Source organism: Apteryx rowi, unplaced genomic scaffold (assembly GCF_003343035.1).
Source record: "Apteryx rowi isolate R43461 unplaced genomic scaffold, aptRow1 scaffold_457, whole genome shotgun sequence".
NCBI lineage: Eukaryota > Metazoa > Chordata > Aves > Apterygiformes > Apterygidae > Apteryx > Apteryx rowi.
This window is the reverse complement of record NW_020450713.1, coordinates 196064-268152: the sequence shown is the minus strand read 5'-3', so window position 1 is coordinate 268152 and position 72089 is coordinate 196064. Positions and strand designations below refer to the sequence as shown.

The window sequence follows — 72089 nt, the reverse complement described above, 5'->3', positions numbered from 1 at the left end:
TATATGCCCTACATTATTATTGGCCCTTCCTCTTCCCTTAAGCAGACCCATTCCTTGGATCCAAGTGTTTTGTCATGGCAGACTGATTTCTTCATCTTTCTGCTGCGCAGCTTGCTATTGTCCTTGTGGTTGCAGTGGCCCCTGCTGGAGGCTGTTTTGGTTGTTTATCCTTTTTTATAGCCATCCATTCATAGTAACATATAAGATCCAACTGCAGACTGGGAAGAGCATTCAGTAGTAAATTAGTAGACTGGACTGTAACTTCACATTTCAATAGGGTGTAATGCAAAGTTTTTATTACAATAATTTGTACAGTAGATTCATCATGAGGTCAAGATTTGGTGGTTTAGCTTAGTGACCTGTTTTCATAATCTCTTATTTCTTTATATAGCCACGCTCCAGTACAGCAGCTATGTTTCTCAAGGGACCAGGAAAGGTGGTAATGGTAGCTATTTGCATGTAAGTGTAAAAAAGTTAATATTTCATATGTGCAAGTACAAAAACATTCATTTTTATTATCCTAAAAATGGGAACAGTGTGTGTTTTCAAGCTAAAGATACCTGTGTTTCTTACAAATCTGAAGTTTCTAAAAGCCTAAGAAGGTTCTAGAACTACTCCTAGAAGATAAGAGACTCTTAAAACTATTTGTATGTAATATAAAAAGTTGGATTGCCTAAAAGTGGACCATTAAATCCATACTTGAACCTCTGTATAAATGACTGATCAGAAAAATTCTGAGAACCAAACAGCTCTTTTCAAATGATTTCTGCTAATTTAATAAACAAACCAATGAAATGAGCGAGAAAAAATGAAGACACTGTTAACATGTAGGCATCACTCCTCTTTATTAAAATAAAGAAACAAAAAAATCCCCCACAGTACTGCAACTCGGGCTTCTAAAATTTACTTATGCTTGGCAGGTGTAAATACACAATGTAARCTACATAACAGATATAAATAAGCTATAGTATGCTTAATATTTTGTGCAATATTAAAAAAATCAAGGACACCACATCACAAAATGCCTGCATTACAGAGCTCATTTTTCTTTTATAGTGTTTTTTGTTGCATGTAATCTGTAACAACTCCTTTCTTGGTATGAATTAGCACATTTCTGCAAAAATATTAATCCCCTAATAAAAACATTAGGAGCATATCTGAATATTTGAATATAGTCTGCAAACTCAAGTCTTAATTGAAGTTAATAGATTTATTTATTCAGTATTGGCAGAAAGAGGCATCCATCGAAATTTAGAGGTCAGTGTGATATGTGTTTTATGTCTGATCAGAGAAAAACAAGTTTTTAAAGACGGTCAGGCTAAACAGTTAGTTAAAATAACAAAAATTTTGAAGGATGCTTGGAGGCCAGCTTTTAAAATTGCTCTTTCTCTTGCTCCTTTACAAGAGGAAGCTTTTTATATATTTTAAGCAATCTTCCATATAAATAACAGAAAATAATTCTCTTTTCTGTTTTTAGTGCTATTTAGCCCTTTTTCAACTGATGGGATATTTTAGGAACTTTTTGTCTTTCATGTTTCTTACAAGTTTGGATGAAGCAAAATGAAACCATAATAATCCTAATTTAAAGCAAATAAACATGGAGTCTATCTGGTATGAAAAACACATAAATGTGTTAAGTATTTCTGAGGAAATTATGTCTAAAATTTGCATGTCAAAATAGCTGCACTTTTTAAAAATCAATTTGATATGTATATATTTTTTTAAATAAAGTATTTATTTTCTAAGGCACTATCAACATAAGGGAGCAAAACAAATATGTAGGTTGGGGAAAATGCTTTTTTGGCTAGAAATGCTTTTTTGGCACAAGAAACATTTTGAGAAGGAAACAGCTCTGAATTTTCCTGCAAGACTATATGCTTTTTGCTTGGGAAAAGAACACAAAGCTGGTTTGACTGAAAACTTCCCTCTTTCTTTATTCTTCTTTATTTCTTTATTTTATTAGTAACTGTTCAGAGCTTTCTGTGTTAAAAACATCTGAGAACTGCTAGTATAGATGTTTGTATTGTTTAAAAAAAATTGTATGGTGATAGCTTCCCTTTTCCTCTACCTCCTTCATTTTCTTCTACAGTGATCTATATATATAGGCCTTGCCTCCCGTTTTTTAAATTGGACATTGCTATAAATGTTGCACTTTCTCTGCTGCAGCCTTGCCTTCGTAAATACCTCTCAGATGATTAGGGCCTGTAAAGATGAATATATGACAGCCAGGCCAGCAGAAGGTTGTAGGGCCTGTTGTGTTGCTCAGTCACTACTTATGTGAAATTTTTTTAGAAGTTATGGGATCTACTGTGGCCCTGAAATACCTGATGATTTTTCAGAGATTTAAATGGATTTTCAAGGGCCACCATCAGTGCAGACGTACAAGACTTGTTTGTTCATGGCCCTGATCTCGTTGACATCAGTATGGGCTTTTTTGGAGACTGGTTTTGCGTCAAGAGAGGCTAATCTTTCTTAAAACTTCTCCAGTTGCAATGATTTGGTAGGCTGTTTGCAAACTTCAGTTCTCCTCAGTGCGGGTGAAATGGAGTTCAAACAAAAGTAGAGTTCTTGCCTGTGGATCCACTGTGAAGATATAATTAGCTGCACTGGTAGAATCCACGGTGTTAACAGAATTCTGTGTCCGAGAATGAAACTTTCAATTTTTTAAATTTTAATTTTTTAAATTTTTTAAATTTTAATTTTTAAAATTTTATTTTTTTTATTTTGTTGGCCTCTATGGACTTTGGAATACAGTTAGAAGCACGGTTGTGTTGAATGAAACTACTTATTTTCTGAATGCAGAAGAGAGGCTTATTAGGACATGTTGTATATATTAAAAGTTTGATTTAATAAGCAAGAGATTTATAATCTAATTTATGAATCAAACTTTTTTGGTTTTTGACATGATTTTCAAAACACTAGAACAAGTATTTTTCAGATTTTGCCTAGTTTTGGTTTAGGTTTCAGTAAGATTTCCTACTCTTTCAGGTCCAGGCAGTTTTGAAATGACGTAATTAATTCATTCAGTCTAGCTCATTTCAGTACAATAGAGAAAATAGTCTCTGTATCATCAATTGTTGTGTTAAAAGCTGACTTTGTTATATCAAACTGATTCAAAGTATTTTGGATGACTTCTCAGAGTTTGCTGGGTTTGGGTTATTTTTTCCTCTGCTGTTTAAAATCCTTGTAATATTTCCTGAACAGAATTTAGGCTTTCATAGGATGTGTATTATTTTCAAATGCAGTGGTGAATTTGTTTTTGTTTTGTTTTTTCGTGTTTTTTAAGTGAAATATATTTTAATTGCAGTAAAAATCTGATTTTTTTTTTCCAAAACTGACTTTTGTCTATTGTCTAACATTGATGTGAACATCTAGTTAGACAGGAAACACCAAATAGTTTTTGACAGCTCTGTAGCCTCGCTATGTTTTTTTTTTTTTAATTATTATTTATTATATAGTACTCTTGATCTTTCTACCTCCAACCCACTGGGCATCATTAATGAATTAATAATGTTGCTGGACCTGAAACTTGAAAATCTTAGTGTGGTTTCTTCTTTAGAGTTCTGGGATGTCAGATCCCCCCACAAATACGTAATTTGTATGGGTGAAATAAAATTTATCAGCTGAGTCCCTATTGTGTCCTCTGAACAGGTGGGGGCCCTAAAAGTGCGTTGCACCTTCAAATAAGCTGTCAACTCCATTAATACAACATTGAGAAGAAGAATACAAAAGTCAAGAATGTATTCATGAATCTCACTGTAATTTATTTCATTTTCTTTCTGTGCTAAAGCTGTACTATGCTGTGAGTTGGAAGAAATTGTTATTAAAACAGGAAGATTCAATTGTGGGTTAGTGTTATAACAGACTTCCTTTCTGCCTGGGTTATTCATTAACTTATGTTTTTTTTTTTTTCTCCCCACCTATAAATTATGATAATGCTTTCCATCTTGGGAGATAGAGACTGAATAAAAAATTTTAAATAACATTCAGGTCGTTGGGTGGAAAGCAGTATAGAAGGAATTGCTACCTCCTGCCTCAAGAAGTTGATATATTCTGTTAGAAATTCTTTAAGGCTGGCCTTAAAATGAACACTGTTCAGTACACTGTATAATTCTGTGTGTGGCAACGGGCTGAATTTGTGCTTCCTCAACTTATATGTACTGTCTTGTCATGTGGTTGTTTAAAAGTGCAACTACAACATGTTGTTAATGCTTGTTTACAACACTAAATGTCATTTGAATACTCTTCAAAATTGCCAATGTGATAAACTTAAATATCTTTAAAAAGATAGAGGTGAGTTATGTAATCCTTTAGTCTGATTTCTTTTGTAGTACAATTGTAACAATTAACCTACTGATTACGATAACAAATGGTTGAAGTGGAACATGTCATATTTGTGAGAGTAAAGACTCTAATTTTAGTACTAATAGTTATTCTGCTCCATACAACATAACACAATGCTTGCTCTTGTGATCTTGTAATCTAAAAGGGACTTGACAAGTCACACTGGACATCTTGATGGAAATTACCTTAGAAAATTTTTACAGCATAATCTATTGGTTATTCCCTGTCTTGTCTTCATGTCTGTCATTTTACATTCGTATCCGATTAGGAATTGCCCTAGCTGAGATTGGAGTGGGGAACCTTATTATGAGGGGATCTATAGGAGGCAGAAGAATTGAAGTAAGACAAAAGAGGTTAATTAAGGCCTGTATTCCTCCACTGATGGGAAAAGCTTGATGAGTATATAGATAGGCAATTAGTTGTGCTGAGTTCTGAATGTGATGGTAGTTTTCAGGAAGTGTAATCTGTCCGGCATTGCTTACAAGTTAACTGTTTCAGGAAAATAAAATGCATATTTTACATATCAAGTTTAGCTGAAGGTTTTTTTTTTAACATAGTAAACATGCAGAAAATATGTATGCCTTATCTGCCTGTACAGGTCTCTAATGAACTGATATTTGGTTTCATCACTTGCTGGCAGGTAATGCATGATTATACAATGCTTCTGGTTTTGCTGAAAATATTAAAGGCCACATATTCTGTTGTTTAGCTTATTTCTTTTCTTTATTTTCAGAAATGGGTTGAATTTTTTCTTTAAACTACTTGCTTGGGTTTACACGGGTTCTGCAAGTATGTTTTCAGAAGCCATACATTCTTTAGCAGACACTTGCAACCAGGTGAGTGTTTTTAAAGATAGATACTTACAGTAATTGTGTTACAGTTGAAAGCAATAATTCAGCATTTTTGTGTTTTATTTAGTGAGTCTCGGGTGCATGACAGAATTCTTTGTTGTCATTTATGAGCATACTTTGTAAAGGATATTGGTGTTGAAGAGAAAAGCCTAGAAATTCCAAGTTTGTCAGCAGCAACTTCTATTAAAAATGACTTTCAGGTTATGCTGTGATGTGTATTTACAGTGGTCTTCCTGTTTAGTACTCGTGTGTTCATTTTTGCACTAGCTTGTATGGTCTACATGCTTATTAGTAATATACTTTAGAAAGAAAAGGCTAGTACTTAATCTAATGGCCATTTAAATAATGTCAAAGCAAAACTTTTTTTTTTTTTTTTTTAACTAAACCATTACATCTGGGAGAGTGTTTTTTTTTTTAATTTAGTTATTGAATAATTTCTGGGTTTAGTCACTCAAATTACAAAGCTTGCCTACAGTGTGACAAGCTGTGTGTGCTTGCAGTAGGAAATGTACTCTTTTCTGTGTACATGTAATATGTATGTATATATTTATTTTCCTGGGGACAAAAGTGAGTTTCAGTTACAAAGTAATGTTATTGTTATTTACATTTTTTATCAAACTGCGGACAGATGAAGACATGTTTTATTAGGAATTCACACTACTTACAGAAACATTGCTAAGAAAGAGCTTTGTTCTCTTTTGTGAGTACAAAGCTGCTGTTATTCTGTTGCACATTTACTTTCTAAAACTAGTGTTTTTTACAGGTATTAGGTTATCCAGCTGCTCTTTTATTTGCCTTTTAAATTGATGTCAGTATTTTGGTGGAGAATTCATAAACTAACAGCAGAATTATTGATCAAGTCTAGAAGCATTACATATAGAGTCTAGAAAGATTCACCCATAATCATAAGTAAAGTCTATTTTAATAATGTTTGGACTAGTATTTCTGCTCATGTAATACTATTTGTAAAACATCTACATTATTTCAACCTCACCTTGATTATTTCTCTATTCCTTTCTAAACTCCTGGTGTTTCATATAATAGAGCATTCCATACTTCAGCTGTGACTTATTTTTCCCTTTCATTAAATGAATAAGATGAAACTGCATCCAAAAAAGGTTTAAAAGGGTTAAAATATTAGTCAAATATACAATCATTAGGAAATAATTTCCAGGACAGGCTTAATTTTGTTTGTCACAATGCATACATGCAATGTTACCAATTTTATCCTTAGAAGAGCAGTGGCAGTGCCAAATCCATGTTAGTCAAGCTACACGCTCTCTGCTCATAGTAGTCAGCCTCACTCACTGCCCTAACAGACAAGAATGAGGTATAGCTCATCTGGAAGTATTATTGAGTGTGTGTCCTGACGCTTCTAAAATTAAAATTCTGTGGTGKTTTTTTTTTTTTAAATTCATGTTAATGTCAGAATGAGACAAGTCAGAATGTAGATTTTTAAGGCTTTTTAGAATTAAATCAAAAGGCAGCAGTTGTAGTAAGTAGAACCATACTGAGCTATTTGATGGATCATCAATGGGACATGAAACTAAGATCTGCACAGTATATATCTTTATTATTTTGGTTAAATGTTAACTTGAAACACCTTCCCTGTCAGGCAAAGAATGACAGACTTTGTTGTTTAATCATCTCTTGGTAGAAGAACATTGAGAATGTGAGCATCATGGTTTCTTYTTCTACTTCTAGATTGTCTGGTGGCCAGCTGTAGCACAACTAGCCACACATATGGCATGTTCACTTTGATGGGTGGCATGACAGACTCAGGGTTGGGCGTGTTATTATTAGAGTGAAAGGACCAAATTAGTGTTGACTTTTCCACTATTTCCCTGGGGTGCCTGAGCCATACATTGGGAGACCTGGCAAGCTCCGTTTTTCCAGTGTAGAAAAAAATCCTTCTTTTTCTGCAGTTTTTGATGTAGCAAGACTTGGGAAATAAAAAAAGTGAGTGACTGGAACCCACTGGCAAACCAGAAAGAGTCTATGGATACACTGTGATATGAGGCTGCTATAAAAAAAGAACAGTCTTATGCTTCTTTAACTTTGAGGAATGTTCTGACCCTCAGAGCAGATTTTAAGTATTTTAACATTATTTTTGCCACCCTTTTTATTTTGGTTTTACCTGGTATGCTTGTCTGTCTGAAAGACTGAGTTGAGAGCTAGTGTTTTGCTTTGTTTCCGTTTTTTTGTAGTGATCTTATACATTTTTTTGCGGTTCCAGCTATATAGTGGAGAGAGGGATGCTACTAATTCAGCTGATAATACTTAGGGATTTGTGGGGAGGCAGCCTTAAAGTTAAGGTATGTGAGAGGAACTTGTCAGAGGATGTCAATTTACAGGTGAATCAAGTTTGATAGTGATATTAGCTACCACCTATAAAAAATATTTTTTTCATTCAGTTTGGGAAATTGTTAAGTTTACTAATAAAGGAAGCTGCAATGTAAAATAATTACACTAAATTGAGAATGCTGTCACCATAGTCTGAGAATATTTTAATAAACACTTCTTGAAGATAAACCAGCTTTGTTTCCTGAAGAACTACATCCCTTTATATTAGTGAGACAAAACTTGCAATCACACTTAACATTCTCTTTAAATTGTGGTTTACAAATGTCTTACAGTTACAATTAATAATTTTATGGCAGGTAGGTATTGGAAGACAGATATTGAGGACAATATTCCAGTTGTAATATAACATCAGAAACAAGGCACGTGCAGATAAGCAAATTGCATCTGATTTTATTTATCTTTCAAGCTCAGTCAGTTTTTTATATTTTTCAACTGATGGTTTTTCCTTTTGTCCTAAATAGGCATTACTAGCTTTGGGCATCAGTCAGTCTGCAAGGACACCTGACCCTAGTCATCCGTAAGCTTTTGGAGTAAATAATGGTTTCAGTAATTATATATAAGAGTAAGATCAGTTCTTTCTTGTGCATCCCCCTGTTCTTTTTAATTTGCTGTTTTGTATAATTTCTAAAGTGTATTTTTTTCTATTTTTACAATAGAAATAATAAGAAAAGGGATATCTACCAAACTGCAGGAGTTTTAGCTTCAGTGTCTTGATGCGTGTTATATTTTGTGATTTTGTTCTGTTATGCTTTTTAGTGTGCATTGGCATTATTCCTTAAAGTTATTCTAAATAAAAGATTACTGTCCTCTTTCCCTTTTCTGCAAGGAAACCACTTGTATCGTTTAATACAAGTAAGGAGATGTGTTTGACAGAAACGACTCTTTTTTTTTTTTTGTCTGAGTAATAGAGATTTTTAATGATATGTTCTTGCAGTTTCATGGAAAGTTGAAGCTATTGTCTTTGTGATATTTTCTTGGAGATAACGTGCTTTACCCTTCAAATTCTCGGTTGGACAAGTCATTCAGACTATAAGCAATAGGTTAAAGCATGTCTGATTTACAGAATTAGATAAGCTTTTCTTCATTAAGAGCATCAGGTATTACAAAAAATGTTTTAATCTTAAATTTGTCTAAACATGCTTTGCATCTCCTTCCTCTCTCACTTTTTTTCCTTCTTCCTTAATAGTCTTCTGTACTGTTGCTTTTTAAATGTCCCTAAAGAAATATATGGTTGTTGGTAGCAGTTAATACAAAAAAATGAATAAATGCACATTTTAATATTGCTTTAGCCTTTCTCCCTGCTCATAAAACTGCATGTGTTGAAAGTTTGCAGTTAGCTGCGCTGCCTAAAGATGTCACGTGTTTTATAATGTTAAAGGGAGTAAAGTATGTAGACTAGCTGCCTATAATGGCCAGAGTTTTCATTTAGAAATAACATTTCAATAAAATGTAAATGCAACATACTCATTAAACACTAGAATGATTTTTTTTACATTAATAAATACCTCAGTCTCTGCACAAGAGCTAGTACAGCTATTTAAATAGCTGTTTAAAAAGGAATTAGAAAAATATCTTTGTGTATACTAAATATCCTTTTTCAGATGGCCTTTTTTTTTTTTTTTTTTGATTAGGTTGGATTTAGCAGCTGTATTTTAAGTAAATGCCCAGTCATGTGGTGCTAGTTTTCAAGACATGGAAAAACTTCATGGAAAAACTTGTAGATATATTTACTAAGAGCTAGAATCTTATTTTCTTAAATCACTTTCTTTGTTTTTATCTAGGTATGGTTTCACAAACATGCGCTATATTGCCTCCCTGATTAGCGGGGTGGGAATTTTCATGATGGGTGCAGGACTTTCTTGGTATCATGGGATCATGGGTTTACTCCATCCTCATCCTATAGAATCTCTTCTCTGGGTAAGCAAATCTTGTTTGGTATTGTACCTGTAGGTAATACTGGTGGCTTAATAAAAAGTAATAGCATACTATGAAATACACTTCTTGAGTCAGTTTGAATCCCAAAAGAATTAATTCCAATCAGCTTTACTGAGAATGTTTCAAGAAAAAATCATGTTGAACTGTAGTTGATCTTGCAGCAAAATGAGGTTGTCCTTTAAAACCTGAAATTTCCCTTCTCACCTCCCAAGATCCTTTCCCATTTTGCAATATATATTGTACAGTTTGGATGTTTTGGTTGTCAGGTCATTTTCTTGTAGTTATGGATACCTGCATGGCAGAGTGGGGAATTCAGAGTGAGGTTCTTGAATGCTGCAAGGAATCTGTACAAGTATGTATATAATGTGATAATTAAGAGACATAATTTTTTTTGTTTTCATATAGGCATACTGCATTTTAGCAGGATCATTGGTATCTGAAGGAGGTATGCAGTATTAAGAAATATTTCTATTTGTGTATTCTTAATCTCTGACAGTACAATCTGAGTAATTATAATAATAATTGATCTTTGCTTACACCACAGAAAAGTTTTGAGCTCTGCTGATAGTTGTGTTGTATTTGGGAAAACTTTTTTCCTTTCCTCATATGCCTATGTAATAAAAAGTTGAACACATAATTTGAGAGCATATGTAGAATGTCATTTTTTTATATTAAACTATCGATGAATAAACTATTTTGATTTGTGTGGGGAGGTATGCATGTAGATAAAAGTATATAGCTTTGTGCTTTGCCATTAATCAAAGTATTCAAAGAATTGATAGCCAGAGCTTTCTAGATGACCTATTGCTAAGGAAAGGTTTTCTCTTTTCAAAATTGAAACATAAATTATTTTGCCTCTAACCATTTTCAGCAACTACTCTGCTGTTGTTTCAGCTACCCTTCTTGTTGCTATAAATGAAATTCGGAGGAGTGCTCGAGCCAAGGGTCTCTCATTTTATCAATATGGTATGTGTTGTTATAGTAATAAGGTATGTGATTATTTAAAACAGAATCTGTTTACCTGTATTTGCATAATTATAGAAAGCTTGTCTCTCTTCCCTTCCCCCCCCCGACCTGCTTAATCGATGTGTTTTCTATTCTAGTAACAAACACATTTTACTCAATAGATAAAAACCTATTGATTTTAAGTAGCACTGCTTAGATACTTGTACTAAAGTAGTTTTGCATTCTTCAGGATAAACTGCCTGTTAGATTTTCAGATATTTTGGAGACACTTCCATAAGCGGTGCAAGGCTTGCTCTATATATTTATGAATGCTTTAAAGTGTGCACATATGTAAAAATTCACACTTTACAATTATATGCTTATAGAAATTTTTCCTCTTAACTTGCTGATGTGGATGTGGTTTATAAAGTACTATGCATAATATAGTAAGACTAAGATTTCTACAGCAGTGCAATTTTTGTTGAATACAGTTGTGCAGAGTCGTGATCCTAGTACAAATGTGGTGTTACTGGAGGATGCTGCTGCAGTTCTGAGTGTGGCCGTAGCTGCTACCTGTATGGGTCTGACTTCTTTAACAGGTAAATTCTACCTCAAAATGAGACAGGCTGGATGTGAATTTTCTCCTGTGCATGATATGAACACAAAACATGTTTTATTTGGCTTATACCAGTCGATTTAAATATATGGCTATTCTTCTTTAGGCTTATTGTCATAGTATGACTTTATTTCCACCTCACCCTGCCCAGAATGTCAGTTTTGTTAGCAAAATGATTGAAGATTGACAACAGCTATTCTTCAGTTTTTAAGTAGACCATTTGTTTGTTGCACACTTTTTATAAAGTGTATTGCTGTATGATTTACAGCCAGTGGATAATTTACTACTTACACAGGCTTCAGTTTGTGCAGAATTCTTCCACTAAGACTGTACATGCTTTTGCTGTTTAGTTGCTTCATGCAGTAACACTGTGTCTGGTGGCATTCAATTACAGCTTATTGTGTTTAAAAAAAACCCCACCCTTGTGTTACAATCTGCCATTCAGAGCTGATGAATTTAGTGAATTTCTAAAAGTAAATTTTGATGAAAATATATCTCTGCTCTTTTCTGTTTCTCCTACTGTGTTAGCTTCTGGAGGTTTTATACTGTTTTCTACTCTGATTTCCAATAGATTGAGTTGAAGATATTTAAAATTAGAAAATAAAGTTGATGTGTTTTTTTGATGTGTCTGTTATTGGTGGGATTAAGCTTGAAAGAGTATTTGCATGCCAATGGGTCTAACTTCCTTTTGACCTGTTTTGTTAGGCAGGCTAAGGTATTCTTTTATTAAAAGTATGTTTATTATCATCAATTATGTAAATCACTTCCTGTCTTAATGTGATTACATAATTTGAGCTTCCTTATTCAGCTCTATGCATCTCCATGTGCATGTGGGGAGGGTTTAAGGAAGCAGTTCTATTCTCCCTTCAGATACAGAATGGTGTTAGTGTTGTTCAGGAGCAGTTATTTTAATCTGAAGGTAATGTGGCAAACCTAACTCATGCAAATATGATGATCTATATGGCAAATGATTCAGAGCTGCAAAAGTCTGCCTTTAGCTGCACAGTTAAGTTTTCTAAAGGGAGAAGAGTATTTATTTGTTCCTTTGTAGGTATTGGCTTTAGTTTTTTAGTTGTTTAGAAAAATAAATGTGGTAATTTTTGTTTCTCTGTAGGTTTTTAATGAGTTACTTGCAAGTTTCATTCTTTATATAGACGTCAAATTAAAATTTTTTTATTCCATCTCTAGTTTCCTAACAAATCTGAATATGAGTGAATACATGGTTAGCACATCCATTATGCAAGTTCTGCGTTCCAGAAGTGGTTAATACTTGCAAGGTTTTAAGTTGATAGGACAGTCTTATATGATTCTTCCTATACATTGATCAAAATGATGTATATATATAATTGTCTTTATAAGACAATGTTGCCTTACTGATGAAAGAACAGACTTTTGATCATGCTACTACCTATTTTTAGGTGTATATCATTTTATATTCATAAAATTAAATTATATCCCAGAACCCAAGCAGCTGACAGAAGAATTAACTAATTTATTAGTTCTAGAGGAAACAGGAGAGTGTGATATTTTTAAGAGAGGGAGAGAGGGATATGAGACTTTATTTTAAGGATTTGTTTTCTTCCAACTTCATCTTGTTCATCAATAGTAAAGTACAGAACTGCCAACACATGAATTAAAAAGAAGAACCCTATGTACTTCTTTCAGTGTGAAATTTGAATTATCTGCTATGTTTTAGAGATACTCTGTGAAACTAATTTGATTGTGTGTGTGTGTTTGTTTTTAGGAAACCCCTATTATGACAGTTTGGGGTCTCTAGGTGTTGGAACTTTGTTAGGAACTGTGTCAGCATTTCTAATCTACACTAACACAGAAGCCCTGCTGGGAAGATCCATTCAACCTGAACAACTGCAGGGACTTACCGAGTTACTGGAGAGTGATCCTGTTGTAAGGTGAGAATCTGGGCAACTCAAAATCTCTAATAGCCCAACAAAAAGCAAGAAAATAACATTTGAAAAGAATAGTTCAAGAACTTTAAATGAAAGAAATATTTTTTCTTTTTTCTTTTTGAAGAGGGAATCTTCTGGATTAAGATTTTAGAAACTTAGTTTAGTTATTACATGCTAGAAATTTAATAAGTGAATACTTCTGTCTGTCAGTTCTTCCACAGCTGAAATAAAATTTCATATACATTCTCACAGTTATTAATTACAGGAATTGACATATGACTTAATGAGAGTGCCATCGCAACTTTAAAAGTATGTCTAAATGCCTGAAGTGCAAGCACAGAAATGATACTGTAATGTTGCTTTTATAGTTTATTAATACTTAAATGTTTAAATTCTATTTTATTGTTAATATTCAGTCTCTGGAATTCTGTAACAGTTGCCAGTGAAGTGCTGCAGTAGTGTTATGATGTAACGGATTCTGCATATTAGATGCTTACAGAATGAAATCAGTGCTAGTTTCCCCGATTTCTTTGGAAATTTACAATTTGCAGCGAAATAAGAAACTTATAGGCCATTGTATTTCTGAAATCTTGTTTAAAATGCTTTTTAAGGAGCTATTTTAGCTAACTTTAGCCCTATTAACCTTGATTTAAAAGCAAAACCCTTTTTGTTTTCTTCTTAACCTTTATTTTGGTGTCAATCGGCTGGAGTATGTTAGGGCTTTTTTATTTGTGGTCATTGCTGAGCTGCGGACAAAAGAACGAGCCCATTAGTTTTGGTTTCACGTGTTCCTTTGTTAAGTAAGTGCTGCATCATCTCAACTGCAAACAACAGATGAATGACATGCCCTTCGTTCTAGAAGCTAGGCGTGTTGTTATAAACAAGATTCCTGTTTTGGAATAGAGCTGTGTTAAAATTTTCACTTGTCAGTAACTAAGCTCTGTTAAAGTACTGTGCTGGCCATGCATTAGTTTGAATGGTGGAACATATGCTAACAGTGTTGTTTTAAAGTAATGGAGTTCACAGGGTTATTTACATGTGAGTTTGGTAGCTGTTTTGTCCAAAGTATTGGAATCCTAGAATCCTACAATTTAATTTCTTCTATCCCCCCAAAACATTTAGTGTTATATTCCACTCTGTCGACAGCCATAATTTCTCAACAGAGTAGATCTATCTCATCTCCTTCTGGCCAAAAACATTTTTTAAAATGAAATGTAATTTAATTTTAAAAAAGCATGAAGATAAAATTTCTTGTGGTGGTACACTGCTTAGATGCATATTTCTCTTAACGCTAGAAGCTGAAGCCTGTTCAGGTACTTTCCGTAACTCTGTCTGCCTTCTGTATTCACTCTGTCTCGAGTGGTCTCTATGTATGATCCATCACATTATTTGGCTTGATTCCTCTGAATTGCACAACTTGTGCTTCTCCCAGCTCCTCTTGTAGTAACCCTAATACCTTGTGCTTGGTTAAATTACATCTTCTAATAAGACATTTGGTCTTGATCTCAGAGTTCTTTATGGTGTACAGCTGTATATTACCTTTGCTTGTGATTAGGAATACTTCGGGGGAAAAAAATTCCTTCTATTTTTTTTTTTTTTTCCCTCCTTACTCCAACCTCGGGCTGTGGGTGGGTTTTTTTTGTTTCTGTTGTGGGTGGGTTGTTTGTTTGTTTGTTTAACTTATGAAATGAGGAAATCCTTTTAGCATCAAGTGTTTCTCCCGAAGACTACTTGTACATTTTGATCAACTTAGCTTTGGACTTGTAAGACTTCAGGCATTTTCTCAAACTTACCGGCTCTCTCATTTTTTTTTAAATATGGACACGGCAACTGTATATACTATTTTAGCATTTGTCCTACTGACACCATATGCAAAGAAAAAACAGCTCCTGAGTACTGGGCTGCTTATACAGCTGTGACTAGTATTGACACTTTCTTTTTCAGCCTTTCAGGGTCTTTAGCTATCAAACTGTAAACAAGTTCCCAATGCAATCTTTCTGTAGTAGTTTGCATCCTAGAATAGAATCTTTTTCTTTCAGGGAGGGTTTGTGATCTTTATTTTCAGATGTGTTCAGTGAAATATGAAGGGGGTATATCTGAGAATAATTTAACATTCATCAGAATGTGTTTTGGGTTCAATTTGACTAAAGAACCCAGAGGCTCTGATTTCCCCTCTTCCCCGCAATTTATTGCTCTCTCAGTAGGTCACCTGAACATCATGTTCTAGTGATAATTATAAAGTATTTGAGTTATCTAGTGATAATTGCAAAGTATTTGCGTTATTGGACAATACTAACTGATATACGACTAAAATAAATGATCTCTGTGTTACTAGTCTTTTTATCAACTAAATCTTGATTTTTTTTTATTTATTTTTTTTTGGTGGGATTTGTTTGACAATGCCTACATTCCCTAAAACTTTGTTGACTGGAATTAATCCGCTTCGTATATAATTTTTTCAGCTTTTCCACAATTTTGCCTTAGGTTTACAGGTGAAGTGCTTTTTAGTTAACTGGATTGTCTTATTTGCCATTTTGAAATTTTGGCACAGTGTCGTTAATACTTTTTTCAGTTTCATCGGTACTGCAAGATGAAAAATTGATTGGCCTTCACAGTTACTCTCAGTTTTTTGGGCTCTTGAATGCAGGTTATGGAGCCTGCTGAATTAGAAATATTTTATTTCTTTTAACTATGCAATATACCTTTTTGTTACTAATAGACTGCTTTGTTGTGCTAGCGCATTGTTTTGCTTTTATCAGATCAAGAATACAATATTTGTTGCATGTTTCTACCTATTCTGTATCATTAGTAAAAAATTTTACCATTTCCATCTAGTAGCAGGTTTGTTTCTAGGTTATGCTTTGTTTCTAACTATACTTAAAACAAACAAACAAAAAAACAAAACCCCACTTCACACTTCTAGTAATGCCTTTATTTCATTTCTATCAGTTTCCTGGACTTCACAATTTCTTTTTATACTGATGGCTATTTACTTACTCTTTCTTTATATATTGCTGTGTAATTTCTAGTTTTAGCCCTTATTTTATCAATGAACTAGAAGGGGTTTTCAGTCGAAGTTGTTCTCTCAGTTGGAAAATTATTTGATTCTGTGTTTTGCCATATAAACATTCCATTCTTAACTCTCATTCACACATTTTGCTCCCTAAGTTTTTCTTGTATTCAGCTTAATTCACACTTAGGAAAATAAGCTTTTGAAACTGAAATGAAATATTTTATTTGGTACAGACTGTTCTGATCTTGTTCCTGTGGAATGTTATGACTGGTGCTCAGGTACCCACTAATTTTTAGTGACTGTTTCATCTTTATTTTTTACTTATAACAGATATTTGGTAATTGTACTACTGTTGTGTTGGAAAATATATCATTCTAGTTTAAAAAAAAATAAAAATCTACTGATGACTCACAATTCATAACTTAAAGTCCTCTATGACAAATTTTGCTTTAATGTCAAACTTACTCTGTTCATTAGTTTGAATTGGTGGTCTGCACTAGCAGCTCAGAAGCTTCCATGCACAAGCTTTGTAACATAAGTTTTAGCATGCATATTTGTGCTTCTGAATTACTAGTGACTTTCTCCTCCTGATTTGCTGTCTTATCTTTTCTGGACAGGTTATAAACAGTAAGTTTTTTTTTTTTTTCTTTATATATACAATAAATGAATCATCCCAATGAGTTCTGATATCAAATTACTGCCTAATGAAACATCTCAAATTTCTTTTATTATCCTCTCTCCTCTCTCTGGTATATCGGCACTTGATAGTTCTACATTTTTGAATCATGCACATGAATTCAAAATCTCGTCAATAATCTTCACTGAACCACATCTGATATCTTAAATACCCTTCTGTGTGAGGAGATAGTTTGATGCCATTTTGGCTACTCGAGTCAATATTGTTTTGATTTGGTAGCTTCTCACAAGTTTACTATGTAAACTTGACTGGAGCTGGAAATTCTTTATAGCTACTAGTAAGCTGCTAGTTCTTCTAATCTGCCTACATGTTTACTAAGATGTATTTTTGGTGTCTCGATATTTAGTTTGTTCTATTTCTTTTTTTAATGTGCTTAACGCTACTCTCTTCCACTGAGCATTACAATAAATTCCTCCTGTTCTCTGCAGGCTGTTCATTTTAGCAGGCTACTTCAGAAATATGCCTTCCACTTCCACCCACTACCCCCTGTGAAATTTCTTCTAATTTATGAGCGTTCAGATGTGAAGGAACATTTCTAGCTGGGCAGAGCAAATGAAGTGGTTAAGGAACAGTGCATCCTAATTTTAAAGGTGCTATGAAATTGCACAACTTAGTAAAATTAGTGAAAAAAAATTTGTACTTTCCATCAGGTGAACTTTATTGTTGAATCTAGATTTTATGCTGGAATTTTAAATTTGTCAGGATTGGATTTTTCTGTCAATAAAACCAAAATCTTTGAAATACTTTGGGGTTTTTAGTTGACCTCAGATATTTGTTTTGCTTTGGGAATGTCAAAATAAAGCATTTCAAAACTTCTCTGTGATTTATGCCCCATATTTTAGTCTTCCTGGTTTTGATGGAAAAAATGTGGAAACCTATTCTGCAATGGCAATTTAAAATTCTACTCGGTTTTTAAAGATAAGTGAAGTTTGTGTTCATCTAATTAGAAAAAAATAAATTTTACAAAGTTTTACATTTTTGAAATGCATTACAATATGTCTAGATCCTCTAATATGTAAGTTTACTTCATACCTTATTACCCCTGAAAAATGGAGGGCTTTTTGTTATTGCCTATATTCAGAAATCTTGGAGCTTATTCACAAACAGGAGCAAAACTGTATGAATAGAAAAACAGAAATCTTCAAAGGTCAAAAATGTAAACATATTGCAATGTTCACATTCTGTAATGTATTAGGAATCCATAAGTGAAACATTTTCACCAGTTACAAACAGCTATATTGTGACTAAGAATGATTTAATAATTCAGTGCAATCAAAGTGAGTTCCAAACACATTATCTCCAACTTTCTCTCATATCAAATATAACTTGGAATAGAAAATTCTCAAGAAAGTCATACCTTTACAAATTGTACTTATTTTGGAAAGGAAGTCTCTATAATTGTAGCGTGTCCTTTCAGTATTTGGCAACAGATCGTTCTTCCTTTCCTCGAAATCGGTGTGATTATTAGATTTTAAAATAATTGCATATGTATATTTCTTATTCCAGAAGAAATTATCATTATGTCCTAGAGTAGGAGAAAGCATAAAAACTTGTGTGCAATAGCAAATAAGTTGAATTTTGAGTTTGACTCAGATTTAGGGAAGTTTTCACTTTTTATTGTGGGATGTATTTGTGTGTGTGTTTTTGTTTTTGTTTGTTTTTGTTGTTTTTTACTATTAGTCTAGTTCAAAATCTACCATGCTCTTTGTAGTTTGTTTTCTTACTAAATTCAGCTATATATAGATGTGGGTGGGATGCTTGTGTTGGCTGAGCAAGTTACCTGTGGAAAAGATATAACTAGTTAAATACAAGTCAGTATTTAATAGGAGAGTGTGGTGACGTAATGAGGATTTGTTAGTCAAAGGCCATGGACTTCTAAAATTACACAATTGTTTTACTGTGACAATGTTATGAACACCAAAAGTCAAACTAGCTAGTTGTTTGCTGTATGTTGTTCTACATTTTCTTTAAAAATTGTGTGTTTCAGAGCAATTCATGATGTTAAAGCCACAGACATGGGAATGAGCAAAGTGAGATTCAAGGCAGAAGTAGACTTTGATGGACGGGTTGTTACTCGTTCTTACCTGGAAAAACAAGACATTGAACAGCTGCTACAAGTATGTTTTAAAAAGTGTTTTTGTAATTTCCAGCATTTGATTTTACTTTCCCWATTTCAAGTATGTTCAAAGCAAGTTTTTCAAACAGATGGGATATATTCCACTTCTTCATTTTGAAAGATTGCAGATGTTTTTACTTTCTGTCAGCGTGTTAAATATCTCTACACAGAATCATATTATTTGCTGCTGAAATAGAGCCATTTCTGGGTTGAGTAAGGCCTGGGTAGGGAGGAGGGCAGGTTTTAATTCAACTTTTTCTTAGAAAATACAGGTTTGTCTGAAATCATTTTGATAGGAACATAATTTTTCCAAGAAATATTTATTAATTTATATGCTCTCTAGTCAAAATTAGAAGCCTGTCACCTCTGTTTTGGCAGAGGCAATCTCCTTGCATGTTGAAGATGCAGTGTTATGGTTTACAGATCCTGCCATTCAAACTAAGCTTGAATATGGATTGCTTGTGTCATGTAACTTAGCAGCAGTTAACAATTAACCATCCTTAAGTGAGTGTCTGACTCTGATTTTAAGTAATTCAGCTTTTTTTTAATCCCATGCTTCAATAAAGAAATGCAAAACCACTCTTGGATGAATTTTACCTGGCAAAGCTACAAAACATGGAGTATAAAGTAAAGAATAATTTACTTTAAAATCTCCTTGTATTTTAGATAAGCAACTATAGTCATGCAATTTCACCAATAACTATGGCTTATATACATTTTCTTTTGTAGCTACAAGTTTTTTTTATTTTGTTATGCCTTATATACTCCTTCAAAATGAAAAGTAGATGTCAGATGGTATCTTAATTTTATGTTTATCTGTTAAATGTGACTTACCAGGTATCTGAGTTTACATATAAGTTAACTTAAATTTAAGCCATTAGCTGATGTCCCGTTTTTAATAAGTACCACCCCTTAATATCAAGAGGGTGCATTGTCTTAAAAAAAGTGCAGTAAATGATTTTTTTTTTTAATTGGATTTTAATTTAATACATTTTTTTTCTTAGAAGGAAGAGTGCTATCAACTTTGTACAACAGAGATACAGCAGATTTTCTTGGTTTTATATCGCCAAGTCTCAGTTGTTTTGCTTTGCTGTTGCAGCTGTTCAGTATACTGCTTTTCTTTAGAAAGGCTTTATTAACTTTTGTTCCTTACCTGCTATTCCTTTTGGTGTTTTACATGCAACCTTCATGGGTTCTTCCAACTGGTATTGTTGGGAAAGTTCTTCCTTAATGTTTCTAGGTTGGCAACTGTTTTTTATACAAGTTACATAGTTCCATCTGCTAAGCATCTGTCTGCTATGAGACCATTTCTGAAGGATAGTCATCAGGATGCATCCATCTGTAGTCAAAACAGACCTAATACTTGCCTTTTGGACTATATATATTTTTAAATAGATCATCCTGTAGCGATATCAACATTGCTCTTTCCAAAGTTGTGAAATGTTTGTTGGAATGCTCTCATTCAGATTCATCTTGTTTCTTTTGCTTGTTAGACTTGCCTGATCATAGTTACAACTTAGTGTGGTTGGAGTATTTTTTAAGCTCACTCAATTATACTCTTCTTCTTTTCACTGTTAGAGTAATGGGAAAAATGAACTTTATGTTGTTTTGTAGTTGTATATGCAAGAAGAACTGATTATTTAATACTTGCTCTGTCTGTCAGCAGTAACCTATTTGTCTCAAACATACTGCAACCTTACCACCTAACCCTATGGCCGAGATACTGTAGTGTAAACGGCTTCTGGCCAACTTGGTTCTTGAGTGTGGGACCTCTAAGAGAAACTAGTAATACTGTTGTCATACTTTCTTTGGTGTTTCTAATATCTGTTTTCTAGAGAGAGGAATTCTCACCTGTAGTGGAAATCTGCCTAATATTAGAGGGAGTGTAGCATCCTGTCTTCCTTAACCTGATTCCTGCAGTTTGGTATGCTCTTGGTCTCCAAGGCTGAGTTCACATCAGCAGTCTTCTGGTTTTTGGATATCACAGTGCGGTAGTATTTACAGCAGGCTTCACAGTATTCCCTGTGGATTTTGAGTTAAGTTGGTAGTGTGATGCCCACAGTAAGCAGTACAATGGAATAGCAACAAGATATGGAAATGAGGAAGGAATACCAAGSGGTAAGCTGCTTTACCTTGCTGTGAGCAAGTGATACCCTGGATACTTCTAGAAAATGAATAAAATTCTATAAACTTAGTCTACAAATAAAGGAGGAAATCCATTAAAAATAAAGGGATGTTTTATATCAGATGCAAGTGTAATGATAGGGCAGTCATTTTCACCAGATAAATACCATTTTTCTATGTCTTTGAAACATCAGACTAGATGTTGTTATGAAAGAAAATGGCAAAGGCTGATAACTTTNTTGGTGTTTGCAGGCCCAGGAAACATGTCAGGATCCTTTCTAGCGTTTTTTCCTTTCTTCTCCATCTCAACCTTTTAAATTTTCTGTCTTGCTAGGAAATTCAACAAGTGAAGACTCTTGAAGAACTAGAAGCCTTCATGCTTAAGCATGGTGAGAATATCATTGACACACTGGGAGCTGAAGTAGACAGACTTGAGAAGGACCTAAAGGTAAGATTTAGCTGTTTGTTAGGGAATGTTTATTCTGTAATACATTTTAAACAATATCACTGCTTCTACTTTTGAGGATTGTCTTTGGTTGATAATCCTAACGCCAAACTTTTTGCTATGGTTTTATTTAACTATATTCTGGCCAGCAGCAAGCCCTTACTTTGCCTTTGATCTGTTTGCTATATATTTTGGTCAGAGTTTTATACCATTGTGGAACACATTTTTCATGAARTGATACCTGATTGTGTTTTTATCAGTGCTAGGGTAGTCTCAGAATGTCAGGTTATTTACAGGCTTTTGAATTCTGTTTTAGTTATAAAGAAGCAAATTTCAAATGATTTTTAATCTACCAGTTAGCACTGTATCAGAACTGATATCACTGTGTGATGAGGGCTCTAATTACGTTTCCTTTTCTGTCTTTGGTAAAGCAGTACAATGTTTATTGCTTTATAGATCTGTCATAACTTTTTAATCATTACATAAAAATTCATAATCCTTTTTTCATTCTGAGTTTTAAAAATCCTTTGGCTGATCAACAGAGGATTGTTACCATTTTTAATTTCTAATTATTATATGGCCATTAAAATCTTAACCCAAGAACTAGCTGTGGGTAATTAGAATGGCTTGCTTACTTTCATTTTCTCTTTGTATGTTCTTTGTACACTGTAAATAGAAGCAGTTTTGTTCTGAGTAGTCTTATGACAAAAGTTCATATTTTTTTTATCATATTTAACACATTATTTGTCTCAGTCCTTGGAAAGTCTTGTGTTACATCACTGCTATGGATGGAGACCTATCTGTGGTTGTATGTGACTCTAGGCCTGTGCTGGTACCTGACTACTAGCTCTGAACAGAATTGGAGAAGTATGAGATTTTTAGTATTCTCTACTTCTGAGTGTAATTTTTAAAGCATTTTTAGATCCCCAAACAAATGCCAAACCAAACCTGGAATAAAGTTTGGGCCTGAACAAACAGGTGKGTGTGTCCTGTGTAGGTGGAAAAGATGGATATTTTGCATGTTCATGCCCTCTTGTGTTTGACCAGCAGAGGGAATAATACTGAATCATCTAAGGATGGTATATCTCACAAAAAGTTGTTGGTGAGAACTTTTGTATAGTACCTATTCTATACATTTCCATAGTAGGCATTCCAATTTTATATTTCTTTACAAAATGCAGAGTTCACTTCCTTGTTCTTTTATGGTTAAGCATTTTCCTTGCCTGGAGTTGCAAGGCATGTGGCCTGACAAATGTTTTCACAGGTTGAGGTCAGTTCTGTAGTATTTTCTAGAGTGAATATAGAACTATAAGTATACTGATTGCTAGACAAATACAGCCCTTCCATGACTGCCTTTTGCCTTCATCAGGAGACACCGCTCAAGAGTGTGACCTTGGCTGTAGTGTAGAATTTTTGAGAAATATTCTGCTTTTAATTTCATCTCCCCAGAGTGATGCTGTTTAAAATTATTATTTTTGAGTATAATTGCATCAGGAGATCTAGTTCTTCATGGTTTTTGAGCAGCAGGCTATTTTAAACATGAATACTATTTTTTGGTGTATACAGGGATTTCAGTGGTTGTGTTGCTATTGAGTATGCTTTACTAAATATGCTAGTCAGATTTACATGCCGGATGACTTTGAAGTCAGTGATTTTAAACCTCACATAGATTGTACAACCCATGTAATGACCATAACATTTCTACAGTATCAGAAGATGCATATTTCTTAACAGAAACGGTATTTTGAATCTTTGTAAATAGCTTCAGTGGCATGGAACAAATTATTTCAGTAATTATCTGGTATTCAGGAAAGTGCCTGTTAAACGTGTGTGTCATTTTAAGAAAGTTTTATGTGGACAGTTTTATATAAAAACTAATTGCCTTTTTAAATCAAAAGAGCTGCTTCATACTTTTTAATGCATAAGAACTAATTTAGCTGTGAAGTTGAAAAATATTTGTCAAATAAAAAGAGACTTAATCTTCAAAATTGCTTATAGTATAGGATATATTTATTGAAGTTATTCTTCATTTTAAAATAGTCCCTATGTTGCCAGAAATAGGGATTTGTTATCCAGGTGATAACATCATACCAGAAATCCATCATTTGTATCCATGCGCAAATACGTGTTTGAATATTTTTAATAAAAATATTTTTTGTTTTGCTTTTTTTCCCCAGCAACGAAATCCTGATGTTCGTCATGTGGATTTGGAAATATTATAGACTTGACAGAAGAAGTCTTTAGGTTGCTACCATTTTGGAAAAAAGTTGTATAAAGGAATGAAAAGCTTCTGAAACTGCAGTGACCTCAGTACCATACCTCACTTACTTTTGCTGTAGGCTTCCTGGACTGTTAGCGCTGTTTCTGGAAGAACATTAGACTTGCAGGCAAGAATTTCTATGGCAAAATCAATTTCAAAAAGCTACTTTACTTGATTTCCACAAGAGAATCTGTCTGAGTGAATTTGCTGCAATTCAGAACTAGAGGCGATGTTCAGTTAGGCAAATATTACTGCCTGAAAATATAAAACATGCTTAGTTTTCTGTTGTGTCCCTTTGCAATCAGTTTGCACTTCGTTAGTTTCTTTCAAGATATCATTCAAGGTTCTTGGGAGATATTAAGATTAGCTAGGAAGACTTTGTTCCAGTGGAACCTGCCAACCATAAACTAGTTGTTATTTTCCAACTGTGTAATTGTTTCACAGTTTTTCTTTTCTATGAGATGAGTTCTTTCTAACAGGCACTGGTCTTCTCTCAAGTACCACAACCTGGAAATCTGCTTTTTGCCACTGTTGCAGTTCACAACAGCACTTCAGAAAATCAGGTTTTTTTCCCCTCARTGGAGTCAACTTTGTGTGGTTAGTCAGAGTATGTTGAGTTACTGTGAAGAAATTACTGTGTAGAGATTTTTGTGAACTTCCTCTGTTTAGATTTTGTTCTTTTTCCCCTAATTGTATACTTTTTCTCTTATTTGTAAATATCTTCAGATGTAATCTGGGAGATATTTATGACAGTGCTTATTAAAATTTGCCTGGCATTTTTGGCTTTTTAGACTTTTAATAGGCTGTATTGCCAAAAATGGTCTTTGCTAGAGACGTATTTGGAAGTTATAATAGTAAAAAATGTATCAGAAATATTTATAATTAAACAGAAATGAATACATTGTATTTTTAATTTATTTACCTATAGGCATTATCTGTAGTCTGAATTCTGAACTGCTTGCTTTGTGTTTTTTTAAGAATCAACCTTGCTTGTCTGGGAGAGTGAAACCAGTAGTTCTCAACAATCCTGAGATGAAGTGCCTAGAGTTTATAAGTTTGAAATGTGCAATTCTAGCACTATAAAATAGGCTTCTAGAATAAGGCTTTCTGCAATAGGCACCCAAGTCATAGCAGATTCTTTGAAAATCAGTCTTTTAATAAAGTCTATGAGTACAGATCATGCAAATCTGTTAATTGGAATATAAATGAAATAAGTACAGATAAATGAGGAAAATTCTTTATGCACTTTGAAATATTTCAGTAAAATGAAAATTGCTTATGGGTGAGAGGTGGCAATTAGAGCCTCCTAGTGACTCAGTTGCTGAGTAATTTAATGACTGACTTGCTGAGAGAAGAAATATTGATATGAAATACAAGTTTTCAAAAATCAATTTGTTAATCTTAAATTATAAACATTGCAGCAAATAGTAATTGTGGAGACCAATATGTCAGGATTTGATTAAAAGCTTTGTAATATTTTTCATATAAAATGTCACCAGTGAATTATGAGAATTTAAAATAGCATGCCTTTTGACAATTGCAAAGCACTTTGCATGCTGGTCATTTTAAGTAGAATAACATTCCAGTCTTTTGTTTTTTTAAAAATGAGACTTCACATACTGTAATTGTGGGCGAAAGGTCTCTTTAGTACCCTTGTCCATAATTCCTTTTCACTAGTGACTTCTTTGTAGCATATTAACTTATTATGGTTAATCCAAAAGAAAGCTGCATTTGTCTGGTTTTCTCCTGTTGTAGAACTAGTTAGTATACTTAAGCCTGATGATCTGAAATGCGCTTAGTGAAAGAGTTTAAAGGTAATTTGCAAATGTACTGTCTCAAATAAGTAAGAGATATTTTAGCATGCTATAAATCATTTACCTGCTCCCCTCTTCCCCTCACCCCGTGTGAGCTTCAGCTCATCTTGGTATGCACTCTGCTATAGTCTCATTCATGAAGAGCACTGAAATCTGATAATGCATATCCTTTTTCCTTCTCCCTTGAATATTTAAATGGATTTTGAATTTGAATAGACACTTAAAAATCGTTATTCCAGAAATGTTAAAAGCATGAATAAAAGGGGTGAAAATGGGCAAACGTTCTTACTGTGGGGGATTAGTGGAGAGAGGAAATTTGATGTAAATGGTTTGTATGCTGGCATTAGTGATGAATGAGTAGAGTTAGTCTGCACTTTGCAGGGCAGAAGTTTCACTCTAAATGCTGAAATGTTCCCATATCTTATTTAAGAAGAGACATGAGCATATGTTCTTGCAGGATGTCTACTCCAAAGCCTTAAAAATGATATTTTCTTATTCATCAGAGATGTAATTTGTATGAATTCTGATCTTAATTTACTTATCTGAGTCAGAAGCATACCCATCCACACACTTTTTGTTAGTATTCTCAGATAAAATTCAGTTCTTTCTCTCCCATTTTCATTATTGATTATATCATCACAATAGGTTAAGTTTAAGAACCTACAGCTTGAATGTTTTCGGTAATGTTGCAATTGCATAGTTTCAGAACCTCCTTTCGTTCTTAAAACTGACCTGGATGGTGGTGTGTTAGAAAAAGAGGCAGGCTGACTGGTTTTGGCAGTCCCTTATGGGTTTGCATATCTTGCACTTGGGTGAAAATATTGATTCATTGAGCCTGTCAGTTTGTTTGGAAAGGAAAGGTAATTTCAAATCGCTAGAGTTTAATATATATTATAATTTGCAGATTGCCTTTTAACAGATTTGACTTTTTTTTTTTTTTTTTTTTACACAGTGGTCTTTATGGTCTAAAACTTGAGGTGGTGTGGATCCAGTACTTAATTTACTTTTCTTTTAGTTTTTTGGAGGAAGATTTGTAGATAGTCCATTTACATGACAGAATCCACTGAATTAAAGAAAACTTGCAAAGTGTGAAGGAGTAGAGTTTTTCTTTATCACAAATACAATTACTTAATTTTCCTTTTAAATTCATTTGAAGGATTGATTAAGGAAAGGGAGTGACAGCTAACATTTATATTCTAGGCTATTTTTCAGTAAAGCTTTAGTATTTTAAAATTTATTTTTGTAGACTGTTTTGACCTTAAGTTTATTTTTTCAAATTGTGTTCAAAGTACTATTGTCCTCTGCTTTGTGAAAGATTGCTTATTTGTTGCATAATGTCTCATAATTCCATAAAACTTTTGCTGTTTAAAAAAGAAAAGAAAAAAAAAGAGTCTTAGTATTTCAATATACTGAGTGATCTTAATATATTTTTGCTGGATGCTAATAATACATATTTTCCTATATGATGATTTTCTATAAAAGATAAAATTCTGAATTCTTTGCCCCCATGAATCAATTTCAGGTCTAAATTGTCTCCTTTATACACTGTGAAATTCAACATTCAACATGTGCTGCTTTTCCCCTTTCTAAAGTAATTTTACTAAACATAAATATATGTGTGAGTGTATGTATTACAGACTGCAATTGCAAACAACTATGTAAAACATTCTCCACAATTACCTAAGGATTTATTAAGCATGGTGTACTAGTAAATCCTTTAGCGAACTACTGTATTGCAGAGGCACTGTTTGCTGTGTGTCCTGGTCTAATAGCAGCAGGTACTGAGGGAACAGGAAAACATTTTTAATGACAAGTTGCATCCTTTATCCTCTGTGGCTCATGCTCAAGCTGAAGGTATTTTTAGGCTCTGCTTTTCTCCTTTCTTGAATTCCCATGCAGATTTCTTTTAATAACTCTTACTCTTACTTGAGTAAGAGTAATATCCTTACTTTGAGAGGAGGAAGCCATCGTGGGCACCTTATATTTTAATAGCAGGGCTATATACTGCTCTTGGATCCTGGATTTTATACTAACTGCTTGTTTATTGATTATTTATTACAGCATGATTGCTGTTTTGAAAGCTCCAAATCATGTTGGCCAAAATTACCAGTTTTTTATGCTTCTGCTAGGTGCAGGTTGTTTAAGCTATATCACAAAAAATTAATTTCTTTTACGGAGATTTTTACTCTCCATCATGGTCCATCCTGAGGGGCGGTTGGGGGACATGAAAGAATTTTGGGTATGGTTTGTCTAGGTAATACGCTGATTGCAGCTCTGTTCTCCTTATTTGTTACCATTTTAGCTGACTTCTGTTTTTTCCTTAACAAAGAAAAATTACCCATTATGGAAGTACCTCTATTAATGATGAGTGCATTAAATACTTACAGGTTACATGCAAAGAGCTTTTAGGCTCTTATGTTTTGCAAGAAATGCTGTGATTTTTTAAAATTCTCAATCCTTTTTCTAAAGTTGATTTAGATGTCTGTCTTACAAAAGAATCCACAGAAGCATATTGTCTAAGACTTGAAAGAAAAGTATTCATTTTGTGGTCATATGTTCTTAAGGCATTCTGGCTTGGCAGAGTAGAACGATTGATTAGTATTGACTCCTGTACTAAAACTGAAGTTCTGTGCTTGCCTAAAGGCTTACATTGCAGGAGTTAATATAAAATGAAAATGCTTTCCCCCCCCCCCCCACCAAGTATTGTGCTGCTTCTGTTCTTATTGTTAGTCCTGAATAGAGAGTACAACTAACATCTCTTTTGCAGTTCACCTGCTTAATGTAAATGAGAAGTTGAGATGTACCAAAAAGATTATTTTGTAGAGGGGTTGGGTAGCTTAAAGAAGTAATTTTTCCTTTCTTATTTGTGAAACACAGAAATAATTAATATCAAAAGTAGACTATAGCTTTATTACAGGTAAAAAGAAATAAGAATCCATGCAAAATAGACCGATTTCTGAAATGTGTGCTCTTTGAGGAAAATAAAATGTGCCAGGAGCTCTGAATAGTTAAGTGAATTGTAGAAGCTGCAGTCAATCATGCTTTGCTGAAGCAAAACAAAAGAAAAAAGAAAGAATACAAGGAAGAAAAAACAGGATGTTGAACATCTGGGAATAGGAAAAGATCAACACAATCTAGAAAATGTGGCCAGAAATGAGAGGATGATTAAAGAGGAAAATGTTAACAATAAGAAATGGCATTTGATTAGGATGCATCAAACAATGTAGTATAAATCTCTGTCTTTTAGCAATGTTAAGATAGCTGCGAGATTCCCCCCCCCCCCCAAGCTGATTTTTTTTTCTCTCTCTAATCAAATTAAGATCAATGCCTCAGTTTAACTGTTTCCTAATATGGTGTTCAGTCTTACAGATTTAAACCTGTTTTCCCTCAGAAAACTTAGTCCTATCCAAGAGTGATGGTATAATCTCAGTCTGGAGATTTGTTTATGAATTGTGTATTTGGTGGGTGGAGGCTGAGTGATTTTAATTCTGGAAAAGGGAGTTGGAGTGAATTAAAGAGAAATAATGAATTGCTTCTTTCAGCAAAAAAACAACTGAAGCACCATTCAGAAGGTGTTCTGGAAAAAAAGTGCAGCATTCTAAGGACTGCAGAATTGTTGCAGTGGACTTGCAAGCGTTGTTGAATATGTTAGTCCATATTTTTGGGTTGCTTAAATGTCTGTGGATAAGCAAGTTTTCTAGTTAAATCATCATGTTCTGCAAAAAAGTTAAAGAGAACATTCAAAGCATAATGTAAAAAGGATGTACTTAAAAAAAAAACAAAACCCACAGAAAATAAAAAATAGATCGTGGTAGATAGAAAAACAACTTTTCTCCTAACCTATATTACAGTAGGCTCTCAAAGACAATTTCTTTTTTGTGTGTAAATCAGAACCACCAATTAAAATATAAAATCTTAGTTACTTCTTACAAGTCTTACACTAACAATAAGCCTGGACAAATTTTTGTATTTCCAGCATTCGTAGTACTGTTATGGGAAGGTGTCTTTCCTAAAATAGTGGAATATAGCTCCACACTCTTTAGCCTAAGATAAGTTTGATTTTTGTAACCTAAATTTAGACTGCATTTATTAAGAGAATTATTTCATGTAAAAGCACCTGGAAGTTGTGATCAGCTGCTTCAGATCTGAAGACAGAAGAAAAATGTACAGTGTTGCAGAAATGACATAATTTAAGTTTTTTTGGTAAGTTTCTCGTCAAAGTAAAGACACTGAAGAGGGATATGAAAACTGTCTGAAAAAATGTCTAAAGCATTTGACAAGCATTTAGGCTGTTACCAAAATTGTATTAAATCTGAAAGCCAACAGTGAGGATTTTCACTGGTAGTAGAATTTTCAGTGAGTAATCTCAAAATTGAAATATGCTTTCCCATGCAGCCTTTTAATCAAATGTATTCTCCCCCCATTCTCATGCTTTTGTGTATTGCTTTTTCATTCTATGTCTAGGTTATTACATATTAGTGTGAAGAAATCATTTTAATTTGTGAAGTGTAGACATTTAAGTATTTGTTTGCATATGTTTTCTTTTGTAATTGTAATTGACAGTGGTACATCCTGTAAAGACCTTTGGAAGTTGTAATTATTCAGTAAAATGTTACATAGCTGGTAAAGGTTGTGGTCTGTTAATTTCAGCATTTTTATATTTTAAAGGTAAACAATAGCACTGAATTTACACAGTTGATGAAGATTTGTTACAGTTCTGAATTCAAAGTGTATATTACAATATATTACGGATGCATGACAAAGGTTGCATCCATCCATTTGTACTGGTTACTAGTGCCTTTGCGATATCAGTATATTAAATAGCATGCACTAGATACTTGAGCATCTAGGATAGCCAAGCTGTACTTATAAATACTTGTACACAGTAGTGTACTTTATTGGCAACTGTGCTTTTAATCCTATTCTCCCCTAACCCCAAATAGTGAAATTTCTTCCCCAATACAGACTAAACAGATCTTTCTGCCTGGGTCAGATGCTCACTGGTATTGTCTTCAGTTTGGACTACTAGTCCTGATTTAGATCTCAGGATGAGGTGAAGGACAGGCAGTAAAAGAGATGGCTTGCATGTCTTTTTATAGTCAAGTATGTGGAGAATTTCTTGGAGAGGTGGAGTTTATATAGTATACTTACAGAATAACTAATTTGACAATCCCAGCAGAGCTGTCCCAGCCTCTTAAGAAAAAACTAGGAGTCTGCTTAGAAAGGATTTAACATACTGATTCATTAAAGTGCCTCTAATACTGATGAAAGCTGTCTGGTAGATTTATCCAGTTAGGGAAAGAACTATTTCAAATTGGGCTAAAGAAATCTGGATGTGGTCATAAAGAGGAAACATATACAAATGCAAGAAGTCTTGGCAATAAAGTGGAGGAACAGGAAAAAAAGGTGGAATTTTTCTCCCTGTGATATCTGATTTCAAAAATAAGGTAGACAAGCAATGTATTTCAGGAGAGGTAAGAACGTTGGCCTTCATATGAACCTTGATAATCAAGTTGATTGTCACAAGAAGTTCAGATTCTTCAACACATGGAGATGATGCTTTGGATACCAGGTTTTTGGATCCAAAGGTAAATGGGGATATGACTTTGTCACTCCGGCATAGATCATTATTGGGAGTGTTCCTGAGTGCTTACTGCACAATCATATCTTCTGCAGAGGCCTTTTGGTTGTGAGGATTGTTAGATATCCTCATTGCAACAGTGGGTCAGGCATTTGGCTATCCTGGCTTGTAATGTAGCCTGCATTTAAATCACAGCACGTGTACATATGCGCCCACTTCAGGTATGTTCTCTGAAAGATGAAGAAATCAATAACCAGGTCTTGGAGAGCACACAACATCTATCTTGAGTGCTAAAGATGCTTTTTTTTGCAGGAATTTCACTTTTAGGAAAGCCTTCTCTCAAAGGATTTTCTTGCAGTGAGACTATACATTAAGGTGTGGTGTTCAGACTGATAAAGACTGCATGTCACAAACTCATCTCCCATGCTAAGCAATGCAAGAGAGGGCGCATTAGTGCTCTGTCTTCTCTTGTGATGTAAACTGGAATATCTTAAAATTCTTGTTTATTTTGATCTGTTTGTGGCATTCATTGAAGAGACATTCATAAAATGTTTGGTGACAGGTTAAATCTGGACCTCACAGCTGGTTGGTTGGAGAAAACCATAACAGATTTCAAGTTGAAGAATAAATTTTTGTCTTAAGCAAAAGATTCAGAAAAGTAAGCTTTCCTTTCTATCAATTTCAGTTAAATTTTTTGAAAACCAGAGGAGAGGGTCATGATTTCTGCCTTCACAGAAGTCATGACTACATGACTACTTGGCCTCTAAGAAGTTATTCGTATTAACTTTGTTAAGTGTTGGGATAGTTTCTATTTATTTATTTATCTCAGTTTTGCTGCACTGAGGCTTAGTAGCTTTCAATACTTAGGATCTTATCTAGGTCCTTTTAAACCACCTGATTCCTAGGAAAATGTTATTCAGAGTTCTATGTTTTCAAAAAATTTAGTTAATGTAGRATGATCTTTAGTGCTTTAAAAAATTATTCTTCAAAAATACTGATTTTACAGCAGTTTGCTATTGGAATAAATCAGGCCACTCTGAATATACAAAGCATTTAGGATCAAAATGTTTTTCCAAAACAAGCTACAGTAATAAAGAAATTTTATCTTGAATTTGATGCACCACATACAAATATATTCATATGTGAACTTGTGTCTCTGTATGTTCTAATTATGCTTAGATATCTTTGGGTGTGGATTTCCACCTCTTCATTGATTGCATTTTGCATGAGAGAACTGATAGCTTAGCAAAAATAAAAATCTAAATACTGTGGGAGAAGATTCTAATGAATATGGACATAAAGAAGGAAATGTTAATGAAAGGGAGTAGTTTCAGTAGTCTGTGCATTTGAGAAGACCAAGTCTGTGTCGTTCTGCCCTACATTTTCTGCTGGCTGCAGTCAGAGGCAGCACAGAGAAAGGTTGACCGGACCTTGGCTGAACCCTCTATGGCTCTTATTTTTTTAGCTATTTTGACTGACTGACACTAGAGGAAAGAAAGGAAAACTGAGCAAAAAACCTCTAACCCTCATGAGTATATTATTAAAGAAGAGCAGAGCCCTGCAAGTGGTTATATGAGCCACAGAGTGCATTACAGCACAGTTTAAAGAAGCTAACAGAAATGGAAGATGTGCAGTTCACAACAGGGAGAAGCTTGAATAGTTTTATGAGATAGAGGAATTGCTTTAGTATCCTCAATCTCCAATGTACATAAAAGAAAGTTTTTAAGTGACTTGGGTAGAGATGGGGATATATGATTTTTTTTTTTTTTTTTTTTTTTAAAAAAAAGAAGGCATACGAGAGAGGTTTTTGCATTGTTCTCTACCGACCTTTCATCCGCTTGAGGTACATAATTTTGACCTCTGTATGCTCAGGATAAATCTGAGGTGTGTCAACACTAATCCTTATCAAAAGCTGATGCTTAGGCAAGAAGTCCCGAGCCTAGTTCAGAAGAAGCATTCTTCAGGGGAAAAATTCTTTTGGCAGCCCTCAGTTTCCCCTGGCAGCCCTTTTCCAGCCCTACTCTGCTGCAAGAGAGGTCAAAATTATGTAACCCCAGGAGAGTAAAAGTGAGCAGAGAACAGTGAAAATCATATCCCTCCATCTCATGTGTCTTTCTCAGTCTCTCAACCCTAGTCCTAAGTTGAAGCCCAGGCATGGGCACAGCACACCAGGCCAGCCCTGAGGAAGGGCTCCTCAGGGGAGAATTCCTCTTGCAGCCTTTAGTTTCTTTCAACAGGTATTGGTCTATTAAATGCAGGAGAGAAAAATGTAAGAGGACTGAGAGAAAAGGAGCTTTGATTTTGATCATAGAAGATAGGTGAATACTCGTATCATCTTGATTCACAAAGATAAGAGGTTGCTTGTACTAAGGGAATGGGAGGATCAAACATCAGTTTTCAGGGAGGTGTTGTCTAGCTTCCGTAGCCTTGCCTAGCTGTGTTAACAAAGCTAAAGAAAAGGATATGGTGCTCATATGCAACAGCATGCTTCCATCAGTTTTGAAGATGGTTAAATGTTGCCTTGGAAATTTGAGGTAAGACTCTTGAAATATGAGATAGAGAATGGGATGAAGCCTTTGAAAGGATCAGTATCTGCATTAACTTGGAACCAAAATTTCACTTTTTGATTCTGCATGAAATTCATGAAATGCAAATTTAGTACCTGCAAAAAGGAATGAGGGATCAGAATTCCTCTGTCTTAAGAGGAAGGATTACTACTGAAAGGCTGTCCTAGGATAAAACATCACATTGCAAGAAAATACCCTTTTGTTTGCTGTCTTTTCCTATGCTGCCTTGCAGATGTTCCCTTTCCCTTTGGTAGTAAATATTAAGCAATGCTTGAATGAAACAAATGTTATTACAAACTGCTATATCACTTTTGAAGATATAAACCAAGTCTAACTTTTCACATGTTGTAAGGACAAAAAAAAAGGAAATGAGAGAAATCTTTAATTTACATTTTAAAGAGGGAGCCCTCTGTAAGGCAGTACAAATTAGGTACTTGAACTCTTGTTGTGGTACTTGGACTCTTGTGTCTCCTCTGATTAGGCCCTCTGTATAAGTGCTAACATTCAGGATGTGCAAATACCTCCTTCACTATATTTCAAGATAATGGCTCAGCAAACCGAGAGTCATGACTGATGTGTACCTAGTGTTAGAACCCCCCCTTTTTTTGGGGGGGGGGGGTTGTTTGAGCTTAGCATTATAGTTGTGTCCTAAACTGCTCCTGCTCTGTCTGCGTGTAAAGGGTTAATGGAAGAGGTGGTGCTTAACCTTCCCTTTCAGTTAGTCTTAGGCTTGGTTTGATCAGAGCAATATACTGCCCACAGGGTGCTTAGCAAAGGGCCTCACTGCTTCTTCTGGTTAGGCCTGCTCGGTGCTTGCGCACTTTGACACACCACCCGTTCTGTTCCTTCCCTCAGTTCCTGGGAATGATTTCCTTGGTATTAACCAGTATATAACTTCGGTCTCCAATTGGTTCAATACAGTGGGTTTGGGGTAGATGGAAATTCATTCCAAAAGTACAGCAGCTTCCAAGAGTTCTGTAGACTTGGCAGTCCTTTCTGGAGCACCAGTGATGTTCTGGCTAGCATTTGGTGGGTTTTGGAACGTGTTAAGATTAATCCTTTTTTCTTGAAGGTCAGGAAGCTAGTCTCTCCCAGGAACCATCTTCCTGATGCTATGGATTGGAAAGCTATCCTGTGTGTTTTCTTCAGTTTTCTTCTGTCAGGAGAGTATATTAAAATTGCTTGCTTCTCTGCTTCTAATTTTGGATTATCCTTTAGAAAAAAATCCCTCTTTCCATAAGTTCAATAAATATTTCAGTAGTTAGCTACTTTGGTTTTACATCCTTTGCAAGAAGACTTTAGTTTTTCATTCACATTACTGCAAGGTTTTTAACAGTTTTTCTGCTGTATCATTGACCCTGTTCCTAAATGGGAACTAAATTTAGTATTAACTTTTTTAATAGGAAAACCCTTTGAAACACTAGGAAACCTGTTTCCCTTTTTCATTTTTCTACAGACTGCCTTGTGCCTGGAGTGGCAATTATATCTGCTAGATGAGTGGGAGAGTTTTTAAGGGCAAAGGGTTTTTTAGGACTTCCCCAACATTGTGATGTAAGTTCATGTCAGATTTTTCTCTTGTGTCAGGTAATTAATCTGCTGGTGTGTGTGTGCGTGTTTGGTTTTTTTCCCCTCAACTTCCTACATCTGCACCAGAAGCTGCTTTTATACACTTCACATGTTGAAGCATCCTTGGAGGAGGGTTTTTGTGTTCACAGAGCAAGGTTATATAGAAAGACCTGCAGTTTTCCAAGGGACTTCATGCTGCAACAAACAGAATTTCTCCCTGGAGAGCTGTTCATATATGAACTTACTAGGAAATAACCAAGACAGAGCCTTTGATTTAACCAGGCTCTGCTCTAGGAGCAGTCAAGCACCATCACTGGTGTTGCTTTGCTGTATCAATAACTGAGATTTATAAGATTGTCTTCTGGATCTGTGTTCACACTTTCCTCCTGCTGAAGCACTTGGGGACTGTTTACAGTCACCCACAGTGTAAATGAACATAAAGTAAGCACCAGGCAAGGAATGATGAGTTCTTTCCGTGTTCCTTTTAGAGATATCATCCACGTGTTACGTTCACAAATCTTCTTCCTGCATGTTTTCTGCCAAGCCCCATCACTTGGCATTTGCCATTTTGCAAGGACAGGCTTGCCTCCCCCTTTCATGGCCACCCAAGGCTCTAGAGCAAGAGGGGTTTGGGGCACCTGTGAATCCTCTGAGAGTAGAGAAGAGCCCTAACGATGCATAGGTAACACCCGCAGCACGAGTGCACACAGATGTGGTAGCTTAAGCAGGTAAGCAACCCATTTTTGTTTTACCTCAAATGTTATGCCTCTCTGAGCAAGAATGCTGTTTCTGGTGTGCTTGCCTGCCTGGGGTGAGGCGTGCTGGAGCAGCGAGGGCTGGCTGCTCCCTGAGGAACAGGGATAACACTGGGATAACGCCTCCCGGCAGGGCCTCACCAGCCAGGGTCTGTCCCACCGCCCCCAAGGGAGCTGGGCAGGTTCAGCAGGGTCTGGATCGTTGGGATAAGGCAGGTCTGTGCGCATGCCGGGAAGCTGGTCTGCAGGTCAGGATCGCGCCCAGTGATGGCTGGGCAGGGCCACCGGGCTGAGGCCAGGCGGGGCAGTCGCCCGCGGTTCGGGGCTGGGTCGGTGGGGCCGGGCCGTGGCGGGGCTGCAGCCGGCACCGCTGCGGTGTGGTGGGGCAGCACTGAGGGCCCCAGGCTGGGCCGAGAAGGGCGCCTGGGCCTGGGCAGGGCCGGGGAGGCCCAGTCCCGGTTCAGTCCATATTTATGTTCCTTTCCAGGAGAGAATCCGCAAGTTTAAATGGAAGCATTTTTTTTTCTCTTTTTTAAGGAGCTGAGCCTTGGCTTTGACAGCAGCAGCACAGTATCACCACTGTCAAGCAGAAATGTGGTGGTTTGCCTGTGAAACCTCCCAGGTCAGTGGTGATTTTGTGTCACTGTGCGTGCCATGCGATACAGGAACTGCAAAGCTATGAAAAGAGGCAGGAAAGTAAGGACTCCTCAGGGAGCAGAGAGCAAGCAGGGGCTGCTCTGTGAACGTACCTCGGTCTCCTCGTGCCTGAGATCCCCCCTTCTCCTATCCCGTGCTGTTGCTGCCTGATGCCCAGCCTCCTGCAGGGGATGGTGCTCCTTGCTGAGCAGTCATTAGATGTTTTATCCTCATCGTTCAACACGTGGTCTGGCTTTGCATGCTGCACAGTACTCAAACTACTCTGCAGCCAGGATTGTTATCCTTTTCATGGGCTTTTCTCTTGTGCTTATCACTATAGCACTGAGTTATGCACCAGCATTAATCTTCACAAAACCCCTTCGAGGAAAGAAGTGGAATTATCCCTGTCGCACAGGTGAAGAACTTGGGCACAGGGAGCTGAAGATTAAAATGTGACATTGAGTACCACTTTTTTGGGACTCTGACATTTCAGTTTCCTTGGCATGGTTAAAGCATGTCCTAGTCTGAAGCTCCTTTTTCCATTGACTTTGGTTAGTGAAGTGCTCGCCGTGTCTGAAGATCTGTCTGTGGGGCCCCTGGTGAAGTGGCTAGGAGGTTAAGAGCTCACAGCTAGTGATCCAGCCTCTCAGCAGACTCAGCCGTTAGACCTAATCTCTCTGGGGATCACTGAACCTTTCCAGGCTTCACAAAACCAATTCCTGCTTCTAGTTCCTTCTATACCTAAGCTCCCTCCTCTCTCTCTGTCCTGGGGGATAGCGTGCAGAGGCTGTTAGAGACAGAAGGATATTAATGAGGCCAAAGTAGAGATGCTAAAACTGCAGTCACTACAAAATGACTGTGAGTTATTATTTTTTCTTCTTTCTCCAAAGGTGTTTACTCTGGTTGAGTAAAGAAAGTTTTTCACCTGGGTAAAAAAGGCTTGCTCCTGTCTCTGAATCCACCCCTTTCTGAATTTTTAAGTTATTGCCCAAAAGTATGGGAAATCAGAGCTTTTCAAAGAAAAGTTCATTATATATTTTTAAAGGGATTAATTTTTTTTTTTAACCTCAGCCTCTCCAAATCTGCTGAAATTATTTGGGTGATGCTTTCACTCAAAAAAAAAAAAAAAAAAAAAAAAAAGGGGGGGGGGGCTGAAAGCCCTGATCTAGCAAACCTCAGCTCAACCAGTTATAGTTTCGCAATGTCGCAGGCAACCAAAATCATTGTCTTATAATGGAAGTATTTGGCAACCTTTTATAATGGATGGTATTAGCGTGCAGTCAGGCCTGTCTTGCTTCCCAGCTCAGGAGGAGTGGTTTACAGCAGTGAACATTTGTCACTGTAGAGGCCATAATTCCTTTACAAACTATTTGGAGTCAGGATTTTCTAAAGCATTTAAGGGAATGGGAGACATTGTTATCACTGAATTTTGAATTAAAATGGGATTTAAATTTCACCACCTGAAAATCCAGGTCTTAAGATTGCAGATGGGTACTTTTTCTGAGTGTTCTTTCTATCTAACAAGTGTACAAATACACAAATGTTGTTATATGTTGAGGTAAAAATGATATATATTATATTTACACTTGAATTCTCATAATCTTTCACTGTACTTGCCAGTAATTCATAGCAAAAAAGCATTTAATGAAAAAGACAATGCTCCAGCCTTTTATATGAATCTAAGTCTAAATACATTTATATTTACTGCAAATTGTGATCATTATCATACTGGCACAATGATGTGTATAGAGAAGAAGAGACACAGCTTTAACCAGAGACTAACTTTTATTGTGCATTGTTATGCAACAGAACAAATGGAATTGGAGGTATGCAGTAATAAAACCAATATTCAAATTAGAATTAACACCTGAAATAGTAAACTGTTGGTAACAAATGTCTTTAATTAAAAAATATTGACTGTTTAAAAAATTCTCTAAGATTTTATATTTTTAAAAGAAATGTGTGTTGCCACATAGAAAACAATTCACACATCCTATAGAAATTGTCACAAAAACCTTACTAGTCTATATTACACTATGCACTTTTTTTGTACAATATCTGGTATAGGTCTATCCCTAACCTGTATTTACTCTACACAGTACAATCATCATTAGAAAGTATTCATAGAATTAACTACACCATAACAATAAAAATATCAGGATTAATGGTTTTTTAATCACAGTTTCTCCACAAATATTTGTCATAGAAAATATAGCGAAGGCATGTTGGCACAGATGGGCATGTGGTACTGCTACACAAAGTTTGAGAGAAGGCAGATACATAAATGACAGTAAGATTAAAGAGTATGGAAGGATAAGACAAGAATCTATCCTCCCGGGACCTTCTGGAGTGACATGATAGATAGCAGCTTCCTTCTGTTCCAGGCCTGCCATGCACATACAGCAGCATGAATGCACATGGTGATTTACAAAGCGCCGTGCTTAAATCCAGGTATCTCGCTTTGCAAGGGCTTACAAGCTATCTACTACTTCAGGTCCCATTGTATTATACCTAACCTCTTGTGGACATACCAACACTTCAATGTGTATGGTTTTACGATGCCTCATGTGCAAACTAATCAGAAAAAGCAGTTGTGAAAAGTGTTATAAACAAAATGGCTTAGGTCAAGAGGCCATGGTGGCAGTTCAAAACAAAACAAGAAATGTTGTTGCACTCTAAGCAAACATGAACAAAAAAGATGAGTTCCTGTCTTCTAAAGCCTGTCTGTGACTGCTATTCATGTCACTGGCGATTGCACACAAGTAGCTGAGGGCAAAATTTTGTTTATAAAGAAAGGTCCAAACCTGCGAAGCCRTTTTTAGTGCTAAAGTGGCTTTCAGGATCAAAATATACATTTGGTTATTTTGCACAATATGAGAGCACAGAATTGTGAGTGGTACCAGAAGGCTGGCTACACCTTTTTACACTAAAAATAAAGCTAGACTTACTAGTTATTTCAGCAAAATCTTTAGATTATTGAGAGAGGTCCAGTAATTCTGCTCTGTGACTATTTAAAATGAAGTGTTTTTATTTTTAATCTCATACGATTAAATATTTGAAAGAAACCATCACAATGTTTACAAAAATACAGCATGATACATACGGTTGTGGACAAATTTACAGTATAATGTTGACTCACACATTCTGACACGTTTTACCAAGTAGTTCTGGCAAGTGTCACCACATTAAACATACACCAGTAAGACTTACACCATCTGAGCAATGTAACATCTTCTATTATAGTTCTTTTAAAAAAGTGTAAGTTCAACACTGAAAAGCTACTATAGGATATCTGTACTGTGACATTTTTATACACTGAGTTTCTTCCCAGTAGGCCACTACATGCCATTGACCTTTTAGATGAAATCGCCTCCTGAGTGCAGTGAGGGGCTCTGTTCAAAACCTGTTGGCCTGGTAAGGTCCAATGTGACTAAATTGCGTATTCATTTTTAGGAAGTAAATGAGAGCCTTTCAAAACTCTTTTAAAAAATAAAATAAAAAAAACACCCACTGAATTAAGAGGTATTGGGCATTTAAGGGCCTAAAGCACATATTGGCTTGGTTAGATCACAGCTGCGGTGGTGCCTGCTGGAGCCCGTGTCCTGAAGCTCCCTGCAGGTCCTGGCTGGCGGATGCGGGAGGGACGGCCTGGCCCGGCCCGGCTCTGCAGGGGCAGCGTGCCAAAGCCCGCTGGAGGCTGTGCCCCGCGCCCACTGGCAGCGAGAGACCATCCACAACAGCAGGCAAAGAGGAGACAGATGGCAGGAAGAAAGTATCGTGTGGGTGAGCCGGCATTTGAGAGACTGCCTCAGTCCTTCCCCCAGGGTCAGGCAGGAGTTACAGCAGCACTTCAGGCCAGAAGGGCCCTCCTGATCTTTAAGGAAAGGGTTGGGTGTACCTTTCCCTGCCCAGCACGAGGGGAGAAGGTCGGGAAGGAGAGGAGAATGGTAAAAAGGAGTAATTAGTAGCTTTCCTAATGGTTGGCACAAGGTGGTCAGGAGAGCTGGGGCATATGAGATACACAGTCAGGAGAATCAACATTGATGAGGTAGCACTAAAGATGATCAAACGTAGAGTGAATTTTCTTTCTCAAAACCAGTTCCCTGTATTTGTCAGTCAGAAAATGCTGCCTCAAAAAGAGTTGATTCAGGCTTTGAAGTATGCCAGCACTGGCCTGAGTGACCTGATGAAGGTAAAAATATTGAAACATCCTGACACTGAAAAGAAAGGGTATTGTTTCTTTGGCTTTGCGTGTTTCTAGAGTGTATCAATTTTTTCAAACTTTTGGAGTGACGATGGGCTCTTAAGCCTTTGAAGTTAAAAATTTTATGTGGACTGATTTTTTTTTAAAGTTGGTATCTGCTTCCAATACTCTATTCTGTTGAGAATTGGCTTCAGTTCTAGCACAGAATTTTTTTCTGTTTTTTACAGCTCTCGGTCAGTCTGTATCCTATGTTCCCCTGCCCTACAACCAAAAGGCTAAATTAGGCTCTTCTTACACAACCCCTCCCTGAGTGCAGCATGGAGCATCTGACTATTAGGACCAGCACATTGCATGATCTCTTATTTCAAGGAATGGGTACAAAACACAAATGAAAGCAAGAACAAGAAAAGGCAATTTAAAACCTCTAAAGCGAAGTAGTATAGCTGMAGAATAGGAACAGACAAAGCAGAACCTGTATTCTGAAATAGCAATTTGTTTTTAGCAATCTTTTTTTAATGAAAACTGTCATGATCAACTCTAATCTTCTAGAAAACTAGATAAATATAGTGTCTATCCGATATACAAAGCAATTTYTTTCTGTTAGAAGGGCCTGTTATTGTTCTGAGTCTTTGAAGGATTTTGCTGTTGATGAGCACTGCTGTTTTAGGCAGGAAGCTTAATTTCCTGGCATAGTTGGCTAAAGGAATTCCCTGAATTTTCCATCTTGTGTGGTATTTTAAGGTAACATTTATAATTATGCTACTTTCTGTTATGAAATGGGAGACCATTTCTTTTTTGTCACAAGCATGCAGACTTGTTCTTATATCCTGTACTCGGGGAAAGCAAATAGCATCTGTTTTTTCTGTCCAAGAGTCCAGATCTGGGCTTGTTATCAGTAGGCAGACATAAGGGTGGCTGTTGCTTCTTTAGAAATTTTTGTAATTTTTTTAAAATCACCTTTCCTCTAGAACTGTATGAAGTGAAATTGCAGTTTCCCGTTAAGGTGATTATGAAGGATTTGCAAATAATAGGCACTAAGAAGTCTCATAGGGTAGGTCTTGAAATGGGTTTCTTTCTGTTAACTGGGACATGATAGGATGGAGAAGCTGGAATGTGTGCTGTGTGTGTTCAGACATGCTTTGGACTCTTAGATGACTTCAGGGTACGTTCAACAAATAGTCTAAATTAACTGGTTGCTACTGTTGTATGAGTTTCCTCTCACTGCCATCAATCACCAGATCCGTCTTGCATACCTCTATTGAAGACTTCGTCCTGCGATCCCGGATGGTCAGTCCCTTCGTAATATGAGTTCCCATTGTGAAGGAAAGTCCCCACTGCACGCCCTTGACGAGCGTGTCCTACTGCATCACTGAATACCTTGTTTATTTGTTCTTCGGACGGCATCCACCAGTCAGGGTTGGAAGTACAGTGCATCCTAATGAACTCTGCAGGAAAACATGCAAGGATAAAAAAAAAAAAACCACAACAGCTTGTCTTTGCAGCACCTGTTGTTACCCGGATATCAAAAGTTTATGGGAAATAAAAAACGGGCCATTATTGTTCTACTTAAGCAGAAGTAAAGCCTTATGGGAAATGCCATGATAATGCTAGTTGGATCTATTTTATTTCTGTGCAAGTGTATTTCTCCACATGCAATGTATATTGCTGTAACTGAGCTAATTATGTGATGCACAGGACCAGGAGATAAAATCCCTTCTTGTGGAAATAAAAAGAAATAATTCTAGGTGATTGCTACAATTCAGGGTGTGCAATACATGGGGAAGTTAATATGAAACAGGGGATGTATTTCATTTGAAACTTGCAGTGTGTTTGTACCTTATTGTGATTACTTTCCTGGATCTTTACAGTCTCCCTCTGCTGGTTACTTGAACATCTGCAGACTGCAGTAGCCTTACAATGTGCCTGAAAATGTCACTACCATTATTTCAGTTTGGTGCTCTTTTCTATTTGGAATATCTTTCATTTTAAGCCCTACTCTTTTCATCTTTCTGAATATGACACCTATTTTTCAAAGACTAAATTGGCCTTAGAAATAGCTAAATGAGATGAGAGGGCTAATTTGTCCTTTTGGAGCCAAGCAATAGTTTTCAATGCATAAGAAAATGAATTGTACTACATTTAATTTGGCTATTTAAGTAGCTACTGCTTGCATGTATAGCTATTTGTATGAGATGATTACATTTTTTATAATTTCTTTTCAGATTTTTGACATGCAATATGCTAAACTTGCAGAAGGCGCCTTACCAATTCTGGAGATATAAATGCTAGTCATATCTCAAAAATAGGCATATTTGGACTTTGAAATTTCCAAATACGATTTTAAATGAGAGGGCATCTTATTAAATATATCGGATACACTGTATCTTATATGGAACCTGAGCTTCTTATTTATTCTACAACATTATTTATTCCCTCACGTGGTATTGGGTCTCCCAGGATATCTTTGAATTCTATTTTCTACTGTTGACGAGCCAACAGCACAATAAGTAGTGTAAGGTAACTTCACTGCTGTCACAACATCTTGAGACCACGGAATACTGTGCTTTAACATGAGTTACCATGCCTGCAAGGTATCTCATCTGCTGCATAGCTCCTCTAGCAGTGTATCTGCAAAAGTGATAGCTATCTTGGTTTCAGATTCATTTCCCTGTAAATCTGCACAGGCAGTGGTAATTCCTAGCTTGTATGTTCACATGAGGTTACTGTGTAAAGGAGCATTGCTGTAATTTAGGCGTGCCAGGCTGTTTTAAAGCAGTTCCAGACATCAGTCAGTTGCAGGAATAAATTTAAAATGTTTATAGAAGTTTAATCTACTCTGAGCGTGCAGAGAGGAGCAGTTTGTGCTTCCTGCTATGGTGTGAAGGCATAATTGGATGTGCTGGGAATTAGTCAGACGCTAGTTACCTTTGCTTGCAAATGGGTAGGAGCTGGTGTCAGACTCTTGGCATTGCAGAAAGTGTAGTGTTCCCACCCAGACACAAAAGCCCAAAGGGATAGCTACCTGTTTTGCTCTCTTAACTGGTCCATAGACACTGAACATTTTGGCTTCCTGTTTGAGCTTCCAAAAATTAAGGAAATTGGCCTTTCCCTTTCTCCCCACAGAGTGCTCCACACATTCATTACGTTTAGTACCTCAAAAAGGAGAGCAGCAGTAAGCAAAAGATCATCTACAGGTGGCTTTACTGTTAATCTTGGTGGGAGGCAGGGGGAAGAAAGGGGAAGGAAAGAGTATTAACTCTGTGCTTGTGCATAAATTATTAGAAGAAATGTAAAGCCATTTAGTAAATGGTTAATACACTTGTATTAGCCTTCAGTTTCCAGGAGAACCTCTGAGACCCTGAATCTTGCTCCAGACCTCTGTGCAGTATGTTGTGTGCAATGTACCTTCCCTTCTATTAAGCTCTGATAGAGTATCATATAACAGGTTAACAGCTGTTGAGGTTCCTGTGTAGTAAAACAAAAAACAAAACAAAACAAAAAAATCTTGCCTTAATTTGTCTGTATGTAAAAACTGAGTCATTGCCTGATTGCATCAATATACCACAACTAAAAGTCTAAGCTACATGGCTTTGCTGAATACTTCTAATCCAAATGGGCAGAGGCTCAGCCTTATGTGTAACCCTTTTGGATTTCAGTTAGATGAATACAAATGCTTTTATCACCAACTGACCAAAATTTAGGTTTTTCATTACTTTGCTTAGTAAAAACAAACTTGAAGTCAGTTTAACCTAAACTGCATTATGCTTATAAAAATACTATGAGTTTTGAGTTAATTAAAGAAATGCTAACCATATGCATTTATGAAATGCAGACACTGATACAAAGAGCACGTTTTTAGCTGGGCTTTGAAAAGTAATATTTTGTATGTCCCATTATAAAGGCCAATAATAAGCCTTTCTAAGAATTTTAGGAAGCCAAAGTGTGAACTGCCATAATAGACAAGACCCTTTCTCTCTTTTGTCCAGCATCCTCATTCTTTGTCACTGTGAACTGCTTGCAAACTCCCCCTCCTTTTGTTGATAAACATGCAGGGAAGTTGTTCACTATTTTTCTCATTTAATGTTGCATCAGTGCTCCAGAAAAGAAGTTACATCCTTGTCAATGTACTTGTATACACTTTCTATCTAATTAACCTGTAGATGTTCTTGGCCATAACAAATGTTCAAACCTATTTTGAAACTTGGTATGCTTTTGGCTCCAATGATACATCATGGCCTTGATGTCATATACTAACTATACTTTAGGCTAAAAATATTTCTTGGGTTCATTTTGTTGCATATCAGTATCAAAGAATGTTACCCTGTTGTTTTCTTATAAAAAAAGAGTAATCAAGATCCTGATTTACCTTCTGGGTGTTTCATGTCTACTAGTATCATGTGCTCCTGTATTTGTCCCCTCTCTTAAATAAGCAGCCGTGTTTTTTTCCTGTCCTTATATAAATATATACATATGTATACACACACATACACACACACACACACACACATATATATATGTGTGTGTGTGGAAGGTTTCTGGCTGCTTGCCATTTGCCTCTGAAACCCCTCCTAGTTCTGTAACTGTCAGCCAAACGCCTCTACTGAGCCAGAGCCAATGTGGTGAAATGAGATCACATATGGTGGACACTGAGCGAAAAGATGCAGTACCTCTGAGACATGTTACTTTTACTGGATCCAGAGGACGTCTTTCAGGACCTGTCTCTCCTGACTGCACTGACCTTTTCCTTTTTCCAAGGCCGCATGAGTACTTAAGCTCATCGGTTGTGAAAACAAATCTGATGAGATAGCGAAGTAGCCGTCTTCCATCTTTCTTTGAAGAATTTACAGCCTCATCCCACTGTTTACTAGTGATGTAGACAGGATAGTTGTTCAGCAACTGCTTGCTCCCCTGAAAAAGTGAAATATTTCCATTGCATATTTTACAAGGCAAATAAGAAAAGATGTCAGTTGTAATAAAAAGTATGCTTTTTAACTAGCTGAGATACTGACATTGAAACACACACTGTAGTGAATAAGCAATTGCTCTTATGGAGAATGAGTACTTTTAAAATTACATTTCCATTTTCTATACCAGAATTTGGTGAGGTACAAGGAAGGCATTTTGAGAGAGTGGTTATTTATACTTTGCACTTTAACAGGTAGGTTAAAAAGTGTTAAGAACTAGTGGCTAGAGATACTGTTTAAATATAACCTTTCTTCTTAATGTATTAAAATGTATAAAAGAGGTCTTTGAAGAGAGTGATCAAACAGATCATTTCATGGCAGCTGATGGTTTACTTCAGAGGTGACTTTTTTGCTCTAGTTTTATTATAAATTTATTACTTCTGTAGAATACACCTGAAACTTGACAGCAGTTATGTTACTGTGAAAAATATAAAGAAAATAAATAAAGCAACTATGAAAACTAAAAGCTTCATTACTATTAATGAATGCCATATTAACTCAAGTTATAGCTTTACACAAATGCCACTATGTCAGCTGGAAACAAATTTTACTTTTAACCTTCATAATTTGTGTGCTTCAATATTCCAACATTAAATGAGTGCTGTGGGACTAATTATGGGGATTCCTGTAACCCACACACATTTATAAGCCCTCCTTAGTCAACTGTACCTAAACAGTATTACTTTATTTCTTGCTGCTGATAAAATACTGCAGCTCAGGATAAGTCAATTAACCTAAGATGGTAGTGTTAATATTCTTATTCTCAAGTAATTAAAGTATACCAAAAAAAAAGCCCACACCCTCCTAGAGACTCATTTACTTTTACAGCTACATGTTTATCGAAACATGAATCTGGAGGCCCGATTAGTAAAAGCTTCATACAGTGAACAGCTCAGAGAGGAGTTCACCACGAGCAGGTGGAGCGAACATCGCCTGATGTCCAGGCGAGGCAGGCAGCTGCACGCTGTGCTTGTGGTCAGCTGCTCCAGTTACCCTCTTTGTTTTCAGACCTTCAATATCTGAAAACTGTTTTAAGGAATACCCTTGCCTCTTTTCATACGTTTATAAAAGCATTCTGGGAGACAGCTTAGGAGCATCATTGATGAAGTTTTTCCTCAGGTATTTGCTTTTAATTTTTTGCAAGTTTGATAAATACATGGAAGGCTGAATTTAGCCAAGGATGTGATGARGGGGCTGTTAGAGAATCAGCTCATATGACTTAAGATGTCACCACCTCTCCCTTAGGGCATTAGCATCACCGTGATCATGTGCTTCTTTTTTGCCTCAGTGCAAAGCTAGCTGGCTTGGTTTAAATTGCTGGCAAAGGCAGCTGTAAACAAAGCCCAAACTCTGCCAAGGTAGCCAAAATATAAAGGATGAGATGGGCTGTGTTCATCTGATGGGCTCCTCTCCTCCACTCAAAGTCTCTCAACCCTTCATTCCCCCTGTTGCTTTTAAGTCCAAGCATTGTAATCTCTAAGGGAAAGACCCTTTACCTACACCTGAACCCTGTTATGATTTAAGAGTTCGTCTTTGCACTTCATTTGTCAGCTGTCACTGCTGTCTAAGGGACAGGGTCAGTTCCTCCCTTTGCAATCACAACACAACAAGCTGCTTTAATTTATGCCAGGTAAGTACTGGGAAGCCAATAATGCAGCTGAGGAGCTCTGCTGTGGAAAGGACATTCTCCTTCATCCAGCTCAACTCTTTTTCCTCTGTGAATGTGGGGAAAGGGGTGCTATAGAAAGCTCTTTGGTAGTATTACGCTCTTATGCTGAAGCAATATTTCCTTGACTTGCTCCATCAAAGTGGTAATACACATGATCCCCATGTTGTCATTTATTTTTTTCAGCAGCTTGCTCAGCATCACTTCTACCTAAAGCTAATAATTTTCCCACTATAGATTTCTGAAGCCTACTTCTTTTCCTCTATTAAAAAAAAAAAAACGAGCAAAGCAAGAACCTTTTTTATGGACACCAATGCAAGGTACAAACTCTGGTTAACTCTTGAGACTCCTCATCCTGCTCTTGAGCCCTGCTAGGCGGGACTGGACTTCTCTTGTGCAATGCAACGCTAGTTTGTAATTGCACAGTGTAAGGCTCCAGGCTTGTTTATGTGTGTTAGGGATGGGTGTTCATATATGGCTTTGCTAAGTAGCAAGCTATCCTAAAAAGCTGCCCTTGTGTTTAAGTGTATTGTATTAAGGGAGATACGGTCTTTTAAATCTAGTGTAGAAGGCCCCACATGCAAATTCATGAGGGCTCTCATTACTATTAATTGGGAAGAGAATAATAAATTTTGTGTAATTTCCTCAGCCCAAACTTTATTATACTTCTCTCTTACTCCCATCGAAATTTAGGATATTTTCCCTTGTTCTTCTCCAAAGGCATGATATAGTGTTATTATGCTCTGTTAAACAATTACTGCGTTTCTGCTGCAGAYATGCTTTCATTGCTCCCTGTGAAAGTAAAGCACTTCTGGGCAAAAGATTCTTAGCAAATATCTGATGCCGTTTGGTGCGTCCAGCAGTCATTAAACTAAAACAAACAAAAAACCTTCCGGAAAGGAAATAAGATGATCCTGAAGGAAGAACTGAAGTACAAATGTGTTCATGCTTATATTTGTATATGATTAAGCTTATGAATAAAAGATTAGCATCTTAGTATGTGTTTAACTGAATAAAAAATGTTGTCACATCATGACAAGCTATTCCATGTGGGACCTTACAGAACAGCCTCATTTCTGTAGTGCTTGAAAATTTTAGTTAAGCAAAAGAGCATAAAAAAGGAAAATGAAAGCTTGGAATACATTTGAGTGATAACAGCTAATGATATATATATGTTATATTTATATATATATTAATCTGCACAGGATAAAACTGAATGGAGAAGCAAAGTGATGCAAATCCTAAACTGCTGCAAAGTGTCTTCAGTGAAGCTCTAGTAAGCTGGGCTGTGTGAGACTTGTACTACCTACAATTTAGGTGAAGAGTGATGCAAGGTTAGACTAGACCTATGTCTTCCCTCTTATGATTTTGTTTGCGTGAATAATGGCCAGTGACATGTATACACTAAACATCTGAAAACATGCATGGTAAGTGCCTCAAATACGGACAGTCTAAGCAAGAAAAGTCTCAATGCTGAAAGCCACTTCATTTGGGGCATTTTTACAGGCCTGGATAGAAACACACTGGAGCAAAATTAACATGAGTTGCACTACAGCTGCTATCTAAATCTATATATCTATCTTCTAGACAAGAGGAGGACTTAAATTTCCAGCTTTTTCACTGCAGCACTTTCAAAAGTAACATAATTGCAAAACCCCCAAATTCTTTATCAAGCATATAACTGTCAACACCCTTCCAAATACTATCAGAAGTCTGTATTATGGGTCTGCCCATAAAATGAAGGCAATGTGTATTCCAGTTCAAACCACTGCAGTAGGCGATATGAGCCTGAATTAGACAATATGAGGCTCCACGCAGAGTTAGAGGCAGGCCCTGCTTTTTCCTCTCCCAGGCGACTGTCCCTTGTCGCTGTGCTGCCCCAGCCTGACCCTTAACGCCGTGCTCCCTCTCTCCTTCGTGCCCCGCATTCGCAGCCCTCGGCCCCTGGCCATTCCTGCCCCGCTCGCAGCCGGCCGGCCAGCATGCAGCTACCGCGACCGAGCTAACCGGGCAGCGGGGACCGGGAGGGCGCTCAGCAGCGCCCACAGGCGAGCTCATCTCCCAGCCCCACGCAGGGTTTTCACCAGACCAGCCCTAGTCTAAAGGCCACCTGTAAAAGTGATGTTTCTGAGGAAAGAGGAGAGAAAAATTATACAGAGCAACACGACTGCAGTTGGTACAGTTGGAGGGCATTATGCATTGCTCAATAAAGTCATCTTAGATTAAGTTAGTGATGATTCTCTTCCATTTGGAGCGTTACTGTACCTAAAAATGACAGTTTCATATAGATTTTACGTCATTTTACTAAATATATTCTTCCAGCACCTACTGATTTATTTGCCTACATGTTTTCAATGACTTTTTAAACATAAAGATATGTAGCTTGTCTTCACTGTATACTACCTCAGTCGGATGGTCTGTTGGCTGTGGTATCATAAGTTGGTTGTGATGCTGAAGTACAGTCTTCAAATAATCTAAAACAGTCTGGCAGGGCACTGCATGAAACAAATTGCAATTACTGTATATTAGCTATCTAGCACAAAATAGAACAACAATATTAAATCAAGCAGTGTTCTTCAGAATCTGTCTGGTACTTCTCTGAGATTTATTTCAAATAGGAAATATTCCTCATTTTGTTTTGTGCAGCCATTTCATACAATAAACGTACAACAGATGTTGTAGTTCCTATGTTGAGGCTTTTATTTTCTGCCCACTAGTTTTCAAAGGTTTTTCTAGTTTGAAATTATAATGATTACAAATATAAACTAGGTCAGCAGTAATGATAATTAAAAAAATCTGTAAATACTGTAAACAGCCCAAACCATACACAGGAGAAAACATTTCTTAGACCTAAATCATGCACTGATTAACATGTAAATAAGCTCAAATGTTTTTGAAACTATAGACTGATTAACTACACTGAATAGATTTAATGATTCATATACTTTAATATCTTTTCCCTCCCTCCTCCCAAATTTGTTACAAAACTAGGTGTTAGGCAAATTGTTTTATTTCTCTTGTTTTTTTCCTCCCCTCTTCCATTCCCATCCCTCTCCTCCTTTTCAGTAGTGGCACCAACATCCTATTCCCTTCTGCTGAGGTGATAGGTTAATTAGGTCTGATTCAATTATGGGTCTCTCTTAAGCAGATGCTGCCACATCCCTGATTAACTCCAGAGTATTTCTGAGATACAGTACTTTTCTCCTGAGCCTGAGACATAGCAGGAGAATTAAACAGATATTAACCCAACATTAAGACTGACATTTGACTAAATAAGCATAATTTTTAAGGTACCTTGTCAGTCTCAGTTTCTATGGGTTGTTTTTGTAAAACATTAGAGATCTTCCAAGCTTCAGCTAAAGTCCAGAAAAAATATTTCAGTGTTCCTTCTTTTTTACTTTTTGGTATTCAGCCTTTACAGCTGTAAAAATTTAGTATTTTTGGGCTGTTTTTGTCTTAAGCTGGCAATCAAAAAGGAAGCACTCAAATCACTGAAAATGTATTAAGGTAGGATATTAATTTGCAGTGCTCTTCCCCAGATATTTGCACTGTTTCCTGGGCATTCATACTGTGCAGTAACCATGACCCTGTCCAAGCACTTTACTCTGTTTTGCATGTGGACTAAGTGATGTTATGTTTAGTAGTCCAGATAGGGAAGACAGTGCAAAGGGCCTGATATGGAGAAATTCATATGTCATTTCTCCACATGCTGACTTTTCTGTAAAGACCATCAGTGTATTTGCTCCTGCTTCATTTGATATATACTTTGCCATATGAGGTTATAAGGTTGTGAGTTAGTTAAAAGTTAGCATTTCAAGTAACTGGTACCCGCTTAATTTCTCCAATGACTTCACTGCTTATTGCTAGGCCAGCGCAGCGCCTCAGTATTTGCTACACAGTGACATTGCTGAAGTACATGAGCAGGGGAGCGTGGATGATTTTTTTGCAGAAAAAGAGCACTTTTAAGTGTCATCAGATGGTTTTAGAAAATGTTTCAATTCTGAAAAAGTCAGAAGGGCAGTCAAGCTTAATAATCTCGCCAACATATCCTATAACCTTCTTGTAATAAGAACTGTGTATTTACATATAGCAGAAATCAGAACATTCAATCAATACAACAAGTTCCTAGGTGGAATAAAGGAGAAAAATGTGATAATCTCAGAAAATGTTTTAGTGCACTGGACATTTGGAGGACGTGTGTGTCATGAAAGGATATGGCCTTTTTTCCAATTTTATATACAGGAAAGGTCATGGGGGAAGAAGAAAAAAATTTTTTTCCAGGTGGATGATCTGAAGGATGAGATCATATTTTGGGAACTTTTTCTTACACTTTGTTCAGCACAACCAAATCTCTGTGGTCATTATCCTGCACTGTGACTGTCACAGGGGATTGGATGAACTTGCCTGGAGAACCTCGTCTGAGAAGGTCAGGGATTCAGCTGACAAAGGCTGATTTTCTTCAGCACATGGTGCTCATCATAATGATGATGATAGGGATGAACTAAACCAGTGCTATCCAAGCCCCTACTGAAAATAAAATGCTGACTGAGGGCATAGACTGGGCAGCAGGGAAAAGCTCTGTTCAATGACCCTGCTGATTAGCATCAAGTCGGAGGTGCAGTGTCCCAGTAGAAGTTATGTGAGCGCAAGTGGAAATTGTGCCCTACACAAAATATACCAATTTTGTATGAGTTTGCTGTCTGCCATGGCCAACATAAGCTTAAACTGGGAATGTCCATGCACAGGTTACTCTGCTATTAATCTGCTTGCCAGGGAAGAGGCTCATGGATGACCAAGGCTCACTGTCCTGGGCAACTTCAGAGTCCCTGTGCTGAGGTTTGGATAAACTCCTGGTCAGGTGGAAGTTAGTGCAGGCAACCCAGATCTCCTGGTACCTTCTCGGAGGTGAAAGTAATGATGGAAGGGGCCATGACAGGTGACCATACTATTGCCTGAAAGAAAAGATGCCTGATACTTGCACATGGAGGATAGTTGAGTGCTTCTCAAGCATCCCTTTCCTGCTGTTGGAAATCACTGCCCTGTCTAAATGTGTCACTTTTATTTAGCAGGTTTATTTAGCATGTAGTTGCTGAAGCATCAGCAACATCTGGAAGCCTGGGAGTTCTTTGGTCCTCATGAACCTGGGTTCAAAACAGTTTGTGAAGTTTGCATTTGCTTTTCTAGTTATCTCTATTACAAAAGTACCTGCTGATGATCTGATAGCTGTCAGCCATCTTTGGTACCATTACCTGTAATTATGTGGAGCAATGTGAGGCCCTGAAAGAGCACAGAATATAATGTGTCACAAATTTCCAATTTTAGGATCTGATCTTACAGCAGGGTGTTCTTTTACCCCCTATAGGTAATTTCACCATGGACTTTTCAAAAGTCTATTTACCTATGTTCTTCCAAAGGGAAGAGGCACAAGCAAGAAGACAACAAGAAACTACTTAGCCTCTTGTGTCCCCAGCACATGAAGAAGCACAGCTCTACTTTAACTGTATCCAGATGATAAAAAGCTGGTGCTTTCTCATTACTAGCCAGAAAGATGAAGGTACTAAAAGGGAGCTGAAGCTTATTAACACTTCCTCTTTACAAAAGCAATAATGTTTCAGGCACAAAAATGTATGATTTTGATAGCATTCTAATCTTTGGAGCACATTTTAAGGACTCTTAACCCAAAAAACCTGCACACATCATACAAGCTATTGGGTACAAATAACCTCAGCCTTTCAAAGAACAGATGCGATTTGCAAAGTTAGGCTTCTTGGATTGCCATATCAACAGAACCCTAAAGGAAATCACCAAAAAGGCAGCCCAAGGCCTGAGAGCCAAAGCTTTAGTTTTGCATCTGTGTCTGTCTTATGGTTCTGCAAATGTTCTCTTCACTGAGACATAAGAGGAACTGTTTCCTCCAAAGCCTGTAGCAGATACAACTTTTTAAGAGCCTATGGCTCCCAAATGGGAGTGGGAATAATAATTTAAACCTACTTGCTTATTTATTTTGCTTTGATGTGATCGCTAGAGAGTTAAGAAGATCATAACCTAGAGAGTTGATTCTCTGCATGCTTATGCATCTATCCACTATCAGTGACACTAAGAACAAGGATCCCTGCTTGCTGTAACCAATGGAAAAGATGCTAATGTAGAAATAACAGTTGCTTGCTATGATTTAACAGAAACCCTGAGGGCAGGTAGTAATTTTCCTGCCCATTATGAAGAAGTTTTCATGGTCTTTATTTTCTAATTGAAACTGTAAATGTCAGTGACTTGGAGAAGGCACTGAAAGTGGCAAAGTCATCTGGCCCGTGAGAAGTGGAAAAAAAAGGGATCTTTGAGTAAGCTAAGTGGAGAGGACAAAGTGATACAGAACATTTTGTATGCTGGGGGAAAGCTGGTCATGCACAGATGCTAAGCAGTGAATAAACAGGACATGCATAAGAGGTGGTAGGTCTTCATCGCTTATTGATCAGAGTTATAAGACTTCACTGTTTTTCTAGGCAGTAAACTGTTACCATATGCTGTAACAAGTGTTTCTTTGGCATAGTTTGTCATAGTTTTCTCTGTGGAATATCATAATTTCTAATAAATAGTTGAACGGTGCGTTGCCTACAAACTGTGCTGATTAATAAAGCCAGGGTGTGATCTGCTAGACTGTCCTCCTGCATTGTACAGCACCGAAACCCCCCAGATTAAATCCTCCTTGCACCAGACTCTCAACCAGTAAAACTCAAGTCATCATTTTCCAGTGACACAGGCTCTACCCTTAGCTAGTTGTTTTAGTGTGTACTATTCCTCCCTTAAAAATGTAAGCCTCATTTGCACTTTGCATGTGTATCTTCCTGGATGACAAATACAAAAGGCCTGTTACATACTTATAGGCAGTGGTCAAATCATCTTAGACTTCTCTTTGTTATGCCAAACAATTTAATTCCTCTCTCTTTCTAGGCAAGTTTCCCAGTCCATTGACACTTTCTGTGGCTCTCGGCTGAACATTTCCAAGTTGAACATTAACCCTCCTGAGTTGCTGGGCTCATGCATGGGCATCTGTATCCAGTAACAGGCCTGTCAGTGCTAAAAGCAGAGTCCCTATACCCACTGATGGGTTTGTAGATCCAAATGTCATACCAGCCCTTTTGGCCACACTGTGCAGCAATATTCAGCCAGACATCCACCACATCTTCCAAATCTTTCTCTGCTTCCTAGTGGCTGAAACGAAGTAAAGCCTACGGTCTTTGTGCCTAAATATATGGTATTACACTGGGTTGTATTAAGTGCACAGTGTTTGAGTCTATAACCTGTCATCTTCCTCACTCACTGCTAGCTCTAGCATCTCTAAACTCTTAGTAATGATTTTATATTTTCTTCCAGGACGCAGATGAAAATATTAAAAACATAGGCTACAAACAGCTCCACAAAAGATGCCTCTAGAAATTCAGCTGCCTCATGACAATTCCCTATTTACAATTGTTTTTTCATTTTTATCAATCTCTGTTCCTGTTCATAATGTTATACAATACCTTGAATACCTCCACAATACTTTCATCAACCAAACTTTTCATCTCATCAAAACCATAATTTGGCAAGATGTTGACTGGTACTAACTCCATTATTTTCTTTTAATACTCTATTATTGAATCCTGGATAAGCCGTGCAGTTATTTTTCTGGGATCAGTATTATGTCAACAGGCCTACAATTGTCTCGGCCATCTCATGTATGCTTTTAAAAAAACTGATACAGTATTTGCATCTTTCAGGCTTCTGGATCATCCCAAATATTCCAAAACTTAATGAATATCATAGTTAGGTCCCTCTCCCTCTACTTCCATTTTTGTTTTAGCTCCTGAAGTGAGTTGTCCAAATCTCGTGATCTATAAAACACCAAGCGTTGGTAGCAGTTGCCCAGTGTTGTTGGTAAGATGTTGCTGCGCACTCAGCAATGCAGAGCCGGTGTGCCTACGCAGTGCCTACGCCCCGCGGCCTGCCCTGCAGCTCTCTGGGAGCCGGCAGCCTCTGCAAGAGCGACTGCCCATGAAGTGGCTCTTCAACCATTTTGTCTTACAACCTGAACTGTCCTGGCCTGAACTGAAATCAGCATCTGTTCACCATTTCTAAAAACGGCGGCAATTTTGGTGCTGACTCACAAGCTCTTTAGCTGTCCCTCTGCATTGGATTGTCGGGGCGGAGGTTGCAGCAGACAGCTGGGGTTGCAGTCCCAGCTGAAGCTGCTATTCAGCGTGTGCTAACACCCAGAGTTACTGTGGAAGTTGAAATATTTCTTCCTGATTACCATCATCGTCATATGGTGGCACAACTGCATCATTTGACTCTTCTTAGGTATGAGAAAAGAAGTATTTACTGAACAATTCCATATTACGGACAAAACCTACCATTTCCACCTGGTAATGAACCAATACCATTATTAGGACTCCTTTTATTTTCTTTAATTTGCCTGGGAAAGAATGCCCCCAATCAATCCTAACGCTGCTGCCCACAGAATGCTCCAGATGTTTTTTTGCTTCCATATTAATTTTTTACTGCTCCTAACTTCTGCTTTTTATTGATTCTACCAACTTCCCCTTTCCTCCACCCGGTATATTTGTAATTGCTCTTCACTTTCCCTCTAAGCTCATTGTTTTTATAATCAGCATGGTTCCTTTTCTCCTAGACATCCTTTTTGGGCCTTCAATAAAATGTTTTTGAATGTTTCTCAATTATCATCCACTCTTATTTTCTTTATTACTTTCAGCTCTGATAATTGTTTTTGATTTTATGAAACCAACTTTTTATAAAGTACCAAGAATATTTGTATTACTGGTTGGGCTGAACTCTTTTTGCTCATTATAAATGTAACAAGAGTCATGATCACTTGTACTGATATCTGTCAAAATGAGGACTCTTACTTATCCCCCCCAAAATAAGGCCTTCAGTGTAGTACACTCAAGGTCTGTTTATGCTGGCGTAACAGAGTGCTACAAAGAGATACTTGAGCTTGCTCTAAAGAAGGTACCCGGCTGCTCCATGAAACTGCATTAACCCTCGGCAGTGCTCCTCGGGCACTGGGCAGCCCTCGTGAGATGGGCTCGCTCGCTCGCGGCCTGGCTGGTGTCCCTGCAGGGCGGCCTCCCACCGCAGCCCCCCGAGAACTAGCCAGTGAGGAAGCTGGTTATCCTGTTCACGAATGAGATTTTGTGCTCATAACTGAGAATAACTAGTATTCCTTCTCGTGTTTCACCTGTCTGAGCGTGAATCCCTCAGCATTCAAGACCATTTACTTCTGAATGGTTAGCGAGGAGGAGRAGTGGAAAGTGTGTGCATATATACCCATCCCACCCAGACTGACAGCTGTTAGTTAAGACTTGCCCAGCACTGCTCTGTGTCCTCCTTTGCTTGACCTTGAGCAATTCTTCACTCAAGTTCATTTTAGGGCCATTCTAAACTGATGCTTGACTGTCAAAAAGATGTAACAAATAATACAGAACCTGCTGATGAACGAGATGGTAGTGAGAATTTCTTACGATATAAACTGAGACCCTGCTCCGCCTGAGATTTGGACAAGTGTGCAGAATAGCACAGCTTGTATCATTTGAGCTCATGCACTCATTTATTTCAATAGTGAGTTGAAAGCTAGCTAAAGCTTCATGGACAGCCTGTGAAGGGAAGTTGTTGGGGTGTGGTGAGGTGGAAAAAAGAGAGGAGCAAGGAGAGATGAGGGTTAGTAAAGAATAACTGATCTGAGTGTTCAAGACCTGACAAATCTGGATTTTTGTAATTTGATGGTAAAACAAAAACAGCACACATTTTTAGGGAGAGCAGCCAGCAGAAAGCTGAGAGCAGAGGAATCAACACTACATGCAAAAGTGCGTTAAAAATTGGCTAAAATGACCTACCATGGCTGCCAAAAGCAGGGAGGGGGAAAAAAATAGCAAAATATCCCTTTATTTTTAAAATGTCTGTCTCAGTTGTGCTTTCCAGGTGGAATGCAAAACCTTTTTACTTCTGTAAATCTGTACCTGAAAACCCTTTTCTTTCTTTTCCCTTAATTTCCTTGTGTAAAGCTTTTCTTCCAGGAAGAAGAATGTGCCCCTTCTTTATGCCCCGGGATATAAACCCCTGCCTAAACAATAATAGAAGAAAAAAAAGACAAAAGAAGGCAGCTGTGCATTTCTGTCATTTAAGGTATGCTGCCACATGCTTCTGTGGCTTTTGTTTCTGTCCATGTTTCGTCACATTCCTCCTGCTTAGTGGAAGCTGCCTCTTCTTGTCCTTTAAGCCTCACTTTCATTGTAAAGCCTTCAGGACAGGGACCTCGCCTACAAAACTCTACGTACATTTATATTCCGAATAAATAATAATGAAACGAAGGAGCCTATGATGAGTAGGGGCAGTAGTTTGTGTCACTAAAACGATAACTGCTGACCTGTAAAACACAAACTGAACTTGAGACAGATTTCTCCAGGGCTTCTTCAGTCTAGCTAGGGTGAATCAGAATTTTCCACAAAATTCCCAATAGCTTTTGTTCCCCAAGGTATTTAACCAAAACTTTCCCACACAAATTCTTGCAGATTTTTACAAGGCCAAATCTAATACTAAAGAACAGAGAAAACAGATTAATAAAGTCATGTTCTGCTGCAGTTATGTGTTTCAGTAAGTGTTTTTGTACTCAGAAGAGAGTGCTTTAGGAAACTAAACTGGCACGCTGAAGCTGAAAGCAAAGCTGTGCTACAACACTCAAATTCAGAGGGGTTGTCTTGCAGAACAGTTGTTGTAAAGCGCTTGGTGACTGCACAGGCTCGCTTACTACCGTAACTTCACACTTTGAAGCTGAACAGCAGAACAAGGCCAGAGATCAGACCAAAACATCCWGAACATCAAGGGAAACCAAAGAACCAGTTAAATGTGAACATCAAGAAAAAGGAAAAAAAAAAGACAGGAAAAAAATCTTTGTCGTAACCCTTGATGGCTGCTTTATCTACGCTGTTGCTGGAGCAGAATCTTTGGAAATGAGATGCTCCAAAAATATAAAGGACAGGATTTGTAGGGGAAAGTAATATCTTTTATTAGCTTGTCTGACATAGTCAGGAAAAAAAAGAGTCAAGCCTTGGGCACACAAGCCCTTCTGGAAAACTTTGACTTTTTCAATTACATTGATATTAACTCTACCTGCAAATCCTGCTTTGCTTTAGCTACTTCTAGCCACCATGCACTTCTTCTCTTTATGTTATCACCTCTCTAGATTTCATTTTTTTCTTCACTGCCATCTTTTCTCTTGCTGGGATATTTTTTGCTGCTGGGCCCATAAGGCCASTACAATTACTGTGTTAACCACCCATTGCCGTCTCTTACTTTTTTGCACCTGTTTGGTATTCTCAGGCTGGTTTGCCTGAAATCAGGCAGCAAAGCATAGAGCACCAGGAGGTGAACCCTCACTCATGACTCCAGGCCTTTACTTTAACCACTTGGAAATATTTTCTCCCTTTTAGGCCTAAACCTGTGAGAAAATCATAGTGGCAGAATCAGAGGAGCACTGCACAAGGTTCTTACATATTGTCTGGTCTAGATCCAAGTCTTACATGCAGTTTCACAAATAACTCTTTAATTTTACTATTGGGAATGTCCCAGAGCCCTAATAATTTTTGTACAGAGGAAAGAGATTAGGTCACATTTTTCTCCTCCTATAGATGGGATTACTTTACTCTGTTCTTTAAGGTCTCAAAACTTTAAAGAGCCAAACTCCTTCCAGGAATTATCTGATTTTATGTATCAAAACAAAAGAAAATAACACACTGAACGAAAATGTTTCTCTTTTTTCAGTTGAAATGGAAACTGAAAATGTTTAGTTAATGTATTTACCTAAAAAAATAACTGGGAAAACTGCACAAATTCCAAAGTGTTACTTTGCTCCAAAACAAAAGCACTGCAATATGATTTTTTCTTCATTTATTCCATATCTGAAACAATTGTGATTTCACACAAATTTATTCATCGTTTCCATCAAATCAAATGGGTATTTTTTGAGAAAAATAAAACAAGAAACAAAACATATGCAGTATTTCACCCACAATCTCCAGTGGTGATCTGCCAGAGAGTGGTAGGCTATAGCCAAAAAGATATTACAACACTGGAGGGCTTCTATAACCGCATTGAGGGCCACAGGGAAGAGTGCTGATGACAGAAAAATCTTATTTTCCATGTCCAAAAGATGTAGGAGTATCTATTTTTCCTCTGTAATATTTGTTACAAAAAATGTCATTGCCTTTACATTTTGTCAGAAAACACTTCTTCCTGGCATTCTTTTTGTGAGCAATGCAAATGGTGTTTTGCAAGGCTACAGTTAGAGCAGTACTGTGGCAGCTATTTTTAGAATGCAAACTCTCATGGATTTTAAATGGGCCTTTGCATATGGAAAGTGAAAAAATGCTAAGTATTTCAGGAAGAAAAGACAAAATGATTCAGAGACAGTTATAGAACAGAAGGGATGGGCTGATGCTTTTATCATGTTTATGGAGTTGCTGCTGGCAGCCTCCGGCTCTTGGGTCGAGGGCACTGTGTGCATTTCCTACCAGGCCCCCACTGGGCTCTCCCTGACAAGCCTAACAGACCTGCTCTCTCAAGGTGAAAGGCAAAAAACACTAAGTCAACAAACCCCTCCTTCAGCAACTTGAAAGGACAGTATAACAGCCTCCATGCTAATCTGGTGGCCTTTAAAGTCACTTTTCCTCTGCATTAATCTCACCCAGCCTGAGACGTATGAGCAAGCAGGGAAGGTAGTTTGTGCATTCACTGAGACTACTCTTACATGACTGATGGGGACAAACAATACCGAAATCCTCTGAGGAGGCCTTTTTGTGTCCCTCATGAGGCCTGCAAAAGTTGCCTTGATCAGCAAAAGTGCTCTGGGCAAAGAATCAGCATTGCCCCTCTTCACATACAGAGTTGGGTGTTTCAAGTCATAAGGAAATTTGTGGCAGCTTCTCTGGTAGCGGAACCTCACCAGAGTACAATCAGCTTTTGAGACAAAAAAAATCATACATTTTACTCCTTTACCTGATTTTTGATTAAACTTGCTCAGTGGTGGCTGTGGGGACTAACTGGGGAGCTCAGACCATGTGCTAGCATGTAGCAATACCAGAATGGTAGCTTCTGTGGTCCTTAATGTTTCCTCAAACACTTGGTTCATTCTAGTCCTATACGTATATATATATCACCCAGACAGCAATGGATGCATTTCACGATAATGTTATGATAGCTAATGAAGTCATATATCCTTGCATATTTATTTTAGATTTTTCTGTTTCCATTGATATGCCACTGACAAGGTGTTTCATTATTCCTGGATAGTGAAAAAGGACTATATTTATGTGACTTTACCCTCTTTTAAAGTGAGATGAAGTTTAATTGTAATGACCCAGGTAAATACTGTCTGCTTAGCCTGGCATTAATCCTGGCAAAATACAGGAAATCACACATGGGATTCAGCTGAATAAGAACTAAAGAATATGAATATAATTAATGCCAGTCAAAATGGTTTTATGGAAAGCTGATCTTGTCAAACTAACCTGATGAGATTACAGGTCACTCTTTGATGAGATTACAGGTTTGACTGATAAAGTTTAGTTGAATAGATGTAACATACCTAGACTCCTAAAAGGCATTTAATTTACTATGACTGTGTCATTCTGATTGTAAAAGCAGCAATATACAACCTCAGTAGACTATAACATCCATTGATTAAGAACTTGCTACTGACATCTCAAGTATTTGTCAATGGGGGATCATCATGAGCAGAAGAGTTTCTAGCAGGAGTCTACGAGGACTGATAGCAGCCTCAAAACCATTCAACATTTCTAACCAGGACCTGGAAATTAATGTAAAAACAATCAAAAAAATTCTGGATGATTCAAAAATTGGTGAACCAGCAAATAAGGGGAAAACAGGGCAGTCAAAGCAATCTGGATCAGTTAGTAACTTAATACAGACAAATACAAAGTTACTTGTCCAGGAAAAAATGCACACAGAATGAGAAGCTGTCTTCTGGGAGCTGTTTGGGCGCTTGTTGTGCTCAGTCACACAACCTAGGGCCAAATAAACAGGGCAACAGCGAGTAGGAACAAAGAGACTATTCACTTTCACTCAGGCAGACATGAACATATTACATGTACTGCCAATGTCCAAATTTTAAAGAAATGAGCAGAGAGGAGAAAAGACTAATAAAGAAGAATTCATCTCATTTTGGGAGGTTTAAACAGCTCCGTTTGCTTAGTTTATCTAAAGATGGAAATTAAGTCAGCTTTCAGTATGAAAGTACCTTTATCTGAAAAGAGTACCTGGTACTAAATAGCCCTCCATTTAGTGGAGCACTGCATAAAAATCAATGGATAAAAGCTGATGTCAGATATTCAGGCAGGGAATTAGGCACACATTTTTAACAATGTGATTAACCACTGGAATCAACTGTCAGGGAAAACCATAGATCCACTGCTTCTCGGAGTCTTCAGCTCAGGACTGGAGACTATCTGGGATATTATTTTAGTTGAATGTAAGTTATGCTTTAGACAATGTCAGAGAGAAGTTATTGGACTCTATATAGATCACTGGATGAAAGCTGTAGGTCAGATTATAGACCCTAATGATCATTTTTGGTCTTATATTTCTGAAACTATGCCTCAACAGGAGATGAAGTCCAAAGGATTCCCTTTGTCACATAGTGCTTCCATGTGGTGCATGAATCACTGAATCCAATAAGTGTCCACTGTGTACAAGTTATGGGGACTCGAGATTTTTGGAGGCAGTATTCAAAATTTGGGGTTTTCTCTGCCCTGGACAATGTCGGTTACAAGATTTGCTGGTAGCAGCTATGGACCAGTACACAAAAGAACAACCCCATGTAATACAAATAAGTAATAATAGAACATCAATAGCTGGGGAGAAGAATGGTGAAAACTACTCTCCCTCTCCTGATTCCTTTTTGCTCGGATTTTGAAACTGCACCTGCATTTTCTGACAGCAGTTTGTTGCTGTCTTTTTCCTCTCCACATAGCTAGCAGCTTTGGAATATTTTCTCTCACTTGCAGTCCAGCTAAGTTATCTATGCTTTCCTCTCATCTAGGGATTAGTTCAATGAACTTTGCATAGTGTTGACCTAAGCATTTCAAATTTTAGCTAGCAATGTTGCAACTCCCTATTGTGTATAGATGTGTCAGAAAAGAAGTGCGTTTTATACTTGTTTATTTTATCTTTACTAATTTCCAATTGCTTTTAGTATTATTATTTGAAGTGCATTTTTGCTTGTGCTTAAAATCAAGAGGATGTGGGGTCAAGACACTGTTCTCATCTGATACCGCTCTTTGAATATCTTGGTGCCTCTTAACAGCAGAAGTCCTGTGTTTAAAGGGGCATGGAAGGATTTTTTATAGAGGGGTTTTCTACTGGATATGGTATTCTGCTTCTTTCTCCCCCTTAAAGTGACTGGTAGATACTGTTGAACTGGAGAAGTTGTTGTGGAGCCTTTTTCAGATTTTATTTGAAGATGAATGGGAGGAGATTTATGGTTTTCACTGAGCTAAGAGAGGTTTAAGAAACACTGTTCAAGATAAAAACTGAATGCATTTTGTTAGAAGTATGGACATAACTTTGAATAGTTTCTTTAAGAAACCAAAAAGGACCTCCAAAAAGGAATTAGGCTTATAAGCTGCAACAACACTTAAACTACAATACAGATAGTTAAGTAGAAAAGTTTAAGTTTCAGATTACCATGATAAACCGACTGATAGTTTGGGACTTGGGATTGCAAGTACACATACGTCCTGAACACAGCTCATTAGCCTAGGACCCACAATTCATATGGATGAGTAACAGCAGGTAATTTTCTGGTGGGCACAGTTATAGGAATTTTGGTTGAAGACAAATTCCAGTGTTTGATAACCATGACTGCAACCTTTAATCAAATGACTAGAACTTACAACAATCTATTACCCAAATTATGTTTATCACTGACTGAAAATATTATATGGCAGGGGATTATTTACCTGGAATGCTCTCCAATTTTCTACGAAGCTCCTCATTTTCTTGTTGCAATGAAATTACCTCCTGCTCTAGCTCTTGACATCGAGGGCAGTAACCTTCTTCCTCTTCCTCCTCTTCCTCCTCTGGAAGTGTAGAAGATGACGGGTGACCATGAGATTCAGAAGTTGCTGGAGATGTCCATCCACCTAAAGTGTGTACTGGAGAGGTTGAAAGCGGATCCACATCTGCCAAATGGCTRAAATCATTTACTGAGGAGGTGTTCTGAGAAGGGAAGCTCCCAGAAAGCAAATAGTTCTGAAGGGAATCAGTAAAAACTCTCAGAAAGGCTGAGGTTTGTTGTTTCTTTTGCATATACTGCATCTCTATGTCTAAAATGTCTGACGTCTGACTATGGACCATTTTCCCAAGCTGACACTGCTCTTGTCTTTCGCTATAATTTGGATTTTCCTGCTTTATACAAGAAATCATGGACTGAGAGTGATTGTTGTCCAGTAGTTTTCCACCACAATTTAAAAGACTTAGAACCCGGCTGCACTGTTGGGCAAAGGCATCCAGAATCATACGACTCTCTGAAACAAAAGAAAAGATGAATCACAGAAACCTAATGCAAAAGGTCATGGCAGGCAGTAGCAGCTAGATGAATGTACACAACCATTTACAGTAGCATGTATTTTATTTTTGAACACATTAAAATTATGGCTTCTGCTTTAATACTTCTGCAACACTGTGATTTAAAACAATTCTGACTTTGCTTCTATTTTGAGAGTGCCCTTGTGCCCTTGCTGTTAATCAGAAATGCATTGTGATGATAGTCACTGCTTAGTGCCMTGTTCTTTCAGTGGGATTAAGACAGGAAAATGGGGAAGAAAATACAAATTCCCTTCAATTTGCTGCAAGTGAAAGTTCAAATAAGTATTGCTTTTGAAGCCAGTTTCAAGCTGCTGGCGGGCATTGCCTGTGCATGTTTGCAGGACTTTATGCTTTATTGTCTTCCTATGCCCTATTTCCTACTTCTCTCCAACAAAGCTCCCAAGCTTTGGTTTTCTTGCCTTTCATCTTTGCCCTGTGCTTGATATTGTGCCTGGGCCACTCCACATGAACCCAATTTTGTGGACTTTACCTCTCTTCCATTTGCTCTAGCTTCTGAATATGCCTAGGTTTCACTGATTCAAGAAGAATGACTGCAGGACCCTCTTCTTAAACCAAGGAAAGGCATCAAATGTACAGCATGAAGCTTTTCTGGTGAGAGAAGCAATTTTATCCGTGCTGTTGACTTCCTGTGAATTTGTGGACAGGCCAATACCACAGAGTGGAGTGCAGTGCAAAGTTCTTCAAGCTACTGTAAGATAATCAGGAACTATACATGGTGCTACACAGCAGCTTCTGGAAGTAGCTGCTCAGTTCTGGAAGCACTATAAGCATGTGACGCAGCACCCAGTCAGACTTGCCTTTAAGGACAGGAGGTGCCAAATATCAGGGAACAACAGCAACTGTAACTACAATCTAAATGTAAATAGCAGGACTGTTTATTTTCGCAGTGTCTATGTATGTAGAGTCAAACTGCCATAACAGTCGACCCAGCACGTAAAATGACCAAAATACTTCTGATTTATGCTAAGACACATTAGACTTCCTGATAACAATAACTTCTTCAAAAAACTTACTTACAACCTATTTATAGCTGAATTCCTCTAGGTGTCTAAAAAGATGTAACTAACATTTTGTGTAAGATTAAAAAAAACAACAACAAACAGACTGGTTAAAGTGCTGCCAATTTTGGAGAGATCTTCTCAGGCAGGCTTGACTTTTAGAAAGTGACAAGCACCTTTATTCCTGAAAAGGCAAACAACTACAGATGCATCCCAAACCTTCACTTATCTTAGCTTGATTGTTCAAGATGAAAACATGGCCTCATCACACAGATAATATGTAAAGAACAGAGGCTTTCAGAATCCAGTTCCTTATGAGGTGGCACTTCTCATGGATCCAGGAGATATGCCTTCTGCTGGAAAATCTACTTCTTACTGAAGTAAGAAGTACAGCTGTCCTGAACAATATTTGAAATAACACTGACTCAGTTTTTTACCATCCTCCAGCCATCTACAATGGGGGAAAAGGCTGAAGCAGCATATAAATACTTAAGTCTTGAACACAGCTGGGGGAGAATGCCCCTYGCATGCCCCTGAAGATGTGGTCGTCTGAGGACTCAAACATAAACCTGGGCATGGGAGCTGTACTGGCAGCAGCAGTGGGGAGAGGAGGAAGGAACAGGCCAAGGGCAGCAGGAAGAGCCCACCAGCAGTGAAGTACTGGGAGAGCACTAAGACCAGTTAAAGCAGCTTCACTACCCATTCCTCCTGCGTCCATGAGTCATACTCCTGATCTTGCCTTTGTAGTCAGACTAACCAGGAAAGACTTCTCCAACACATCCTTCTTTGATTAAAAAAGGTAAATGATGCACTYCATCCACATCAGAAAATCAAAAGCACAGAAATGCACAGGCACAGCCGCCCTCCTTCTCAAGTGGGTAAAGGCACCCTGCAGTGAAGGGCTGGGCTCCATGGCAGCCCGACACTCACTCACGCGCAGCTGTTCGGTATCCTCCTACCTGTTGTTACTTCTTCCCTTTTACTGTATTAACCTAAGGACAGCTGTTCTTAACCCTTAAAATGCAAGTGCAAAATAATATAGTGCGGCACAACAGCTGTAATGTAAACTAAAAGCATGGAACCCTGGTGACACTGCAGCTTTCTGAATGGGACCTACGGATAAAACAAAATGAAATCAAGAAACTAAAGCATCTCTAACAACCTCAAGTTGCACTTCCTTTGCCTTATTTCTTTACCTCCCACATTTTCCTTTTAAAAAATATGAAAGGTTGATATTGATTGGAACTTTGCAATCCTACTACAGAGCAGTTTTTCATTCATTTTAATCCTATAATCCGATTCTAGACCTGAAGTCGTATTTACTGTTTGCATTTTAATCATTATGGTCCCTGTTGACAAAACAGTTACTCATTCTTTGCATATCCTTGTTGCAAGGGGACAAAATATGAATGGAAAAGCTGAAATGGGATTAGATTAGTATAAGAGATATTATACCAATACTATGGTTTCTCCTAAAATATGGCAAAAAGTAACCAGATGTTTCAAACACCAGTTCTGAAGAATATTATAAGACACATTCCATCAGTAAAGATAAAATTAATGATTAGTTTTGTTATACAATTGAATGCATTAGGCACATTCACTGTGATAACAGCTTAAAATATAACTGAAATTTTACACAGAAATGACAGTATTGATTTAATCTTCAGTTCTGTATCAGATCTACTACAAAGACACAGTAACAGCGATTATTGATTTTTTTCTTAATTTTAACCCACAGTCAAAGATAAAGAAATGAAACTCATGACAGAGCAGGGTTTCTTTTGAAATGCTAGCACAAAGATTCACGAATGCTTTTGTGTGGGTACTGCTGGGCAGCAACAGTGGGGGATGCTCTCAACACTGGCTCTGGAAACATCTAGCTCTGTGCTGAAGCACGTACTGCTTTGAAGTGACTTGTACACCGGTAGCAGTATACATACCCACAGTCTGAACTACCCTAAATGAGAATGATAACTGCAGTTATTTCTTGTGATGGAAAAAAAATAAAAACAAATGTTGCCCATTTAGCACATATTGTGGTAATCAGGATTTCAGCTTTTACCAACTGACTGTAATTAGAAATGCAAGCACTGTGCAATGTCTAATCACTAAGAGATGGGGAAAAGTTGTTTTTATGTGAATACTACTGAATAATCACTGATCTATGATTCTTAATTGATTTAATGTAATGTATATATTTTCTAAGAATGGAAGATTTTATTGAAATGACTGTGATGGACTAAAATAGTGTAAACAGTTTATCAAAATCTTTTTGTGATACCCCTTTTCCCTATTACAATGATCACCAACCATGTAATTCTAATGTGTCAGACCCTGCAGTCTTTAGTCTTACAAGACTTCTATTGACTTTAACTAGACTTTTGCCTGAAGGTGGACTTGCCAGATTAGGCCCATAAAGTGCTAACAGATCATGACTAAATTACTAAAAGTATGAGTATTACTAACTAGATTATTTCTCTTGAGAATGCAAGCAACCAGAAGGAGAATATCATGTGGCAAATCACATACCGATTGCTGGATGTAGCATTCATCTTTACAACTTTTTCTCGCTGATGCTGAACTATGTGGTTTCTCAGCTATTTGACTGCCAGACTGAAAACAGGGTTTCATTAAGAGCAAATGTCTAAAACTCTACTAGACAAGTTATGCTGATACATCAGAAAACTGAAAGGGTTGTTAGGTATAACATTAACTTTTTCTACACCTGGGATTTCTTTTCAATACCAAGACTAGACAGTTTTATTAATAAAGCACTCTGTTGGGTCTCAATGGATCTGGATTCAGGTCTTGGCTCTTCTGTAGTTTCCTTTGTGAACTTGGGCAGATGGTATAAAAAAAATCTTGAAAACTATTGAGAGGGTCTGAATACCATACATTCTCTCCTGAGGGGAATGTATTCATTTGTATTTAATTTTCAGCAAGAATTGAAGGTCTGCATTCCTTGGCAATTTCAGTAACCTCACTCTTCACATTGCAGTATTTCAGTCCTCTCACAGACAAACCGTAAGATGATTTTTATTTCTTGATTTGTTAGATTGTTATTATCTTCTTATTATTACCACTACTTTAGATCCTGARGTAGCTCTATACCCCCCAAATGGCTATGTTCATGTATACAAACTTTTAGGACAATGCTGCAACTAATCTATGCCTGAGTCACAAAATTGAGAGCATYTGACATCTTGTTTTAAGGGATGTTTTCTTGGGCATTTTGCATGAAGACCAGATACTCCAGCAGATGAAGATTCCAAACATTTGGCTATTTCAGTACTGGTCTTGTGTGTCTGCTTCCACATGGGGGCTTCCAGATTCTTGATTAAGGCCAAAATGATGATTCTTCCCTATCTCTGACTACTTAAAAACTTTTTTTCTGTCTGGAAATGATATAACTTGCTTGACTAGTCTTGTTAGACATGTCAGGTTCTTAGCATTACAATAAGAACAGTGCAGCCTCCTCTAAGACAGCTCTGCTCTTCTTTCTCTGCTTTCCAAGAGAGCCCTTCTTAAATTTCAAAGCACACTGTAAGGCCTACATAATCAATCATGCTTGCCAGAAGCRGAAGGAGCTCCTTTTGTGGACTATGATACTGTTTAATGTACACACAACCAAAGAAAACAATATGCATTGTTTTCATACCAGGAAAATAATCTCAATAGACTAATAAAGGATTAATACTCTCAATGAGAAAACAAGTATCTTCTGATTCTGGGTATGTATCCATTACTCTGCAGCAAGAGTGGGCACAGTAACTCTATTCACTAATGAAGAGGGGAAGGTTGTTTCTAGTGCAGCTCCCAATTTCTAATACTTCATAGTGTTGTATGATACCTCCTCCTTGTAGGATGAAATTTCTCAGACTAGAGAAAGGCTACAGGCTTCTTTCCCTCTCTTTCTTACCCTGGTGCAGCTAGTAACAACTCYTTTGGAATATAGCTGAGACAGATGCAGCAGGAATGTTGAAAGCTGGTAAGGGAAGCCTAGTCAAGGAGAAATGTCTTAGAGACTTCCAGCCACACTGATTCAAATGGTCCAAGTTACAGCTTTGGGGGTGGAAGCAGGCCAGGAATGAAAAAGGCATGAAGTCAGACAGCGAGCAGGCAGGAGAAAGCCTCGTTCCACACTCCAACGGTGAGAACAGACTGGGGATGCTGGCCTTTGCTCTCCGGACAGTTTGCACCTTAAAATTCAGGTAGCCAGAAGAGGTAAATAATCCGACCTCCACTATGCTATGCTGTGGCCAGGCTTCCTCTTGTTGGTTCTTGTTCTATTATAGCTTCAAAGGTAGGGTGGAAAACACCTACTCTTCTTTCTTCCCACAGCCCCTCTTCCTGCAGTCATCCGGGATTGTGGTGGTCAGAGCATTCTCCTGGAGTGGGACTGAGGAAGAAACCATTCATTCCTGGCAAGAGCTCTAATTGTTAGAAAACTGTTCAAAATATGGAAGCATCCTTATTCCTTCCCTCGTGGCTGTGTTTTAGGTGCCCACTCTCAAAAGCAAACTCAGTGCTCTGAATGCCAAGGGGCCATAAATGCCCCACATAGCCCTGCTTCAGGAGTCTGACCCTAAATGGACTTCTGCTGTCAGGCTTAACACTGCCATGCCTAAAGATTAAGGATCAAACCTGCATTAAGCATTTAAGTTACTAATACAGAGTTAGGCATCCCAGAATGGTGTTTGTACCAGCCAGCTTGCTGAGCTAATAGTCGCCTACACAAGCAAAGAGGTATCATCAAAAAGAGGGGAGCCTCTGAAACTGAAAGTGTGAAACAGGTACCCCTATAAAATTGGGATCTACAGCCCTCCACTCCTTCCTTCAAGTAAGCACCTACCAAGTGCTAGGGGTGAGCCAGGTGGGACCACTGCTTAAGTTATAGATAGTGACCATACCTGCCTTTTGCAGAACAGCTCAGTGGACCCGGCCCTGAATTTCTGACAAGAAAAGGATCCTTCCCTTCCTACAACACCCACAACTTGGGAGACAATCCTCTGGCAAGGAGGCACTCTGCAAGGGGCACAACCCGTGCCTCTTGCTGGTGTGGGGCCACAACGCAGGAATACAGGAGCCAGTTGGGCACACTGCGAGCGCTCTGCGCTTTACCCACGGATGGCGCACGCACAAATGTTGCTACTCCCCAGGAACAAGACCCCACTTCTGCTTCGCCAGTCTGAATCATTAAGTTGGCTTATACCTCGGCAACAGGACTTCAGGGCTCTGGATGGAAGTACTTCACATGCAGCCTTGCCTTCCCCACCAGCTAGCCCTAGACAGCTCCCTACTCAGCATACTGGCATTCTGGCTCACCCCAGGACAAGGCAGCTGAGGTTTCCCTGTCACTGGGCAGGAAGGCTAGCTTAGACTATTTTAACTTCCTAGTCAGGTAAGGCAGCTACACTTCAGAGGTTACAGTAACCAGGAAGGTCTAGACCTTGCCTATTACTTTATCAGGCTCTGCTTATGACTTGAACAAAATTCCACTTCTGCATAAGTACACTGTAGCTGGTTTTTGGTTTGTTGTCTTCCGTTTTGTTTGTTTTGCTTGGTAGCTAAGCACTAGCTGACAGAAGGGTATGTTGGAACCCACTTAGGAACCTAAAGTAAATGTAAAGTAAAGGACAGCATGGATATGCAGCAGACGGGGCAGGAACTTAGCTTGTGTACTTCAGTGCACAAGTAGTAGCTCCTTCACTATCTTTTTTAGCAAACAACTGAAATCAATGACAAACTTTGAAGCCTGCTCTAGCTACTAGTTAGTAGGAGGAAGTCCAAACTTTTGCTCATCAAAGCACAGAGGGCTTTGCTGTGAACAGGGCCTTGTACATCATCTACAGGCAGCTGAATGTCTTCCATGGCATAATCCACTTCTGTGAAGAAATGCAGGTGTCACATTTATCAGTAGTGTTTTGATTGCGGGCTGCAAAATCCTGAAGTAACACCATTTAGGCATTTAAAAGTAGTTTCAAGAAAAAGAAAATATGATCTACTGCCATGGTCATGGAGCTATCTATCAGAGCAGTGAATTTTCAGACTGATCTATTCAAGAATTAAACTTTTTTGGTAAAGTACGTGAATTATTTGTAACAAGACATGATAAATTCATTCAGTATATGGCTGCTTCTGAGGGAAAACATGCATTAAAACATAGCCATATATCCTATTAACTAGCATATCTCCCTGCTTAGTAAAGAAGTGTCATCACATTTGTTACAAAGGCAAACAGCAACATACCAAAACAGGATCCAATTTTTCTAAATAAATAAATCAATGATGTGTCAAAAATTAACAGATGAGTTAATATACCCGATGTTATCAAAACCAGATGGAGCTTCATAATATTCATCCTGTTCAGTCAAACCCTGAATATATTCTGGACCATCAGTATATAAAATAGGATGCTGCTATTTGTGATGGCAAACAAAAGCAATCATGCCTGCCAAGCACATACTATAACAGGCAGCATTTCAGCTCTGCTAGACAGAAAGTAATTAGAATGCTTTTAATGTCCAAAAGAATGATGCTGATAGGCTGCCACAGATGTGTAGATTTATGAATATTTATATGGTGGTTTATAGCTGACACTTTTATCAGTTGAAGAAGATAAAATATCTGCCTGACTCAAAAGCTTGACAGTCAGGTTAATAAAATCTCATTAAAGAGAATGACCTATGCAATTATATAGGATTTATTGTAATTCATTTTTGATTGTACTCTGCTTAAAGATGCAATTTCCCATTTCCTGATGCCAAATTTAGGTTGCATATCAAGATCTACGTGGGTTTTAACTCCAAGCCATCACCAGAAGAAAGGTATGTGTTCAGCATCTCAGTATCTTACACCTTTAAAGAAGAAAAAGAAGATATATTTTGATCTCTCGTTCCTCACTGCATTTTATGAAAACAGTGCAAGGAAGCAGACGATCTATTTTCTTTCTGTTAAAATCACCACCTCTTGAACAGCAGCCTCTCCATTACCAGCAGCTTTCTGCTGCAGCCGGCCCCAGCCGAGCCGCCTTCCCCGGCG

At 37.4% G+C, this 72089-nt stretch overlaps 2 protein-coding genes across 5 annotated transcripts in view; one reads left to right on the top strand and one right to left on the bottom strand.

Annotated features, from left to right (window-relative positions):
• The window catches only part of SLC30A9 (solute carrier family 30 member 9), a 55231-nt gene extending 25172 nt beyond the window's left edge, over positions 1-30059 (top strand). For 2 of the 4 annotated variants that reach the window (XM_026077529.1, XM_026077528.1), the window contains exons 8-18: positions 392-459; positions 5078-5180; positions 8021-8076; positions 9341-9476; positions 9900-9939; positions 10389-10460; positions 10931-11038; positions 12800-12965; positions 18660-18789; positions 21247-21360; positions 23535-30059. In XM_026077529.1, coding sequence (XP_025933314.1) covers positions 392-459; positions 5078-5180; positions 8021-8076; positions 9341-9476; positions 9900-9939; positions 10389-10460; positions 10931-11038; positions 12800-12965; positions 18660-18789; positions 21247-21360; positions 23535-23579 — 1038 coding nt within the window. In that variant the 3' untranslated portion in view covers positions 23580-30059. Of the gene's footprint in view, positions 1-391; positions 460-5077; positions 5181-8020; positions 8077-9340; positions 9477-9899; positions 9940-10388; positions 10461-10930; positions 11039-12799; positions 12966-18659; positions 18790-21246; positions 21361-23534 lie in introns of those variants that run through there. The other 2 variants (XM_026077530.1, XM_026077531.1) reach the window with 2 other exon arrangements.
• A 9554-nt stretch (positions 30060-39613) lies between these two features.
• Positions 39614-66826, bottom strand: BEND4 (BEN domain containing 4). Its single transcript, XM_026077535.1, has 5 exons — positions 66781-66826; positions 63399-63965; positions 49774-49865; positions 45408-45648; positions 39614-42185 (listed from the first exon to the last, which is right to left on the bottom strand). The coding sequence occupies exons 1-5, from the start codon at positions 66809-66811 to the stop codon at positions 41968-41970; spliced, it is 1149 nt and encodes a 382-aa protein (XP_025933320.1). The 5' UTR covers positions 66812-66826; the 3' UTR covers positions 39614-41967.
• Between the last annotated feature and the right edge of the window lie 5263 nt (positions 66827-72089).